Consider the following 72,089-nt stretch of genomic DNA (forward strand, 5'->3'; position numbering starts at 1 on the left):
TCATCTTCTATCCATTTTTCCTCACTATGGAACAATATTTAAAGATAGAAAGGGAATGTGCTGGTGTCATTTTTAAGGCTGATAAAAAAAATGTAAATGTTGGGCTGACAGTTGTAATTGTATTTATTGACATTATTTCAGACTAACATTGGACTTCTTTATTGAATTTCTTAAATCACTCTAATATTTCTAGGGTATTGCAAGAGACCATTTATGACACTGAACCTTGAGAAGAATCCCTAACCATGCTGTCACCTCAGCATAGCACAACAAGAAGAGACCCTAAGTCTCTATCTATTCATTAGCAAGAAATCATTTATTAACATTTCCTATGGCTAGCAATGTGCAAAATAATCTGGAGGACATTCAAGTTAATAAGATATTGTCACCACTCTAGTGGAATTTATTATTATACTTTCATCATTTTCTTAAGTCCAAAAAGCTGTAATCCTAAGTGAAGCAACATGGACTAAAAACTCCAGCTTATTAGTGAAGCTGTATCCCAGTCACCCAGGTGAAAGGGCTGATAAGAGAACCTTCCTTTCTTCCCTGGTTCACCCAAACTCCCTCCCCTAAATATAGATACATCTTGATATTTTTGCAAAGAATTTTTAGTCATTGATGAAAAAAATCACATCATAATCTCATAATGTTAATGATGAAAGATTCTGGGATACACCAAAAAGTGGAAATTCATAATTTTATATGATGAAAAAAATGTACACTTGTACTCCTAAAAATCTTGGTCAGTTTTAGCCAGTAACTCTCTTAGGAGACTTAGTAAAACCCATACCCTTTCAAAACCAGGCTATGTCCCCACCAAAAAGCTATGGGGTATATTTATTTGAAATAAAATTATAGAAAGTATCTAGACAGTTCATAATTGCTATGGAACATCCAAGAATCTGTGTACTCAGGATACTATGTGTATTCAATCTTGATATAAGAACAATAGGCAAAAAGAGATTTATTCCAATGTTTATGTTCTTTTGTGTTGCTATCAGAGTAAACTCTGTTCATGGGTGAGTATAAATAAACTAGACAGTGCAAATCTTGTTCCTCAGGAGCAGGCCCTTTGCATTGTAAAAGCAATGCTGCATGATTTGCACAAATCCTTGCATACCTACCTTTCCACAGCGTTGTATTATCATAACATGGCTTTGTAGGGATAAAATTCAGAAAGTTTTGATTATGCTTATGTATCTGCAACTTAATATTTTTTGTGAAAAGTAAACAAAGCAGGAATATGTACTTAATTTGGCAGCCTATTTCCTTCTTGTATGAATATGCAAAAACCCACCTGTTCAAACTTTGTACGTGATCCATAAGAAGAACAGCACTGACATGGTAATGGACTAACTATATTCTAGCATTTTCTGGTTGGGCACACTCACAAATCCCAAAATGTACATTGAATAATTTTCTGCCACAGGTAGCCATGTCTGTTTCTAAGGAAAATATTGATTCACTACCTAACAAGAACTTTATGCTTCAAATAAACAAAAAAATTATACAACATAATCTCTGTCCCCAACCTTGCAGATCTTCAAGAAGTACATGGTACCTATGATGGTAGTTGAAAGGCATGGAACATATTTAGATGTATTTACTCTTCTTATTTTTCAGGAGGAACCAAATTACCTACTGTTTCAAAGAACGTTGCTTTTTATTCCCTTGATACCAAATCAATAAAAGTCCTTCCAGAACAACAGCTGTTGCTTAATGGCCCCAAAGAGTCAATGCACTACCGAAATTGAACACAGTTCAGTGTCTACACCAAGTGGGTCCTCAATTAAAGTTGATGGATTGCCTTTCTCGTGAGCAGTAAAAGCTCAATTTATGGAGATGCATCCTGTGAGACTAAAATCAATAATTTAAGAGCACTGTGTGTTGAATTCTATGTGACAATACAATAATATGTATAACTATAAGAACTACATCTTTTCCATCTTTTAAAGTTGTTTTCTAGTTAATCGACTGATGCTGAGATTCTCAATAATGTTGTGTCATCATCTAATCACAATGAGACTATAAATTTGGATGAATGAATATAAATAATCTGATAGTAATATTAAATTATGAAGAATTTGGAGACTCAAATATCTGAAGATAAGATGCAAGCTTGTTGTTTAGTTATCAGAACTTAAAATCATAGTAGTAAAGATTGCCTATTAGGGTGAAACATTTTGTTTGAGATGCTCATTGCATATTATCTTTAGTATATAGATTTTGACAACTTTCTACATTATCATATGCCATTGTTTAAGGAAGATGAACTGATTTTTAAAGATGAACCAGAAATAGCCATTTAATTTGATCAGGTGACACCCTTAGATCAGGTGACAGCTCAGAAAGCATCTCTTTAGTCAAAGTAGAATCTTTGAGCATGAGAGAATGGTCTGTTGGGTACTTTAGCAGAGAACTGCTTTTGCATCCTACACTCAAACCAGAGCTGTGCTCTACATCTGGAAAAGTTTGAGCAAATAATCCGACGTGATGGGAAGCGGAATTAGTTCAGAGAGTAAGGAGTCAGCCAAAAGGTCAAAAGAACTGGAGAAAAAGCTTCAGGAAGATGCTGAGCGAGATGCAAGAACTGTAAAGTTGTTGTTATTAGGTAATATTTTACTTCCTTTTGCTTTCAGACCCCTGATGTTTTCTTCAATTGTGTTGTATTTACTTTCCTGAAGTTTAATTTTAAGTGTATTACCTTATGGGATATTTATTATGAAAATGTGGAAACAAATAGACTTTATGTGCACTTTGTATATATTTACTCATTTTTATTATTATTTTATTACATTTTTATTAAGTAGTGAGAAAATAGTAGATGACTCAATTTCTCTGTCAATAATATAATTTATTATAATTAAGAGAAAACTCATATACATTTATTATTTTATTGCTTCCCATCATAGCTCAATGTCTGCTTTTTAATACTGAAAACAATCCTTTAATTACAAGTTATGAAGGTTTATGTTATTTTGTTTGAACAGAAATACATTGTTTGATATTCAAGTTAATGTTATTTAATTACTTGTGCTGCTAAAACCAATTAGTCTGAAGTTATTTAAAGAGTAATAATAAGGTACTTAAAATTATATTAATAACATTATTCAGGCTTCTGAACACAAACTGTGATATTGTCTGAAATACACTCCATTTAAATCCTTTTAGGATACTTATATATTCATTCAGGTAAGGAATTAGGTCTCTTCTGTCTTTTCATTCCCCCAACACTCAGCACAATATTTTACCACAGCTATAAATTCAATAAATTTTTGATGAATTGAAAGATAGAAAATAACCTATATGCCACACATTTTTCTAAACATTAAAAGATTCACCTGGTCACTGGAAGAGAAATACGTTTTTGAAATAAAAATAAAGACCTATAAAAGGATACAAAACAAGAGCTTTAATTTAATCATAGTTGTATGTTCCTCCTGCTTCTAGTTATACACAAAAGGACTTCCTTTCAGAATTGTGAAATTCCACACCAAATGTCCTCATACTTTATTGAATTTATTGGAGTGACATTGGTTAATAGGTTTCAAGTATACATTTCGATGGTACTTGAATTGCATATTGCATTGTGTGCCCACCACCCAAAGTCAAATCAGCTGCCATCACCATATATGTGGCCACCTTTATCCTTTACTACCCTTCCAGGCCCTTCCCTCTGGTAACCACCACACCGTTGCCTGTCTGTGAGTTCCAGTCTTATATTCCACACATGAGTGAAATGACATAGTTTTTAGCTTTTACTGAATGATACACTTTGCTTAACATAATAGTCTCACTTTTTTAAAGTGACCTTTTGCTCCCAGTGGCAAGTGTCTCAGAAGCCAGCTGTGGGATTCCCAGCACTTGTTCCTCAAAGGAAAGGACATACTCTCTTCCTTCACGCACAGGTGCTGTGGCTGCACACTAGTCCACAGCATTGGCAAGTAACCACCTAGAGGTTGGTAACTTAAAGGCTGTTGGGGCCAGCTCTTATGAAACCAGCAAACATGCTTTCCCTAAAACTCCAAAGTATTCTTAGAGGCTTTGATCAAGAGTGAAAGTAATATGGACATAGAAAAAGCAAAGAAAAGGTGAGAGGGAAAGCCAAGCATTCCTACAAACATCTTTAGTGTGTTTTTTTTCCCTTCAGGTCTAAAACCTTTACTTCTTTATTTTTCTATGTGTTTATATTGTCAATACCATACTATATTTTTTCAATGCTGGCATCTGAGTTTTATTATCCTACCTAATAAAATGGTAATATGTAAATTACCATCACTCCACTACGCCCATGATTGGGCCAGCGGGAGGAGAAGGGGGCGGGACTCGGGGTGGCCGGAGCAGCCGATTGGGCCAGCAGGACGCTGAGCTCACGTCGCCAGCGGCAGCGCGAGCTCAGCGTCTGCGCCATGGCTGTGCTGCGGAGCAGAAGGGGCCTCTGGGGCAGCAAGCTCACGTCCCGCCGCGGACCATCAAAAGCGGGGGAGCTGGGTGCCTGTCCGCTCCGGCACCAGGCCTTTCGGAAGCCTCCACCGAGCCGGAGGCTTCTGAAAGGCCTGGTGCACCAGCGGACAGGCACCCAGCTCCCCTGCAATGGAAAGCGAAAGCGTGTAGGGGACCCTACAAGTGCATGATTCAGTCATGCACTGGGCCTCTAGTTTTAAAATATTATTCCAACTTTATGGCTCTTAGAAACATAAACCTATATGGAGTCTAAAGATTTTTAAGAATCTACTTTAAATGAGCTTACATTTGCTAAGTTAATCAATATTTTCAAAATTTCCAGAGGTTTGTACTTATTAAAAAATGTGTATTTTGGCCCAGTCAATGTGGCTCAGTGGTTCAGCATGGAACTATGAACCAGGAGATCACGGTTCGATTCCTGGTCAGGGCACATGCCCAGGTTGAGGACTCAATCCCCAGGGTGGGGGAGGTTGTATGGGAGGCAGCCAGTCAATGCTTCTCTCTCATCATTGATGTTTCTCCCCCTCTCCCTCCCTTCCTCTCTGAAATCAATAAAAATATTTTTTCAAAAAAAAAAAAAAAAAAGAATGGCAGATGGCAGCATCTAATAGCTTACTATAATGTCCCTTTTCCCCAACAGGCAAAAAGCACTTAGGCAAATGTTTTGCATATATTTGGTTGTTTGTTTTAGATTAATTTATCTCTAATAATCAGGACAGCTTAAACATTGACTCACATAAAAGATATAAACTATTTATTAAGGTATTCCATATTTTAGCCAAATGATGATATTTGCTAATGAGATTAAATATCCTGTCTCGATAGGAATGACTCTTGTTAACTATAATTTAATAGAACCTCTTTATATAGTAATGTCACAGAACATTTTAATATTTACTTTTTCATTCAAACCCTGAACTATTGATTGAAGAACAATATGTACCTTTTAAATCAATTAACAACATGAACAGTTAACAAAAAGTTTTATACCCCTCCAGACTGTTAGGAGGAAAGGAGGGCAGTGAAACCTTTACTTGTGTAGAGACCCCATGTTCTACATAAAATAAAATATGCTTCCATTTAAGATTTTAGACTTAAAATTAGAACCCATCTCCTATTTAAGCTTCCTCCAGATACTGACTCATAATTACATCAAATAGATTTTGAACCCAGAGAAATAGGATTCAAGATAAAACTGAGGGTGAGACTCATCAAAGTACAATGATATTCATTTTATTTATTAGATCCCAATGCTAACAAAGTAGAAGTCATGGGTTTAATTCCAGACTCAATGTTTTATATTCAAATAAAATAAATTTGCTATTTAGAATTGTTCCCCCTGTAATATATCTGGACATGTCACTCTCTGACCATTATTTTATATTCTACTAGAGGTCCGGTGCACAAATTCATGCACGGGTGGGGTCCAGCCAGCCTGCCCCGATGGGGCCGATCAGGTTGGGCCGGTTGGGGGAGGGGATGTGGGAGGTTGGCCAGCCCCGCCGCCAATAAGGGGGCTGATTGGGGATGGGGACAGCCAGGTGGTTGGCCAGCTGGCCCCCCTGATTGGGGGAGGGGGCCTGATTGGGGGCCGGGCCGGCCAGGGGTAGGGGCCACCACAGTGCTCGTAATAGCAACCGGTCATTCTGATCATTCCAGTTGGCTCATCATTCTGGTCACTTGGCTTTTATATATATAGATTCTCTCTCATACTTTTCCACAGCTTGTGAATTAGTTCTTTGATTTCATTATATTTCCCTACAATCAAAGTCACCTATATTAGCTATATTCCTCCTAAAATTCTGAAATACTCTGTCCCCTTAATCTTCTACCTTAATTGACATCATAACTTCAACCCTGCATGATCCCTCTAAGGCTCTCCATTTACCATTGTTCTGTGATACTATTTCCAATAACTTTCTCCACAGTGATGCTATTTAATAACTTTCCGACCCTTCCTGTTGATCTAACACCCCTCCCAGGTAAACTCCTAATTCCCTTCATTTCCAAGGGTTATAGAATAAAATGGTAGATCATTTTCAGTTTCCTGGTTGACAAGTTGCTGTTTTCAACTTTACCTGGGCCAATAATTATTTTACTTGTTCCTACTTTTCTACTAAAATACTCCATCAGGCAGCTGTGTCTGCATTCCCAGCTTCACTGTCATCCAGAACCTTCTCCCCTCCCACCTCAGCCTAGATGGTTACCCAGGTACAAGGTACTGATCCATCATCTACTCCCACCAGTTTTAAGAAAGTAGTAGTATTTAATTTTCATTTAAGGCCAAGGTTTGTCTTTGGACCTTAGTATTTTTCAGTTTGTACTCTTTCTTGGGGGCCTCATATTAGGGCTTAACTATCACTTCTTGAAGAATGACTCTACCATCCATTCTTTTGTCCAGTTTCTTGATCCATATTTGCAAACTTCTGTTATTTATCAATGACCTTATTGCACTTTTGGAGATCTCAAAAGAGTTCTCTAAGGTTATCTTGCTGCCCATTCATCCCCAAGATTTGTTTTTAAGAATTCCCCAATTATATTTTTCCATTATCTCAACTCAATATCTCAATCTTCTTTAGCTCCTTTTTTCTGACCCTTTGCCACAAAATTTAGTTTTAGCTCTATCTCTGATAAAATGGTTCTCATATTTCTCTGTTTTTCTCACTGCTTCTGTTATGGCTTTCAATATAAAAGAAAACCCTATGAAATAGATATTATTATTTTGATTATTTAGAAAAGAAGAAAATGAGAACCAGGAAGGTAATTTAGTTTCTGAGATCACAAATTAGTTAACAAGATAACAAAGCCTTTTATTTTTATCTGTGTCAGTTTTAAATTAGTACCTGAATTCTAAGTACTATGAAAACATAGAACATGTCTGCTTTTACTCTCGCCTGAATTCCTACTTAGCACAGCATGCTTAGCACAGGACAGCATGAATGCATGAAAGTATGCCAGAATCAGAGTGTAAAATATTTCTATAAGTTGTTCATAGTGATTCAAGCATATAATTGGTATCCATCTACCTATTATCTGTTTCTATCTAAAATGGGTCTGTGTGGGGGAAAAATCACATAATTCCATATTTCACTTTCTTCATTTTTTAGCCTAAAGGTTTATTAATAAGATAAGAAAGATGATATGTTTATTAAAAATGCTTCAAACTCCAAGAAGGCTCATGTTATATTTTGAAAACAGGGTGTGGCAACAGTAGGTTTACAATAGTGAGCATGCACAACTGTAAATCTACTTTTGACCACTCATGCATTATCAGCTATTTTTAAAACAGATATAAATTGGAAGCATTCAAATAAAACTTCATTTGAAAGTAAAGATAGTACAGATCCACAATATTCTGTATCACTAGTGAAACGTGCTTAGCTGGACTGATAAAGTATATACAGATATGATGCTCATTATTACCAGGTAAGATATCACAGAAATAGGTACTCAGTCATTCTAATCATCATAGAAATATATCTGACACCATAAGCTTACTGATGTGATTCACTGAAAAATGAAAAATAAAAAACACCCACGATATTACTTATTAAAATACATAAATTGATTTTAATCATCAGACAGTTATGGAATATTGGACACCATATTGAAGTTCATTTGAGCCAAAACTGATGAAAATTGCCAGGAAGCAAGATTTCAAATGCTAAAAAGAAAGCTTTAGCTGGTTTGGCTCAGTGGATAGAGCGTCAGCTCGCAAACTAAAGGATAATGGGTTCGATTCCTTTCGATTCCTGTCCAGGGCACATACCTTGGTTGCAGGTCTGAGGTGTGTGCAGGAGGCAACCAGTCAATGTGAGACATATCCATGTTTCTCTATCTCCCCTCCTCCCTTCCACTCTTTCTAAAAAAAATCGATGAAAAAATATCCTTGAGTGAGGATTAAAAAAAAAAAAAAGATTTCAAATGCTCCTGAGTATAAGTTTTGCAGTTTATTTTATGCATTTGAAATTAAAGAGGGAACTTAATGAATGTCACATGAAGGTGGGAGAAAGAAAGGTACTAGGGATTGGATTACAGGTTAGTTAATAAGATTATGTACTTTTAGAGGGTGGTTACTTATTTTAAAGGTGTATTAACATAAAATAATGTACAGAAACAATAGACAGGTCTTGCTTAAGGCAAAGATAAAACTTTTACTAGAGAAGTTATATGACTAGGGCATAACAGCCCACCATGACCTGCCCAGTTAGGAATTTATTATTAGACTAGAGGCCCGGTGCACGACATTTGTGCACTCGTGGGTGGGGAGGGTCCCCTCAGCCTGGCTTGCAACATCCTTAGCACTGCTGCCATGGCCACTGTGCTGGCCAGCTGTGAGCCCAGCTCAGGGCTTCTGGCTGAGCAGCACTCCCCCTGTGGGAGCGCACTTACCACCAGGGGGCAGCTCCTGCATTGAGCATCTGCCCCCGGTGGTCATAGCAACCAGTCGTTCTGCTGTTTGGTTGATTTGCATATTACCCTTTTATTATATAGATCATCACCCTGTGAGGTTACGTTGCACAGAACCCCCTTTTTCTCCATAATAAAATATTTTTAAAATAGCGATGGTGGGGGAAGTTATACCAAGAACGACTGGTTAAAATATTATTAGAATGTTCGTTAATATTACTTACCACATTAGTAAATTGAAGGAGAAAAATCAACATAACTATATCAGGAAATACACATGCACACATACATGTTCATGTGTGAGCACTCATACACACACAATAAACGTGTTTCATCCATTCTTTTTTCCCCCCTCTTTCTTTTCTTTATTGATTAAGGTATTACATATGTGTCCTTATCCTTCCCTTGCCCCCCCACCCCCGACCCCCGCTCATGCCCTCAACCCCCTGGTGTCTGTTTCCATTGGTTATGCTTATATGCATGCATACAAGTCCTTTGGTTGATCTCTCCCCCTTTCCCCCACCCTCCCCTACCTGCCCTCTAAGGTTTGATGGTCTAATCGATTCTTGATAGAAACTCTTATCAAAGTAGAAATACTAGTAGAAGGCAATTTCTTAACCAGATAAACAACATGTACAAAAACCTTCAGTAACTGTCATACTCAAGGGAAAACATTTAGCATTGTTGACTATAGACAGTGAGTGAACAAGGAGTTACGATGATTAATGGGAACTACATAGTTTCCTAACTTTGACTTTCTCCTCTTCAATGCTTTTTTCAGGGATTTGGGTGAAGGTGGGTAAGGCAGTATTTCACACTTGAGTAAGTGTTTGGAAGAACAGAGTGACATACAAAGTCAAAATTCCAGGTGACCTCAATCAGCAGAATATTTGACCCAAATGAGCAAAGTGGAATCTAAAAGATGTCTTTAATTTGGGTTCAAATTCAATGATATCATGTAGTATGTGGGAGAATTTGTTTGCTAAGAGATGATGTGAAAAAGAAATTAGAAAAAGTTAACTGCTGTAAACTCAATACAAGAGTTTGGTAAATAATGTGATAAAGCTACAAAGAAAAAATAAAGAAGACACTCTAATCATGGCCCTTATTCATAAAAGTGTTATATTTAAATACAGTATCAGGAGCAAGGCAAACCCAGGTTCTATCCCTATCCTACTACATCAGAGCATCGGTGCTGTTGACAAATCTCCTGATATCTACAGAAAAACTTCAGTACCAGTGTTTCAAAAAAACACTGGAGTGCATTTCAGAGGGTAAGGGGTATAAAAGTCATGTTGTACAAGTAAAAATTAAAGGAATAGAACATTTTATATTTGAAAATTTTCTTAGAAAATGGAGCTTGCTTCAAATATAAGGAAATGTTCAGAGCTCACTACATGTTAAAGTATGTTCTAGGTATTTTATGTCTCTAATTTAATCTTCCCAAAACCTAATAGGCAGATAGTAATCCAGTTTTATAAAAAGGATACTGAATCTCAGATTAAATATAATCAAGACACCCAGTCAATGTCAGAAATGAGTGTAAGCTCATATTTCTTTAATTCAAAAACATGAGTATTTTTCTATTCATTTTTCCACCCTCAATCTAGAATGGCTGAAAGGTTGTCATATGGCAGAGACAGATAATTTTGTCATTATTCCATGTGAAAGAGAAATAGTAAGTGGAAAAAAATTAAGTTGGCTCAAAAAAGACTACCTTAAGAATCTTAATTACCAACAGTCTTCAAACAGATGACAGTAGACATTGCATACCAATCCTATCTAATAAAAGAGTAACATGCAAATTAACTATACCTCCCCTAGACCTGCAAGCCACGCCCACCAGCCACACCCATCAGCTGATCAGGAGCAAGTATGCAAATTAACCCAACCAAGATGGCTGCAGCCATGGAGCGAGCAGGAGGCTTGGGTTTCCCTGGCAATGGAGGAAGCCAAGCTTTCCACACACCCTGGTGGGCCCAAACCTCCACTCAAGGCTACAAATTTTCAATTATAGAAGATAAATAAATCCCAACAAAAATGGCCACAGCCATGGAGCTGGAGAGAGCAGGAGGCTTGAGTTGCCTCTGGCGATGAAGGAAGCCAAGTTTCCACAGCCCTGGCTTGCCTTGGTCTCTGTTCAAGGCTACAAAGTTTCAATTATAGAAGATAAATAAATCCCAAATCCCAGGGCCTCCTCTTGGGTTGCTGGGGGGCGTGGCCGGCCTGCAAACCACCACAGTCCCCTCGCCCAGGCTGCCCCATGCCCGAAAAGAACCCCCACCCTGATCCAGGACACCCTTCAGGGCAAACCAGCTGGCCCCCACCCATGCACCAGGCCTCTATCCTATCTAATAAAAGAGTAATATGCAAATTGACCATCACCCCAACACACAAGATGGCTGCCCCCATGTGGACACAAGATGGCTGCCACAAGATGGCCAGCAGGGGAGGGCAGTTGGGAGGGACCAGGCCTGCAAGGGAGGGCAGTTGGGGGCGATCAAGCCTGAAGGAGAGGGCAATTAGAGGTGACCAGACTGGCAGAGGAGGGAAGTTGGGGGTGACCGGGCCTGCAGGGAAGGGCAGTTGTGGGGGAACCAGGCCTGCAAGGGAGGGCAGTTAAGGTTGATGAGGCCTACAGGGGAGAGCAGTTATGGGCAAATAGGCTCGCAGGGGAGCAGTTAGGCATGAATCAGGCTGGCAGGGGAGTGGTTAGGGGGTGATCAGGCTGGCAGGCAGAAGCGGATAGGGGCAATCAGCAAGGCAGGCAGGTGAGCAGTTGGGAGCCAGCAGTCCTGGATTGTGAGAGGGATGTCTGACTGCCTGTTTAGGCCCGATCTTACTGGGATTGGGCCTAAATGGGCAGTTGGACATCCCTCGAGGGGTCTGAGATTGGAGAGGATGCAGGCTGGGCTGAGGGACACCCCCACCCCATGCATGAATTTTGTGCACCGGGCCTCTAGTATGTCTCTAAAAGAACACTGCTTTCATATTGATTTAAAATAAGTAAATTTAAAATAATTTATGCATTTAAATAATTTTGATTTGACATTAGTAGTACATACTAAAAAGAAAGCAACATTATAGCAGTAATATGGGAGTCAGCTGACATACTTATTTGTCTTAAATAGATCTGGGATTTTGGATGAGTGTCATAATCTCTACAGGACTCCTTTTTCTCACATCAGAATGATGATGATCAGCATAGATGGCTGATTTTTAAGGATTCTTCCTACTGTACCATTATGGGATTTTAAAGACTACCTACAAAATATTTTATGCATGATAAGAAGTCACTATGTTTATTCTAATTTTTCCTGTTTTAACAAGTTGTATCAAATGAGCAATCAATCCTTGAATGTGTTCAGTGAAGTACAGTTGTGGGTATAGATATCATAAAGCTTTAAAATTGTTTTTGGTATTCACAAATAAAAAATGTGGAATAAAATTCCCAATTTATTCTTACTAGGAATAAAATAATTTATGCATATTAATGTATGCATTAAGTATAAACCTAGATATTTAATTAATTGGAACATTATCTACTTCAAAGAAATACATGTATATTTTGGTACGCCTTCACCCAGAAAATAAGTTTAGTAATGACTACAGTTTGGAAGGAAGAAATTATTTCAGGATGTCCTCAGCCTATGCAAATATACTCTTTATATGTATACTAGAGGCCTGGTGCACGAAATTCATGCACGTGGGGGGAGGGTGTCCCTCAGCCCAGCCTGCACCCTCTCCAACCTGGGACCCCTCGAGGGGTGTCTGACTGCCCGTTTAGGCCTGATCCCACCAGGATCGGGCCTAAACGGGCAGTCGGACATCCCTCTCACAATCCAGGACTGCTGGCTCCCAACTGCTCGCCTGCCTTCCTGATTGCCCCTAACCACTTCTGCCTGCCAGCTTGATTATCCCCTAACCACTCCCCTGCCAGCCTGATTGATGCCTAACTGCTCCCCTGCCAGCCTGATTGCCCTTAACTGCTGTCCCCTGCAGGCCTGGTCACCCCTAACTGCCCTTCCCTGCAGGCCCAGTCACCCCCAACTTCCCTCCTCTGCCGGCCTGGTGACACCTAACTGCCCTCCTCTGCAGGCCTGGTCCCCCCAACTGCTCTCCACTGCAGGCCTGGGTCCCCCCCAACTGCCCTTCCCTGCAGGCCCAGTCACCCCCAGCTTCCCTCCTCTGCCGGCCTGGTGACCCCTAACTGCCCTCCTCTGCAGGCCTGGTCCCCCCAACTGCTCTCCACTGTAGGCCTGGGTCCCCCCCACCTGCCCTTCCCTGCATGCCTGGTCACCCCCAACTTCCTTCCTCTGCTGGCCTGGTCCCTCCCAACTGTCCTCTCCTGCTGGCCATCTTGTGGTGGCCATCTTGTGTCCACATGGGGGCAGCTATCTTGTATGTGGGAGTGATGGTCAATCTGCATATTACTCTTTTATTAGATAGGATAGAGGCCTGGTGCATGGGTGGGGGCCAGCTGGTTTGCCCTGAAGGGTGTCCCAGATCAGGGTGGGGGTTCCCTTGGGGCTTGGGGTGGCCTGAGCGAGGGGCCTGTGGTGGTTTGCAGGCTGGCCACGCCCCCTGGTGACCCAAGCGGAGGCCCTGGTATCTGGGAATAATTTATCTTCTACAATTGAGACTTTGTAGCCTGGAGCAGAGCCAAGCCTTCTGCTTGCTCCATGGTGGCAGCCATTTCTCTTGGGACTTATGTATCTCCTATAATTGAAACTTTGTAGCCTTAAGCAGAGGCCTGGGCTGGCCAGGGTGTGCAGGAAGCTTGACTTCCTCCATTGCCGGGGGCAACCCTAGCCTCCTGCTCTTTCCAGTTCCGTGGCTGCCACCATTTCTGTTTGGATTTGTTTACCTTCTATAATTGAAACTTTGTAAACTTGAGTGGAGGCCTAGGCCAGCAAGGGCAGGCGGAAAGCTTGGCTTCCTCCATTGCCTGGGAAATCCAAGCCTTCCTCCTGCTCTCTGTGGCTGTAGCCATCTTGGTTAGGTTTATTTGCATATTTGCTCCTGATTGGCTTGTGGGTGTGGCTTGTAGGCGTGGCTTATGTGTGTAGATGAGTGATGGTTAATTTGCATATTACTCTTTTATTAGGTAGGGTTTGGCAGTGTAACATGATCTAATCTTTAAAAAAATGGAAAGTTATTGTGATCTAAGACCTAGAATCATTGTGAGAACAGAACTCAATAATTTATTTCTGAAATAGCTTTGCAATAGAGTTTTCAATAGTAAATGAGATTTTGGACAAATTGGATTTTCTTCAGGAACTTTATTCTGTTAGTGCGGTAGTTGACTATCCTGGACCTTCATATAGAAGACAGAAGTCACTTCAAAAAACAAGGAATAATTCAGAGACCTTTTGTAAGGTCTTCAAATGGTAATACTAATGTTTCATATATAGTTTCACACAGAAACTATAAGCTATTTTAAAAATGCTTATTTATTCGGCTTACCTAAATCACATCATGAATGACCAGCTAAATTATAAAGAATCCTTCTATGATAAAAACCACTTAGCCTCCGAAATACTTTTGAAAACTTGCCAGGTGTCATCAGTATGATTACCAATAAGCCATATTTATGAAGTATGAAAGACAAGTAAGAATGTACCTTAATTCTGACACAGTCAAAAAGTCACTTTTACCCCAAGTTATGATAAATTTTAGACCAGTCCATCATACAGAATGAATATAATAAAATTTGGTTGTGATTTAGAATTTTTTATGTGCGCAAAATGTTTCTTAATTGATAATGTATTAGTCTATGACACATATGCTAGTACAATTCTGGAAAATCATTTCACAAATGTTTTTTTCTTATTCTCAAGATAGATAATTTATTTAAATAAAAATGATCTAAATTACTTTTACTTCACTTAGAAATACTAGATATTATAGTATTACTTAAGAAAATGCATTTGATTGTCAGAAATTAGATATTCTTCCTCAGTCTCAGAGTTTCTTCAAAGTTGAAACATACAATTTCATTAACCAACTAGAGGCCCGGTGCACAAATTTGTGCATGGGTAGGGTTCCTTGGCCTGGCTGGCGATCGGGGCCAATCAGGGTTGTCTCACCCAGTCCCAATTGGGGCCCATTGGGGCCGGCTGGGGGTAGGGACCACAGGAGGTTGGCCAGCTGCAAGAGGTTGGCTGTGGGAGTGCACTGACTACCAGGGGAGCAGGCTTAAGCCATTAGTTATACATCGTTAGCTCTGTTGTGGAGGTGGGAGAGGCTCCCGCAACCACCGCTATGCTCGCCACCCATGAGCCAGCTTCTGGCTGAGCGATGCTCCCCCTGTGGAAGCTCACTGACCACTAGGGGGCAGCTACTGCATTGAGGATCTTCCCCCTGTGGTCAGTGCACGTCATAGCAATGGATCATTCTGGTTGATCTGCCATTAGGGTCAATTTGCATATTACCCTTTTATTATATAGGATAGATGTCACCCCAATGAATTTAATAAAAATTAAATTTAAATAGGGTAGTCAGGGTCCTCTGATTCAATACATATCTATATATATAAAAGCCAAGTGACCGGAATGATGGAAAGACAGAAAGACCAAAGGCTATGATGCACACTGCAATGGCCAACCAGCCCAATTGGGACCCTGATTGGCCCTTCCCAACCACCCACAGCCCCTCCGCCCAGCCAGCCCTGCTCCCGATTGGTATCCCCACCCAATTGGGGGTGGGGCTGGCTAGCTAACCTCCCGGGTCCCCTCCCCTTCACCAGCCCTATCCCAATAGGCCCCCATCAGGGCGGTCAGTTGGACCCCATCCATGAACAAATTCATGCACCAGGTCTCTAGTTTTGATATAATTTGAATAAAATTCTGAAATTCAGTGTTGCCACAATCATATTAGTTTTGCTTACATAAAATTGTACTTGACTTGCCATGGCTGGTGTGGCTCATTTGGTTGGGCATCATCCATGCACCAAAAGGTTGCTGGTTCAATTCCTGGTCAGGGACACATGCCTGGGTAGTGGGTTCCATCTCTGGTGGGGGACATGCAGGAGGCAGCCAATCTATGTCTAGCTCTCACACCAATGCTTCTCTCTCTCTCTCTCTCTTTTCCTTCCTTTCTCTCTAAAAATCAATCAAAAATCTTTTTTTAAAAAATCATAACAGACTTGGTAAAATAAGGCAGTTGACTGCCATGATGGCAAAAAATATTTCTATGCATATTAGTTTTTCTGATTTTTGGATTTTTCCTGAGATATTTTTAAATTGCCTTAGTTTGCTATTTTGAAATCTGTCCAAAATTAACAGGCAAACTGAGACTTTAAAAATACCATGGGACCCAATTTCTGGAACTGTCAGTAATATACCAAACTTTGATTCTCTAAATGATAGATAAAATAGTATGAGAAGACTGAAAATTTACTCATTGGCACTTTTTAGATCAGGCACTAGATCAATATATTTCAATATCATATTTTCATCGATAAATGTTAGTTGTAACCCAAGGGCACATTCTAAAATATATGATTTCATATCATTATAAAATACTGAGTATTCCTCAATATTTCAGAGATTTATTGGTGATTCTATCTAAAATTTTGTAAACAAATTTGTACTATCAGATTTTACCAGCTCTTGTTGACGCCCTGCTTTTCTCCTCTCTATAAAACCAGAACTTTCAAACTTCAAGAAGTTGCCTGAATTTGCTCCTCCCTACCCTATCCCTCACATGTTTAGGACTCATAGACAAGTAAAAACTAAAAAGTTTGGGTTATATTCTATTTATACCCCATATATTATAATAATTTTTATCAAATTCTCTTATCATTTTCACTCTCAAGTAATATTCAGTTTTGGCCTCTTTTCATGAGTCAGCCATCCTTATATTGTTAACTAGAGGCCCAGCACATGAAATCGCAGATGGGGTTCCTAGGCCTAGCCTGCAATCAGGGCCATCTTCCTCCTGCTTGCCAGTCCCCAGTCCTGCCCTGCCCCGCTGCCACCCACCCTGGTTCCCTGTGGTTCCCTGTTCGCCATCCAGTGATTGCAGCCTGTGGCCGGGGTTGGGGACCAAGAGGTCTGCCTTCTGCCTGCTTGCCAGTCTCCAGTCCCGCCCTGCTGCCACTCACCCCGGTTCCCCATGGTTCCCCGTTGGCCATCCAGCAATTGGAGCCTGGGGGCTGAGGGGAGGGACCTAGAGGTGGTCAATGCACCTCATAGTGACTGGTCGATCGGTCGTTCTGGTCGATATGCCATTATGGTCGCTGGACTGTTATTATATAGGATAATTTTAAACATCCTTATATGAATCCCCTTGAGTCCCCTTGCACTTATTCTACTGTTTAAAATACAACTTCTCTGTAGGCCGTTTAATTCGTTTACTATTTCTCTTCTGTTTCCTTTGTTTCAACAGAAGAAAAAGTGCTTGTGTAGCAACATAAATATGCTGATGAAGACAAGAGCCCCTTCTTCAATAACAATAGGCTTTGAATAATTCTGGAAATAAAAAGTTATTTCTTAGTTTTTTGTATATAGTTTTTGTTGTTATTATTCAATCCAATAGGATATATGCAGAGACATTCTGGGAGAATGAGAGTGATCTAGAAACTATAAAGTTTGGACCATTTCTTTAAGATACAAAGCCAAGAGATATAATCTTTCTAAAGAATGTTCAAATATAATAATGGGACTTTTTTCCTAATGACATGTAATTCTTGCTTTAGAATATACATTCCACCTTGAAACCAAACTATATCTGGATCTATCATCAATGTAAGTGGGTTTCATTTCCTTCTGCTATCCTGGAAAGTAGACACCTAATACCTTTCAAAACTTAAAAGAAAAATTATCCTGCTTCTTACATAGGAGAGCTGTTAAGGATTTACCCATAAGATAGTGATGTCGCAGGTTTTAATCTGTATATGAATTAGATGTACATATATCAGTTGATAACACTCCCATCTTTCTTTTCAGGAGCAGGAGAATCTGGGAAAAGTACTATTGTTAAACAAATGAAGTGAGTATATACTATTTTAAATGTTTACTATTTAATATCTATCCATCTATTTGACCATTTTAAAAATAAATACCTCTGGGAAATGTGATTGATAATCTAAATCTGCGATTTTCAACAGGTGTGCCATGGCACACTGGTGTGCCACAAGCATTTTTAAAACATGCAACACCTGACTATTTAGTCAGGGGCACTGACCTCTTTTCCCTTAGATTGTCAAATAAAAAAGAAAAATAACAACAGCCAACATAATAGTTATCCAGTGTGAATGCCCTGTATGAACCATTAATATAGAGTTGCATCATATTGGTTACATCACATAATAACATAGCGTCTGATTGGTTAATTCTTGGTACCAGAAATCCTTACATACAAGAATAGCCACCTGATTTTTTTATTTTATTTTATTTTTATTCTGGTTAATCCTCACCCAAGGATACTTAAACATCGATGTGAGAGAAACATCAATTGGTTGCCTCCCATAGGCGCTCCAAGGGGGAATGAACCTGCAACCCAGGTATGTGCCCTTGACCAGGAATCAAACCTTTAGCCCTTTGGTGTGCAGGCCGATGTTCTACCATGGAGCCACAGTGGCCAGGGCAGCACCTAATTTTTTAAAAAGTCACTTTGGAGCAAAAAGGGTAGGTAATTACTATTATTATTATTTCTTTGTAAATATATCAAAATTATATTTTTGTAAGGTTGGCAAAAAATATAAATATAACTTTTTTTGGTGCGCTGCAGAATTTTAGTAATTAGTTAACGTGAGCCATGAAATAAAACAGCCTGAAGATTGCTGATCCAAATCACCCATAGTAGCAGAGCCATCACAATTTCTGTGCAGATATTCCTCCTTCCTTTAGCAGAAAACATAAGCGATCAGTAATATTGTAATTTCCAATTTTTTAAAAAATTTTCCGCTGAAACCAGTTTGGCTCAGTGGATAGAGCCTCGGCCTGCGGACTCAAGGGTCCCAGGTTCGATTCCGGTCAAGGGCATGTACCTTGGTTTGCAGGCACATCCCCAGTAGGGGGTGTGCAAGAGGCAGCTGATCGATGTTTCTCTCTTATCGATGTTTCTAACTCTCTATCCCTCTCTCTTCCTCTCTGTAAAAAATCAATAAAATATATATTTTTAAAAATTTCCCTCTTCACAAGATGAATACCAAAAGAAGTTATACTATAAATATATTAATCCGAGTATAAATAGAACTTTAATATTGTGCTCATAAGCCAGAAAGATTTTGAAATATGTCAGTCAATGATCCATTTGAATTTAGGAGAAAACTATTTTTAGCCTAATTAGTATTTTGCCTACCTGAGAATAAAATGGATATTTAAAGTTATGACTACCATGGGCTTAAATTTATTTTCTTTACTTTTTTCTCTATAATGAAATAAGTACACCTGCATTTCTTAATAGTGAGATGATGAATACAAAAACTCTATGATTGCAGAATGCGATGCCTAAATAAATAAAATGGCAATTGATAAGTGGAGATAAATATGTGGAATTTCATGGCTCTGTCACTGCTGGAGAACTTTGAAGGACAATTGCTGCTATAGGAGAAGATGATAATCATTTTTAGCATATTTCTGATGAAATGTTCAAGGATTTTGTTCTTCAGCACATATCATGAGGAAATGACTCCAGTTAATGATGAAATTGTCTATAATCTAAACCAATGTTTTTTTTTTTCTTATTTCTAAGTAATGTGATGTGAGTTCCATATCAACCAATATTTAAATCCCACTTTTGAATGCTGTCACCTATATCTGTAACTACATTTTTGACCTTTTCTCCTGTCTTTGAAGTTCAGAGCTCCTTTATCCAGATCACTGCTCATATTGCTTTCAGGTTCTCAGATCCATCCCTGCACCCAAGTCATCTTGTATTTCTTTATAGTATTACCACTATGTTCACCTATTTTTTTTCTTGCAGGTTATAATCATGCTTGAATCCCTCTCATCCTTCTTACTTTTGCATTCTCTATAAAGTTAAATGTAGTAAGAAAAGATATGACCATTGGGCTATATAAAAAACTAAAACATTTAAATATATTTAACTATAAATAAAATTAAACATAAAATAGAAAATTTGAAAAAAATTATAATAAATAATTGAATACCATAATATGTAAAGAGCTATTGATGGTTTAGAAAAACAATTAACTACCCAATATATATAAACTAGTAGCCCTGCGCACGAATCCGTGCACCAGTAGCTTGCCAGTAGCTCGCTGCTGCTCTCCAGTAGCTCTCCGCCTGCTGTCCCACCCTCCTGTAGCTCCCCCCATCCCCTCCCTTGCAAGTGTCCCCCCACGTCCTGCGTGGTTCAGGGTTCAGGTTTAGGGTTCGGGCTCTGGAAGAGGCCATACGCAAATGAAAGAGACTAGAACATATTAATTTGGAAATGTTGGGGGCCAGGCAGGAGCCCAGCTCAAGAGGAAGGACTCCACCCCGCTCTGGCCTTGCTATCCCTTTTATTCAGATTGTGAGATATACCCATAGCCCTTAGGCAGGCAATTCCAATAATAGCCAATCAGCAAGGATTTACATAAAACTAAAAGGTGGAAGTTGCTTTAGCTACCATTGTCTCAACTAGACAGTGGGTGCTTGGGCTCTGACCTTTCAGAGCTTCAAGGTTGACCAGCCTTCCGGGTTCCTTGTCCACACCTCTCTGCTAGTGAAGACAATGGTCGGCTTCCAACACTCCCTCATAGCTTGCTGCCCTGACCCCTCCTGTAGCTCTGTGATGCCCCCTTGTAGCTTGCTGCCCCACCCTCCTGCTGATCCATGATCCGGTCATTACACGGTCGGTCATTATGCTTCCTGGCGTAATGACCATTTGCATATTACATCTTTATTATATAGGATGTGAAGAGACTACGAACAGTTTATAAAAGACAAAATTTGAATATCTATTAAATATATATATATTTAGTTTAACCTCACTAATATAAAAAATTAAATAATAATAATCTGTTTCTCACTTAGTAAATTAGCAAACAATAATTTCAAAGTAATATTACCTAATAAGAGTGATGTTTTGAGAAATATTTCTTATTACTACTTGTAAACTTGTTATGGCAAATTTATAGAAATAATTTTGGCAATTATGCACAGTAAGTTGATAAAATAATTATTAACCTTTTAAACATATTTTGAGAATTTTTAATAATACAATAAATTAAATATAAAAATAAAATAATATAAATATTAAAATGTATGCACAAAGAGACATATCCATCTTATTTCAAATATTGAAATATAAGATAGGATAAAATACCTTAAATTAAAATTAAACTTAATCAAATAGTTTGTGACATCATGGGATTATTCACCTTTAAGATTTTGTGTCTATTACAAGTTATATGTATATGAAAAAAGTTTTAATAAAAGAAAATACTGCCAAAACCGGTTTGGCTCAGTGGATAGAGCGTTGGCCTGCAGACTGAAGGGTCCCAGGTTCAATTCCGGTCAAGGGCATGTACATTGGTTGTGGGCGCATCCCCAGTAGGGGGTGTGCAGGAGGCAGATGGTCGATGTTTCTCTCTCATCGGTGTTTCTAGCTCTCTATCCCTCTTCCTTCCTCTCTGTGAAAAAATCAACAAAATATATTTAGAAAAAAAAAGAAAATACGAATGTTAACTGAAAAATCAAGATACAAAATTGTATAAACAGCTGTAGTTCAACAATGACAAAATAGATACTGTTTCTCCTGGTTCTGCCCCATCTCTCCCTCCTCTTCTCAGAGTCTTTTAGGAATAGTCAACATGTTCACTGGCTAAGATCAAAGGCTCTAAGCTCAGATTGCATTTGCTGCCCAGTTGTACCATAAACGAAACTAAGGCTAGTTAGTCAATGTATCTGACTTCTTTTCTTACCTGCAAAATTTAGATAATAATTTTACCTACTTTAAAGAGCTTATTGCAAAAAATAAGAAGAGAAGGCAAATAGAGTACTTAAAACTATTGGCACATATTGAAAGCTTGATGACTGTGAGCATTGTATCTGGTCATACTGATTTTTCTGCCCAGGTTGTTCTCTTCCTCTTGATGATCTGGAAATAACTGTTTATTCTAGAAAATTCAACTGTTTATCACTGCTCCTAGGCAGTCTACCCTGATCCCTTACTCCCAACAAAATGTATCACTTTTTCTTTTCTAGTTCACTGTACCATGCAGAGGTTGTTGCTATACATTACCACACTGTACAAAAATAAGATATGCTCTCCTTCCTATAACCCAGTGGTCTCTAATAGAACATTCCAGGGTGATAGAGAGGTTATATAGCTGTACTTTTCACCACGGTAGCTCCTAGCCACATGGAGGTATTATTCATTGGAGCTGGTGTGATTGAGGAATTAATTTTTAATATCTTTTAATTTGAATTAATGTGTCTAGTCACTAGTCTATTTTTTGGGGGGTGGGGAAGAAGAGGGACTTGTTTAATTTATGCATTTTCTTCAGTGCATAATGTGATATGTTACAGAACATGCCCAGCAAAAGCTTATTACATTGAACAGAGCTGGGAATTAACTTGCAGGTAGAGAGCTCTACTTCACAGAAATACATTTGTGCAGCTCCTAAAGTTACCTTCTTCAAGTCCCACTGCAGCTGGGTTTTTTAAAGTCTGTTTTTGTCATTTGCTTTGTGAGAGATGTTTCCTTTTTCAATGGTGAAAGGAAAGGGATCAGTACTTGTGCCAGGAAGAAAATCTAAATGACCCCTATTTGTAATTGGCATTCTGATTTAATAAGTAAAATAATTTTTCCAGTTTTAAGTTTTGACTAAGAACTGGAATTTCTTTAATAAACTTATTCCTAATATATCCATAAAAATATTTTACTGCATTTTCTATAGCCTTTGACTACTTAATTTGCTTTAATTGTTTAATATGTCAAGATAAACACGGCCATATTTACATTACAAATACAGCAATTATTGGCAATAAGATATTAAAAGTAGAATAGATGTAGGTACTATCTCTATTTCTTTTACTGCAGAATCCATTTGAAGATTTTAATATCTTGGGAGATATTGTGTTCTTTTCCCCCCTATGCTAAAATCTCTAGATAAATGGATACAACACAAATCTTTAATAACATGACATCCAAAATAATGCCTAATGAGCACAAAGCATTTCCAAAACAATAAGAAAAGAAAAAAACAGCTAAAAGAAACAAGAACACATTATGTAATAAAGATGCAATAAAGTAATTAGCATATGCAAAGATGTTAGCTTTTAATAGGTAAATCTATTTTAATCTATTTCTAAAACTATTATAATATTTTTGAGTTCTGATTGAATGAGTGGAAGGAAAAGAAGAGTTCAGCCAAATTAAATGTCTGGGCATTTCAGCTTTGAGTACTCGGTGGCACGCATGCACATGTGATTACCTACATTAAAAAAAGATGGCTTTGTTACCGCTATAAATAGAAAGTACACACTCCTATTTTTTAGAGTGTCTTAAGTGAGAGGAATTTCATACTAAATTACTTCTTTTCCTCTTGACATAAGTAAACACTACTTAGGCAACTTTGTTCTGGGGATCTGGGAGTTTTTTCTCTTGAAAAGAAATAAGCTTTCTAAATAAAATGTTCATGATTTTCCCATTTTTAATAGCACTTTATCAGAGCAAATCCTAAGTTGTCTTTATGTTTAGCATTAGCAATTCAGAAAGAAAATATTGTATTAAACCCAAATTATAATAAAAATCCAAAAAAACAAAAAAAAATTGTTCAGATTTAGCATATATGTATGGACAAAATTCTTCCTTTTCCAACAAATATATACTTTAATTTTATTCAAGCAAATTATTATTGTGTTTTAGTATTTAAAGAAATCAATTGTTTGACTCACAAAAGCTTTTCATGTTTAAATTATAGGATCATCCATAAGAACGGTTACAGTGAGCAAGAATGCATGGAGTTCAAAGCAGTAATTTACAGTAACACATTGCAATCTATCCTAGCTATTGTGAAAGCCATGACCACTCTTGGGATTGATTATGAAAATGCCAGAAGTGCAGTAAGTATGCTAATAATCACAGTTTTATGTCCTACAATGGAGCATGAGCGATAAAACAGTAGGACTTAATAAACTTATAGTACTAATTATGCCAAAATTTTAAGGATATGAAATGTGAATTTTGGAAACATTAATTCGGTTTAGTGTAAGATTTCCTATTTCCCTTTAAATGAAATTTTTCTTTTATAATCTTATTCAACATTAGCTCTTCCTAGAAGTAAAACCTAATACCCAATAATATACTATATTAGAGAAAAATACTGTTTATATTTGTTAAATACAAAAGAGTTTATTCCATAAAATCAAACTGCCAGATATTTGTATTTATTTTCTTAGTTTCATTGAGAGTCATTTCATTGAGACTTTATGTGTAATAAAAACACTGCAATTATTATTGTTCAGTGATCATTAAAAGACTCAGTGGCATGGAACTGATTATTTAATAATGTTATTTTTAAAAAGAATTAAAAATTATGTGATTAAAATGTTTCTATAATAAATATACTCAAGTAGTCAGTTTTGTTATTAAGATAGCAACTGAGTAGTTGCATTATTCTAGTTTCTATTTTGTAATGTAATTATTTTATGTTAAAATACATTTAAAATCAACTTGTTTTAAAACAGTTTATTTGTAAGCATATTTTAGTTGATAAACTAAGCATGTAGTATTATTTAAAGAACAATAGTTAGCCACACCCAAAAAAGGGAGTAACTGTGTACAATTCTTAGGAAGAACTCACCCATTTCCCTATCCCCTCCGGGAGCAGCTGGTTGCATCCGATGTCAATTGAATTGTTCCCAAAGTAATTCTTAGATACCTTGATATGTGAAAATAAAAACAGAGAAGAACAGTATAATAAGTACAAAGGAAAAAAGTAACATGTATACTTTTCTCTTCCCCATTTTACCAGTAGTTTCGACCATATAAATGACCATTGGAAGCCATTAGGATGAAAAGAAAAAATATCTCATGCTATTATTTTTTTTTCTATTTTTCTTAAAGCATAGTTGACATACAATATTACATGGGTTTCAGGTGTACAGCATAATTATTCAATGTTTATGTATCTTATGAAGTGATCACCGCAATTTATCTAGTAACTATATGTCACTGCACAAAGTTAATTTGATACTATAGATGATATCCCCTATGCTGTACATTACATCCCGGTGATTATAACTAGAAGTTTGTACCTCTTATTCCCCTTCACCTTAGTACTCCTCCCCACATATAGTGAAATCATAACCAATTTGTCTTTCTTTGACTTATTTTACTCTAAGTCCATCCATATTGTTGTAAATGGTAAGGTTTCATTTTTTATGACTGAGTAATATTCCATTGTACATATGTGTGTAGATGTATATGTTTTTATATATGTGTGTGTGCATAAAAAAACAACTGTTTTATTCATTTTTCTATTTCTGGACACTCATATTGCTTCCATATCTTGGCTATTGTGAATAATGCTGCAATGAACATAAGGATGCATATATCTTTCCAAATTAGAGTTTTTGTTTTCTTCTTGATAGCTACCCAGTAGTGAACTTGCTGAATCACATAGTAGTTCTATTTTTTGGTTTTCTGAGGAACCTCATGCTACTAATTTTAAAGAATATAGTAAATTCCACTTAGCTCTTTCTCTTCCTGACAACGAGCATGGAAATGTCCTTGGGGCAAACACTTTGTAAAGCAGAGTCAGGAGTTCTGCGAGGCGTTCCTTCATTTTCAGCTTACCCCACAACTTGGCTCCAGTAAGACACCTACTTCTCTAGGTTACAGTTTTCCTCCTTCATGTAAAAGGGAAACTTGCAAGAACTGAACTCCAAATATCCTTCCTCTTTTTAACATCCTGGGATGTAGTGACCACGATGTTATTCAAGGGTAGTCTAGTTTTACTCTGACTGTCTTTTCCTACCAACCTAGGATGTTGAACTGGCCCTTAAAAGACAACCTGAACCAACCCTTTTACTTAACGATGTAAAAAAGTAAGTGTCACAAAGGGTTGGCCTCCCTTCAATTGCTGGAGCTTAGAGCAAAACCCACTTCTCCTGGCTTCTATTAGGGTATTTCTTCCTATGCAAGGCATTTTGTAAAATTACTTGTAATGATTACTTTCTTTCTTCTAGGTGGTAATAATTCCTGAAATAGGTGTTCTTTCTGCAGTCATTTGAGAATAATTTACTGTTTTAATTTGCATGTGTAATATTCCATATGTTAGCATCACTGAAGTTGGAAATCACAACCTTGCCTATTGCTACTTATTTAAATACTAGGGGCCCAGTGCATGAATTCGTGCACCTTGAAAGGAACTGTGGGCCGTGAGGCTGTGGTGGGCACAGGGGTGGGTCTTGGCCCATCCTCCGCACCCCCGCCCAGCCCCTCCTGCCACGGCCCCCAGTCCCCTGTCTTCCGGCATCCCCGTTCTCACTGCCACTGCTCCCACATGCTGACGGCAGTGCCGGCACCGCTCGCATCCGCTGACTGAGTGAAGTGAATGGGTCTGGCACCAGCAGCAGGTGCAAGCAGGGCCGGCGTCAACAGCGGGTACAAGCAGCAGCTGCAGCCCCGATCACCCTTCAGGAGCAGGAGGAGGTGGAGCCCTCAAGGACAATCGGGGCCGGCAGCTGCCACTTGCACCTGCTGACAGCGCTGAGCTATTGGGGCCAGCACCCGGTGCTGGCAGCAGGTGCGAGTGCTGGGAGGGACCACAGCATGCAGGAACAAAGAATTTTCAGTAACCACCAGAGGCTTGCCCCGATGACAGCGACCGTCGCTCCACCTTGGTCTGGTACCCCCATTCACCTGCTCCACCATCCTGCTGCGGCCGACACCCGACATATTCCGTGCACATCCCCTGGTGGTCAGCGCACGACATAGCGACCAGTGGTTCAGTTGTTCCACCATTCGGTCTATCTGCATATTAGGGTTTTATATAGAGCAGTGATGGTGAACCTATGACACGCGTGTCAGCACTGACACATGTAGCCATTTCTGATGACACACGGCTGCTGAGGCGGCCGCATGCCAAGGATGAAACATTTGTTGCTCCTGAGGATGAAACATTTGCAAAATAATGTTTTTTTCCTCAAAGTGACACACTACCCGAGTTATGCTCCGTTTTTTGGCGAAGTTTGACACACCAAGCTCAAAAGGTTGCCCATCACTGATATAGAGAGATATAGCCCAGTGTTTGCAAACAGGTGCTTCATATAGCCCAGTGTTTGCAAACAGGTGATGCCAGCAATCACTAAAGACCTAAATCTGTTGGTTAAAAGTCTTAATGATCTGATATTCAAGTGGAATGAAGATAATAGATTCTGTACATTGATGCCATTATGCTTACTAAAAATTAAAAGAAATGTAATTTATTCAAAATGTGCATTGAATGGGAAAAAAACAACAGATTAATTTAAGCAGCACTAAGCAACTGTCACAACTTCTCAGGAGTACCTATGTTCTCAAGTATCAAACATCACCATTGTCAGGCACTACACAGCTCATATTTTTATTTAAAATAACATAAATGATAGCCTTTTCAATCACAATCTTTAGTATTTGATTTTAGGATTAATGCATTTTCTGCATCTGATTTAAACTATGTATTCAACAGATTAATTGCTAAGCACTTTACCTATGTATACAATTCAGAGTTCTGATTTCCTACAGCTTTATCTTTTGTTTGTTTATTTATGCCAGGTTATATATTCTTACATAGCCATTGTACATTATCACACAGATTGCCATTCAAAGAGGGAAAGAGTCTTAACCCTTTGCACTCACTTGGGTTCCTTTATTCTAATGCTAACCGTGTTGAGTCACACTCGACATCCGAGTGCAAAAGGTTAACCAAAAATTTACATGAGTTTTTTGGTTACTGGTTTCTTGAGTTTAGAACAGTTACGTAATGTCTCTAATTTCAGGTCCCTTACCCACAAAACATTAGTGCTTTCCTTACTGAATTATAATGACTATTATAGAATGAAGCAGAAACATAAGATATCCATTTCAACACCAAGTATTGCAGAATGTAAGCTCCCAGTAAATATTAGATATAATTATTTTTCAGTAATCACTTTGAATATAGGCAAATTAAAATGTATTATTTTAGTCTGCACATCTAACATGTACCTGGGTTGCAGGCCCCAATGCATGTGGGAACCAACCAGTCAATGTGTCTCTCACATTGATGTGTCTCTCCCTCTCCCTTCCACTCTAAAAATCAATGGAAAAAATATCCTCGGGTGAGGATTAACAAAAAAAAAAAGAAAAAGAAAAGAAAAGAAAAGAAAGGGGGTTTGTTCTTACTTGTTTTGGTTTAATATCTAATAGACTGATTTCAGGAATATAGTGCTTGTAAAGAGAATAAAGTTGAAGAAACAAGACAGGGTAGAATAAAGGCATTTAGTAAATTTCCATTTATCCTTTATGAATATTATCTTACCTAATAAAAGAGTAATATGCAAATTGACCCCAACTCCGCTACATCCACAAGCCACACCCACCAGCCAATCAGGAGAAGATATTCAAATAAACCCAACCAAGATGGCTACAGCCACAGAGAGCAAGGTTTCCCAGGCAACGGAGAAAGCCAAGCTTTCTGCCTGCCCTTGCAGGCCTAAGCCTCTACTCAAGCTACAAAGTTTCAATTATAGAAGGTAAACAAATCCAAACAGAAATGGCGGCAGCCATGGAGCTGGAGAGAACAGGCCAGGGTTGCCCCCGGCAACGGAGGAAGCCAAGCTTTCCACCTACCCTAGCTGGCCTAGGCCTCCACTCCAGTTTCAATTATAGAAGGTGAATTAACCCCAACAGAAATGGCTGCTGGTCACGGAGCGAGCAGGAAGCTTGGCTCCGCTCCAGGATACAAAGTTTCAATTGTAGAAGGTAAATAAATTCCAGATACCAGGGCCTCCGCTTGGGTTGCCAGGGGGTGTGACTGGCCTGCAAACCACCACAGGCCCCTTGCTCAGGCTGCCCCACACCTCAAGTGAACCCCCATCCTGATCCGGGACACCCTTCAGGGCAAACCAGCTGGCCCCCACCCCTGCACCAGGCCTCTATCCTATCTAATAAAAGAGTAATATGCAGATTGACCATCACACCAACACACAATATGGCTGCCCCCATGTGGTCAAAGATCCTGCCCCTATGTGGACACAAGATGGCCACCACAAGATGGCCAGCCGGGGAGGGCAGTTGGGAGGCACCAGGCCTGCAAGGGAGGGCAGTTGGAGGCGATCAGCCCTGCAGGGGAGAGCAGTTAGGGGTGACCAGGCCGGCAGAGGAGGGAAGTTGGGGGGCAAACAGGCTGGCAGGGGAGCAGTTAGGCATCAATCAGGCTGGCAGTGGAGTGGTTAGGGGGTGATCAGGCTGGCAGGCAGAAGCGGTTAGGGGCAATCAGGAAGGCAGGCAGGCGAGCAGTTGGGAGCCAGCAGTCCTGGATTGTGAGAGGGATGTCCGACTACCCTCAAGGGGTCCCAGATTGGAGAGGGTGCAGGCTGGGCTGAGGGACACCCCCCCTCCTTGCACGAATTTCGTGCTCCAGGCCTCTAGATATATTCTACTTTAGAACTTCTTAAACATCCACTAAACCAGCATAAAAGAATGTTAAAAGTTATAACACTTTTATCACATAATCTGGGTGTTTTTGTAACTGTCTTTGACATAGCACCCTACAAAGTGAACCCTACAATCTGAACCAAAGAATATTGATTCCTGAAGATGGTGTATGATACAAGTTCTGTGATCAAATAAATCTGGGATACTTACATACTATTACAACTTCTTGGAAATTTGCAAACAATATTAGTTATCAAAGGCTATAAATATCTGAAGCAACAAGTTTGGCATTTTAAAACTGGTATTTTCCCAAATAACTAAATTATGATATATTTTCCTTCATTTGATAGATTGTTGTTTTGTTTTGTTTTTTGAAATCTTTGGAAATATGAGTCTAGGGTTCAGAACGCATATTCATGAGGATCTAGGACCATCTCAAGTCCCTAATATTGATGAGGAAGTTCTAAGAAACAATCCCAGAACTATGCAACCTTGAATTGGCCATTCTAGAGCCACTGTAATTTCCATGCCTTTCCAAATAAATTATAAGGAAATAAAATTTCTTCAGGATGCCATTCATCCCCACTAGGGGCTATAGAAAAAAAATGTGGGAAATTATTGGAGATTCCCTTAAAGTTTCCCTACAAGTGTGGTCTGAGATAATTAATACATTTATTTTATTAATTCATTCATTCAACAATACTTCAGAGACATGAACTATGTATTAGATTATCTTTCCAGTCTTAAGGATGTAGAAGTGAACAAAATAATGAAATCTCTGTCTTCAAGTGTTAAAGTGTAATATAAAAGATACAAAATAAAGATGTGTACTACATAAGTACTAATAAGTATTATGAAAAAAATCAAGGAGGGTAAGGGGCTAGAGAGTAATGGAAAAAGGATGGCTATGAATGGCATCCATGAGGGGATGGTATTTGGGAAGAGACCGAATGAAGCAGGAAGTGAGCAACAAGGAACGCACGAAATGGGGGCTTGCTGAGTTCAAGAAAGAGGAAGGAGTCCTGTAGTTCTTGAGGAAATGGGGAAAGGGAGAGGGGGTGAGAGGAGGAAAGAGAAAAATAAGGGTAAAAAGAAAGGCATGAGTAAACAATGTAGAATCGTGTGAGCAGTAATAAGAGATTTGAAAGTACTGGAGTTTTGAAAATATGGGAGTAAGATAAGCAGTAGGAGTTCAGTTTTCAATCAATTTGGATATTAGGTAGAAGACAAGTTCTTATTAATACCTGTATTATATATTTTAAAAATTCAAATTTGTTTGATGGACCCAAGCCCTTAAACACATGAATTTTGATTCTTTAAATTGCCATGTTAGCTGTAGTATGTCCAATAAGACATTACTTATGTGATTTAAACACACCAAAAAAAAAAAAAAATCCTGTATATTGATTCTTAACTCAGCCCTCACATTTGAGTCACTGGAGAAATTCTTTAAAATGCCTTTGCAAAAATTGACTTCAGAGATTCTGGATCATTTTTTTTTGTGTTGAGGTCCTGGTATCAATATTTTTAAGAAGTGCTCCATGGGCTTATAATGTACAGCCCTGTTTGAAAATCACCTCCATCAACTTCGGTTATGAATGCAATAAAATAAAAAACTAAATATCTCAAAATACAAAAGCCAAACTGATAGGCTTGCTTGGGGGAGGTAGTAGGATTGATGTAGTGGTCAAAGAGGACTTTGACACATTTAAATGCTCAAAGTGAGACTATGTTCATGATATCTATACAAACAAAGCATATTTAAATTAAAATGGAAAATTTCAAAGAGAAACAAAAAAGTTTATTAGCTTGGTTTATAAAGGTACCAGAGGCCTGGTGCACAAATTTGTGCACCAGTGGGGTCCTTCGGCCGAAACTGACTCTCTGATATCCTCTGAGGGGTCCTGGATTGAGAGAGGGTGCAGGCCAGGCCAAGGACCCCATGGGTGCACACTGGGGCTGAGGACACGGGAGGATGGACAGCCAGGGTGGGGCCGTGGGAGGGCTCCAGAGTATGGCTGGCCCATCGCGCTCAGTCCTGATTGGCCAGACCCCAGCAGCAAGCTGACCTACCAGTCAGCGCGTCTGCCCCCTGGTGGTCAGTGCACATCATAGTGAGCGGTGGAGCGGCCTTACCATATCATTAGCATATTATGCTTTGATTGGTTGACTGGACAACCGGACACTTAGCATATTAGGCTTTTATTGTATAGGATGCTAACAAGGCATGTAATTTTTCCCCTGTAGGGACAAAACTGTTTGAGCAACGGTCTCATTGCATCATTTCTTCTAAATGGCATTTTAATAGTGGAAAGGGGCAAATGAGATGATGCCAGCAAAAGTGGCTGGATCATATTTCATTGGCTTTGCATTTCTCTCTCATAGCCAACAAATCAGGAAGAAGTATTTAAAACTTACCCTGTGCTGATGCAAGAATATGAGGTTTAAGCCTCTGATTTAGGCCATTTAAAAATGTTGGCCTAATGGTCATTTGATCAGTTTGGTTTGGCAAAAAAATCTCAATGTGAAGAAAGTAAAAAATAAGGTTTTTAATCTTAAGAGATCCTCTCTCTAACATTGAGAAACATACCTTTATGTTTCTCAGCAGATTTTTAATAAAACAGTGAAATAAATGTGGCATCAATTTACAATAAGAATAGTAAATTGTATCAGAAAACCAGCAAGTTCTTACTGGATATACTCCTAACATTTCACAAAATATATTTGGGTTTGACTCTTATTCTGATGCTTATTTTTCTTTATTGGTTCATCAAATTAAGCACTGACTCTTAGATTTCTCATTTGTAAAATGGGAAAAAATATAGTGTCTATGCGACTGTTCTGAGGATTGTGTGAGATATTACATGTGCTGTCTTAGAAGTATAAGAATATGTACAGGAAAGACTATGAGCTTTGGAATCAGACCAGGAGAATGTGAGCCCAGACTTCATTTGCCTGGACTACATTGGTCAACAATTATTCTGAAAATCAAATTCTTATTCTGAAAATATTTTTGTCACAAAACAGATTTGATAAATAGTTTAGGTAAACTGTGGACTATATTATTTACTCAGTGTACTTTTATATCTGCTCTTGTCACCTCCAAATATTTTATCAGGACTAACACCATTTTTGCTTTCTTCTTTATTTTCCTTTCTCTTTTCCTCTTTTTTTTTCATTGTCTTAACATTGCCCTATTAATTTGTTCCCAAAGGCATGCAATTAACAACACTACATTGGATGCTCAAAATTTTGAGTATATTAATATGTTTATCATTAGTAATATGATTACAAAGAGGTACATGGTGGCAAATAATATTGTATATCAATTTTTAAGTATGATTTTAGAATACTGAGTTTTATTTTCTATTTCTCTAATTCTTATTTGATATTTTTATTTCCTAGAAAAGAAAATGTGGCCATTATCAAATGAACACTATGTGCCAATTTAGATCAGATCCATTACCCTTTTATGAGCATTTGACCATCTGAGAGCTCAATGGACTTATACCAAGCAATCGTTAGCCCTTTTTACATCATAATCAAAACAATGATTTATAGCAAAATATATATCAAAATATCCTATCTTTTTTATTATAATATTTAAATCTATTAATTTTTGCAATAGAGAACTCTTTTGGGTATTATCCAGTGATCATAAGGTACTTTAGATATATTGTTTTCATGTTCAATGGAATTATTACCTAAAGAAATCATATAAAATCATCCAGTTTAAATGTTCTATTTAAAAAAAATGTGATTTCAAATAATGACACATTTTTATTCTTTTCATAAAAACATTGCCATAGGAAGACCAAAGACAACTTTATGTGATGGCAAATACCCTAGAAGATGGGGGAATGACGCAGGACCTGGCGGAGGTAATAAAACGGCTGTGGAGAGATCCGGGGATTCAGGCCTGCTTTGAAAGGTCAGCTGAGTATCAGCTCAACGATTCAGCAGCTTAGTAAGTGAATACAGTTCGACAGGAATTGTAGTGCAAATATTTACAATTAAGAATTATAACTGTATACTCTGCACTCATGCTCACAAATAAGAAAAATAAATGGCTTTTCATTTTATTATACCAAAATAAAAAGTAATTCAAGAGAAATAAAAAAGATCAATATAATATAAATGAGATGTAAAAAATATAACCAGGGGAGCATCCTATATAATAAAACCCTAATATGCAAATCAACCGAACAGCAGAATGACGGGTCGCTATGATGCGCACTGACCACCAGGGGGCAGATGCTCAATGCAGGAGCTGCCCCCTGGTGGTCAGTGCATTCCCACAGGGGATCACCGCTCAGCCAGAAGCTGGGCTCACAGCTGATGAGCGCAGAGCTAAGGAGCAGCAAGCCGAGCAGTAAGGAACAGTGAGCAGGTGGGCAGTTAGGAGTGAGGGGTCCTGGACTGCAAGAGGGATCCCGTACTGCGAGAGGGATGTCCGACTGCGGGCTTAGGCCTGGCCCTGGGCTTAGGCCTGGCCCTGGGGGGAATCAGGCCTAAGCCAGCAATGGGACATCTCCTGAGGGGTCCCGGACTGTGAGAGGGTGCAAGCCAGGCTGAGGGCCCCCCCCGCACCCCCCCCGCACCCCCCCCTCCAGTGCACAAATGTCGTGAACCAGGCCTCTAATTTTAAATAACTAATTTTGAAATTATTTTCCTGAGAAGATCTATATGTTTTAAATATGTTCTCCAGACCAGCCGGTGTTGCTCAGTGGTTGAGTGTCAACCTATGAACCAGGAGATCACTGTTGGATTCCAGGTCAAGGCACATGCCTTATTATACTTGTAGCAGTTGCAGCTACCAAGATTATTAGCTGATAATGGCAAGCAGAAATTTAGGGGAAAAAAGCTCAATTCCTTAAGAAAGCATTTAATCTCTGACCTACCCTAGAACTACTCTATAATTGGACTACTGCTATTATGTAAGACTAAAAATAAAAATAAAATCCTTGTGCCCTAGCTGGTTTTGCTTAGTGGATAGAGCATTGACCTGTGGACTGAAAAGTCCCGGGTTCAATTCCGGTAAGGGACACATGCCCAGTGGGGGTGTGCAGGAGGCAGCCCATCAATGGTTCTCTCTAACCATTTATGTTTCTATCTTTCTATCCTTCTCCTTTTCTCTCTAAAATCAATAAATATATAAATATATATATATATATATATATATATATATTTTTTTTTTAAAAAAGACAAGTGGCAACTAATTCATTAATAAATAAATAAATAAATAAATAAATAAATAAACAGGTAAATAGATAGATAGATAAACATGTTTTCTCCAAACTAAAAAGAATTGATCATTTTGCATCATATTCAACATAAACACAGCATGGTGACATGCACACTAAGGTTGGGCTATTCATTTTGTCTCTATTCATGTTATTGAAGTCATGGTCTGCGATAATCTGATTAATGACATGCTTTGATTCAAAGAGTTCTAGAAAAAGCAGTGTATTGATATTCACAACACTTGTACATTGTGGAATTCTATTTTGAGTCTCAAGGAAGACTATATAATTTTCACAGCTATCATCCAGTTTGCAGTTATCAGCTACAGGGAAGTTAGGAAGTTGTGACACTATAATTTCACTAGAGGCCCAGTGCACGAATTCGTGCACCAGTGGGGTCCCTTGGTCTGGCCTGCGTGATTGGACTGAAACCAGCTCTTTGACATTCACCAAGGGGCCACGGATTGCAAGAGGGTGCAGGCTAGGCTGACGGACCCCACCAGTGCACAATCAGGGCCAGGGAGGGACCCAGGAGGATGGCCAATGGGGAGGGACCGTAGGAGGGCTCCAGGGCATGTCCGGCCCATCTCGCTCAGTCCTAATCAGCCGGACCCCAGCAACAAGCTAACCTACCTGTGAGAGCATCTGTCCCCTGGTGGTCAGTGCACATCATAACAAGAGGTTGAGAGGTCTTAGCATATCATTAGCATATTATGCTTTGATTGGTTGAACAGCCAACTGGTTAACCGGACACTTAGCATATTAGGCTTTTATTATATAGGATTATCAAAATGACTTTAGGTTTCTATTTTAGTAACTGGTTCTTATCTTATCCCAAGGTCACATGCCTACAAGTACGTGTGTGCATGTATGTAAATATAGTTTCATTACATATTCTATATTTCAGTCCATGCATATTAATGTGTAAAAGATATAAATAGAATCCTTTTGATGACCCCCCAAACACAACATGCCAAGAGTAAGGAAAAAAACAACAGTAATGTGAAAGTGAAACAAATGAAAGATTAGTTGAGGACAGAACAATAAAACTTGCATGATCTTCAGATTTTTAATTATGATGGGCAGAAGGATTATGGAGAGAGAAAGAAACATAAATTCTAGGAAAAGATAACAGTCTTCTGTGATTATTCATTTATATTCATTTTAAATCCCAAACCCAATGGATACATTGTCCTTTACCAACTCTTGTCTCACTGATGAAGTAGAGAATGAACATCATCCTATGATTATATAAGCTTAAATAACTGTTTTTATAAGTGTCCCAGTACATAGTCACATTTTAATACTAAGAGGGTTGTCAGTAGTATAGAAAAATATTTGGCTTTTCTATATGAATCATTAATAAAAAGCAGTCAAAATTAATAAGAAACTTATATATGGAATATTTTCATTAAAAATTGGTTAGCAAAGTTCAAAAAAGGGAGGAAGAAAAAGTTAGTTAGATGAATAAATGATAGAAATCTGTTATTAGTTTTAGATACAGATTATTGTTTAATATACTTTCCCTTAAAATGTATTTACAATTATATTATCATATGTTTATCAAGTTCTTTGCTCTTGAATAGCAAAAAGTATGTACATATTGTAGACAAAATGGGCAGACAAAATGACATTTTATTGTATTTTCTAGTTGTTTTCTTTATTTTGACACATAAAATGTGGTTTATACTGGGACTATCACAATATGGATTCATATTAAGAGCAATGTATCTGTTCTTCAAGTTAAACACGTGTACACAATATCTACTTGCAGTAGAATAACAACAGGAAAGTTGATTCCACCTACATAATATACCCCATGTCTAAAAATAATTTCAGATAAAATCAAGACAAATTAAATATTAACATTTTTCTTCTTAGGGATCCTTTAAAGAATGATTAAGTAAAAATTTGCTAAGAAAAATAGCTGAATGGCTATTATTTTCTGCCAAAAATTAACATTTTTCTAAAATACTGAATGACATTCAATTTTTAAAACTTGTTAATATAATATCAAATCAGGACCATATTTATGTCTACTTCAGATGCATTATATAAAGCAATGGTCTCTTTCTCTTCTTCTCTCTCCCTCCTCTTTCTTCTCTTTTATTTCCTTTCCTCCTCTCTTTTCTTCCTCCCTCCCTCCCCCTCTCTCTCCCCCTCTCTCCCTCTCTTCTTTCCTTCCTTCCTTTCTCTGTCTTTTTGTGTGTGTGTGAAAGAGACATATTTGTTATCCTCTCAAACATAGACACCCTTCAAGATGAAGCTAACAGAGATGAGTCCTAGCAATGTAAGGAAAAAGAATACTGTTTGTTGGCAACATAGCACCTCCCCCACTGTCACTACCAGCACACTGAAGGAAAAGCTTCACGACAATGGCAAACAAGGGAAATATTTTAATTAATATTTGATTATTTACTCACTCGGACTGTCTATTGTGCTATTGAAATTGCATGTTTTAAGATTTAACATAGACTTGACAGAAAACAATGGTATTTTTACATGATAAAAAACATTAGGAATTTTTAAGTGATTTGTGTTATATATATTTAGGGCCTGTGGTTTGGTTTAAGTTTTAGTCTACAGGCTTGAGCACACAAATCCTATATTTGTTTATAAAAACAAACATTTAAAATGCAAATCTGCCACCCTGCTAATGCTTCTGTTTTGCTTGAAATGATTTATATATACAAATAGAAGTACATTAAAATGTGACTTTACCAAAACATTCATTTGCCTATTATTAAAATAAATTAAATATCTATCATGGCAGGTATGTTTCCGTTTTGTTTCATTTTGTTTTTGCTTCTGCATGAACCAATTGACCAATAATATACCTACCACCAATGCAGACTTTGTCCATAAAAAATGCACAAAGAAACTTGATTCACAAAATAAAAAAGTAGGTAAGCTAGGAAAATATTCCAATACTTTCTTCTGACATATTTATATCTTTATTTTTTCTCATTTTTTAAAGATAAGTTAAACTCTGTTAGAATAAAACGGAGTGATATATTTTCACATTATTACATATATGTGTTTCTGGATTGTGATTGTCTATTTGTCCTTGGCCAAAATTTTTGCCTATTCTAAGTTTATTTCAGCTTAAAAGGAGAAAGACCCTTCAAGAATATATGATCTATATTGCTGTTGGATTTTTTTTTAATAATTACTCTTTTATTGTTTAAAGTATTCCACATAGTAGTATATATATCTCCTTTTTTTTCCCCATTGACCTTCCCCCAGCCTCCCCTACCCGCTGGCACATGCCCTCATCCCACCCCCCCACTGTCTTGTGTCCATTGGCTGTGCTTATATGCATGCATACAAGTCCTTCAGTTGATTTCTTTCTCCCCCTCCCCAATACTCCCCAGCCTTCCCGCTGTAATTTGGCAGTCTGTTCAGTGCTTTACTGCCTCTGTATCTATCTTTTTGTTCATCAGGTTATAATGTTCTTTATTTTCCATAAATGAGTGAGATCATGTGGTATTTTTCTTTCATTGCCTGGCTTATTTCACTTAACATAATGCTCTCCAGGTCCATCCATGCTGCTGCAAATGGTACTACGCTGCTATAAAAAAGAAGGAATTCTTACCATTTGGATTTATTTTTTTAACCAATGACAAATAATTTGCTTTTTTAAGGCATTGTGCTAGGTGCTAAGACATAAACAGTTCTTCAACTTTTAAATGACTAATATTCAAGTGCATCCTACCTCTCAAATTTTATCTGAATGAATGAAAACCCATCATGATCTTTCTATTTAAGCTATACGTATATACTTGGTTCATTATACTGAACAATTTTGTCATAAAAACCTTACTGGTCTATTGCTACCTCTAACATTTTTCCAGAAATAGCCATATTGCTAAGCTACTAAAACCTTTGTATCAAAAATCTAGAACAGTGATTTTTCAACTGTTTTTAAAGCAATAAAACACTTTGTTTTAGGATCTGGTTTCAAGGATGAAGGTAGGAGTAGTTTCTTTCCTCTAATCCAACAGACTCATCTTATAGAGCACTGAGCTTAATCAGACTTCTTGCCTTTCATCACTCCTAGACACTGTGAGCAGAAAGAGAACAGAATCACCCTGGCAATAGTAGGGTTTTTAAATGTGGCCTCCGGAGAGGGTGACACACTGATGCCGTGATGGAAGAGTAGAGGAAGTGGAAGTGGGTACAGTGTGTAAGTTCAGCTTCCTGTCCCCAGGAGTGCTACTGGCTCAGGGGTGGGTCGGCAATTTTGTGAATTAGTTCCACTGTGAATAAGCAAGAAAGTCAAACATTTCTTCTGTCATTGGACTAAGTGGATATAGTCATGGAACTTGATGAAATTTGTTTAGAATCCTAAGCTAGAAAAATCCATGGAAAACAACACAATAACTTTCAAATCATGATATTAAAACCAATCACTCTTAAAATTCAGTGCCTAAATACAAACTACAACATTTTGAGACTAGTCCAGTGATCATAATTACAAGGTAACATTTTTGGAGGATGTAAGTCTAATAAAGAGAACTTTTCTCTTAAATGTCTATCTACACACCAGCAAGCATATCACATACCTTATAAAATACAAGCAAAGGCAACATTTATCTATCTGCTTTTAAAAGTGTCCCTACCCCCACAGGTCAGCTGTATACCACACTCAGTGTAATGCAACATCCCTGCCACCAAGTTCTTATAATTCTGATGAGCAGAGTTTGAAAATCACCAATCTGGATTTTTATAATTTTAATGGACTCTAAACAACAACAACAAAAATCATTTACAAAATTAAAGACATATATGCTATTTTGTTTTGTTTGTTTGTTTTTATTAGCTACCTTAATGATTTGGACAGAATAACAGCTCCTGGATACGTTCCAAATGAGCAAGATGTTCTACATTCTCGAGTGAAAACAACGGGAATCATTGAAACTCAATTCTCCTTTAAAGACCTGCATTTCAGGTATAAGCAAATATATATTTTAACTATTAATAAAAAATATGTCATGCTCAATATTTCTGCGCAGAGAAAAGCTCTAGTTCATGTTTAAGTGCGGTGACTCCTTGGGAATGCTCACTAGGCCTCTTTACCGCTGTCCTTGCCTGCCTGCCTATAGCCTCACACGTGGACCCTCATCCTGAGCTCCATCCTCTCTTCCAAGAACAGGTGGGAGCTAGACTTTATTTTCCTCATCCTTGAAACTGATATCCCACTTAAAAAAGAAAATATATTTAAATAACATTTAAGCAACAGGTGCTAGAGGTCCTATTTCCTTTGCCTTCCAAGCCTCCCATTTGCTTGAAATACTCTTATGAATTTACTTCCTTAATTTAAAAATGCAAATAATTGAGAAGAGAATTATTTGAATATGATGCTGTTTACTGGAATAGCAAGGCCTACTTTATAAGTACGGTTTGGTTATAAAATGATCCCATTAGTTTCATTGCCATTCCATTATCAAGACCATCTTAGAAATTCTTTTGCCGTTGGACTTGAGCTCCCAAAGGAAAACCCTTCTATTATAGAAAGAAATAAAAATCCATATTGTAGCGGTAGAAAGTGTCCCTTGACACTTAAGCACCTCTCCCTACCAATTGTGGATAAGGTGGAATATTAAACATTAAAACCAGGTTCCATATGTATCCTTTAGTAATGAAAAAAGCCAGTAAAGTATAATTAATAAAGTCATTCATGCATGCAGTAATGAAAATATTTTTGAAAAGTAGAAAGAAAAAAGGTGCCATTAATTATTTGTATCAATTTGTGGGGGGAAATCCATTTTAGTGGGGAAATGTTTTAAGGCATTTTAAGTATTAAAATTGGTAATACACAATAGCTAATTACAATAGTTATTACAGGATAATTTACAAGTCAGTGTGGAAGAAAGCTCTTTAAAATGTATCCCTAAATCTCAGGCCCACAAATAGTTAATTTTCGGAAAGGTGAGTGACAGAGCAAACCAGGGTAAAAGGACTGCAAAGACTGGGACACATCCCCCGTTGGTTAGGTGGTAAGCAAAGCTTATCTGCAGTCCTGTCATCACTGCGGAGCATTTCCTCTTTGGCCACTACTTTCTCCAGGCTCCTGATCTTTGGTCTAGTTTCTGGGGTTTTCCTTTGGGAGCTCAAGTCCAATTGCTCTGTCCTCTGCCTGCCCTAAGTCTCTCAAAGCATTTCTGGCACACTTGCCTTTTCTTTCTTACTCTCCTTCCTCCTCTCCAAATTTCTCACTGAAACACAGAGGGAGGTATAAGCCTTGGGTCTAGTCCTTCCAAGTTTTCATCCCCAGGTTCTCCATTAAAGAACAGCAGTTGTTGAGGAACAAAGGAACCTTTTCTTTACTTGTCTAATGAATTTACTGTAAAGTCCCAGCAGAAAGTTATCACTTGATGTTAGCATGTCTTACACAAGCTAATAGCCTTTCCCAGATCCTGGATTGTCTGGTTCATTAGGTTAGTTTTGAAAATTAATGTCACATATCAAACACCTAGAAGTTCACAATCCTGGTCATTCTCAGAAACCCTGGTCTGTTAGTATCTTCTCAGAAATAGGTAGGCATCATCATAAATTATCTTTTTTTATAAGTAGCTGTTCCTCAAACATTTAAGGCACAGAGCCTCCGTCCTTGCTGTTCTCTTCGCCTAAAATGTTCTGGCCTTGGATGTCTGCAAGGACTGGCTCCTTCTTAAGTCCTCAAATCAAATGCTATCTCCTCAGGGGGCCTTGACCATCCTATTAATCATCCTTGCATATCCCTGTCACTACTACACTCAGCAGTGTGCTGGTAAACATATAAGAACAAGCTCTCGGGGGCAGGGAGAGAGAGAAGGCTTATCTGTGGCCCTTGATTATTTCCTTGGTTTAAATAACTTGACAATGTCCAGTTTCAACTGACCAACATGTTGTCACTCAGGTAGAGTTGGGAAGAACTGCAAAGAAACAGCACTTACTAGTTACACCAATGTGAGCCGGTGTCATATCATTGATATATTAAACTACATTTTTCTCTTTTGAAAAACCAATATATGAAATTGTTTCTTTATCAATTTGCTCTTTTTGTTTCTGTTTCTGCCTCATACGCTCTGAGCTCTAGGAGGCCAAGGGCCGTGTCTGTTTACAGCTCTATCTTCTGTGATTATCAGCATGACCAGCACAGAGTGGGCACACAGTCAATTCCTGCTAGATGAATACATGTACTAGTTCAAACATTCTATGTACATTATCTTTACACCCTCACTGTCATATAACCAGCTGGGCATTGCAATCCTTATGTAGAATCAAGAACCAAGGAATGGAAGCTAAGCCCAGCCAGCGTGGCTCAGGGGTTGAGCGTCGACCTATGAACCAGGAGGTCACAGTTTGATTCCTGGTTGCAGGCTTGATACCCCAGTAAGGGGCAAGCAGGGGACAAGCAGGAGGCAGCTGATCAATGATTCTCTCTCATCATTGATGTTTATAGATCTCTTTCTCCCTCTCCCATCCTCTCTGAAATATATATATATATATAAAATTGAAGCTAGAAGTAGGTGAAACATTTCCCCAGAATCATATATAGAAGTACTAGAAATGTGATTAGCATGCACACATTTCTAATTTCAAAGACTGCACTTTTTTACACTGCATATCACTGATGGGCTATGGATAACTTGGTATGAAAACTATTCTTTTTCTATAATGTATGTGCTTCTTCTAGTATTGGTCATTCATGAGTCCCCTCAGAGAGAAGAGGGAAAGGGGAATAAAATCAGATGACAGCCTGTTGGGGAGATATCTTTGAGCTGGCAGGCCCCTATGGGACTTCACAAGCCTGTGCTTCTAAAACCGGGGCACATGATGATTGCCAATGAACTCACTAAACCTCAGAAGTCATGTTCATTTCCTGGAACATCTATTTCACTCAGAACTAAATATAAATATTCACAAATGTGTAAAGCAAATATTCTGAGTAGAATACATTTGCAATTTTAAAATAACAGTGTTTTAAATATATTTTTTCTCACAATAGGCCTCTTCATTAATACATGATTGTTTTTTTGCCCTTTTGTAGTTCAGTAGTTAATTTTGTACACATCATATTAACTCCTATAGGTATGGGTTCTCCTATTCTACTTTCATACACTGCTGGCCCTTGTGGAGGAATGAGAAACGTTTTGCTAATTCTTTATTACAATATCAATGCCAAAATGTAAGCTGTTGTGAAATGAATTATGAAGCCCTGTTAGCACTTACTTTGACACTAGAGGCTGGGTGCATGAATTTGTGCACGGGTAGGGTCCCTCAGGGTGGCCTGCAGAGATCGGGCCCCAGCTCGTGCCCCCAGCCTTGCAGCCTTGCAGCCCTGCCTGGCACCCTGTGTTGGCCTGGCACCGCCCCCTCACCTGCTTACCACCCCATTGTAGTCCTTCTCTCGTCGGGGCCCATCAGGGCTGGCAGTGCCTCCACTGCCACCTGCTGCCAGCACCATGTTGCCAACACCCACCATGTTCCGTGCCACCCCCTGGTGGTCAGTGCACGTCATAGTGAGCAGTCGAACTCCCGGTCGAACTCCTAATAATTGAACGACCGCCCGAGGGGAAAATTTGAGTATTAGGCTTTTATTATATAGGATAGCAATTCCTACATTATCCAACTACTACCTCTTTGCCATCCACTAAAACCACCTTTCAGCTCTTTTCTTTTCTTAATAGGTTTTTCTTTCTCATTGACTTAAGAAGGTAAGTTATTAAAGGCATCTTCTATGAGGAAGAAAATGCAGAAAATTTCTCTACAAAATATTTTTTAAATATTTAAATTTTACTATAAAAATATTAAAGAACAGAGTTATGCCTTTTATAGAACTTTTTAAAAATATATATTTTTATTGATTTCAATGAGGAAGGGAGAGGGAGAGAAAGGTAGAAACATCAATAATGAGAGAGAATTGGCTGTCTCCTGCACAACCCCCACTGGGGATCAAGCCCGCAACCTGGGCATGTGTCTTGACCAGGAATCAAACTGTGACTTCCTGGTTCTTAGGTCGATGCTCAACCACTGAGCCACACCAGCTGGAATTTAGGGAATTCTTTAAAATCAATTAAATATGTTTTTAAGTTGAGTCACAGCAATATTAATCCCTTAATAAATTCTCACAATTAAGTCATCTTTTTTTCTTTTTCTGTAGTGCTGAATAAAATTATCTAAAAGCACACAGGCATGTAGTGTGAAATTTTGTAGTATTTCAAAATAGAAAATATAAAAACAATGTACATTCCAATTTATTTCAGAAAGCACCCAGGTATTAAAATATAGTGCATTAGCATTGATTTGTATTCACATAGCATAAATCATCATATTACTATTTAAAAACTAAATACTTAATTTACATGTTGAATTATTCAGGAGTTTTAAACAGGAACTTCAAAATGAAAAATTATCTCTGCCAATGTACTGTATCATTTTCATGTATTACATAATTCAGTGGAAATTACCTAGAGTTCTTATCAAATCAGAATGCCAACTGTCAACCAGATAAAATTAATTACCTATACAGATGTTAAAGTACTACGTAAATGAAAAATGCAATGCAAATGCAAGATCTTTTATTTTTTTTAAATAATTCCTCAGGACAAAGAATTTACAGATTTATCAGAATTTATTAACAATTATAGAGAAGTCACTTTTCATGATTAAAAAACAATTGAAAGACCATAAAACTATGCAGAAGTCAATGAAAAGAGCTCAGAAAATATTACAACATAAAGCTTGAGATATTTTAAATTCAATATAATTATTTTCAATGTTCGAATGTATCTCATATAAAATAAATTATAGTTTTCCTGAATTTGGAGTCATGCGCACTGTGTTAATTTCTGGGAGGTAGACTCATCTCAGGAGTGAGTCTGGTGTTTACCTAGCAACTTAGCTTTGTTATTCTCTACTATGTCTCATAGAGCAATAACTCATGTATACTATCTATTTGATTAAGTTATGTTTATGGTTAATATTACCAAAATAGTAAGTTATAGAACATAATGTGTGATTTATTCTAGTGATAGAATTTATTTTAATGAATTTATAAATTATATCATTCAATAATTAGAGAATTATATAGTGGGCATTTTAAGTTCCAAACATGCACATAGACTTAGCAAAAAGTACGTATATAATTGTCCTAACAATTATGGGAGTTTAGAGACCCTGGCTCCCTCATGGTTGTACGTCCTTTGGATTCTGTTTTTTTAACCCCAAACAATTAAGGATTTTAGAATGACCTCTCTGTGCATATACTTTATGTCTGCAAGTATCTACCCTGATTTTTAGAACAGGGCACAAGACAAAGACTGGATTAGGCCATTTTGCTATGGCTCTGTAGTTATGACACAGATCCACCTGTTAACCCTGTCATGTAGCCATCTTAAGAGGTTGTGTAAATTGTGTTAAAACCAAGTATCTTGAATAAATCTCATAATTTAATAATTTAAAATAATAATTTAAGTATATAATTTAAATAAAGTCCTACTCAGATTAGATCTTATTTTTCTGAGGTCAAATATGTATATGTCAATAATTATAATTTTTCTAAGAGAATCACATGCTTATAGGATGAGCAAAAACATTTAACAAATAAATTAGCTGCAGTAGCATTATTTATTTTTAGCTATCCTATGTTGTATAATGGTTTTGCAAGCACTGTAAAGGGCAGATTAATAATAATCTATTCTGATATGAAGTATGAATAATCTTGTGTAGTAAATATTTAGCCAATTGTTTACCATAAACCCATAAAACTAAAAAATTTATAATAGACTATAATCTCAACAGTTTAGTCAACTGCTTAATGTTAAGCTATAAAACTCTGATGACTTGGCCTATATTAATGCTATGGGCAATTTAACAAATTATTGATATTCAGCTATGAGTTAAAAGCCTGACCAGTCAATTTACATACATTTCAGGCATTTAAAAAGTTTAAAAAAAAGAATTCTAACTTAAGTACCTTACTTAATAAGAAAATATGTATTACCAAAAATAAGAGCAAAATCTTTTACCCAAAATGAGAACTGCAAGTTCCAATCACTATTATTATGGCACTCTGGTTACCTTAACTGTTTAGGAAATTGAGGGTATTCAAGCTGTATCACATGTCCATTTATCAGATTAATTGCCCATATAGATTAGCACAAAACAAATGTTCATCAGCAAGTATATGTGTTCTTTGTGTTTATTTTTGTTTTTCACAGCATGGTCATGATGGAATATAAACACACACACATGTATAAAATCACTTCCTCAGTGAAATGTATAATAAATAAATGCTCTACTTTGGGAATCTCCAAATTGTATCAATAGGATGTTATGCTTTATAGCTCTAAAATAAGCCTCAAATTAAAATTTAGAGAAACCCCTAAAGTGAAAAGTGATGTATGAAAAATAAATTATGACAATAGCAGAAAAGCATAATGTAAGTTTTCTTAGAGCTAACATTATATCCTGAAGAATCTATATAAAAGCAAAATTCCAGCTATTGATCTGATTTTCTAATGAACATTTTAGTTCTATAATGTTTTCATTACTAAGGACTCTCTGTAAATTATTTTTAAGTTAAAAATCTATCAACATGAGAGAAACAAGATTATCCTCTCAGAGATAAAATATTTGTTACCATGCAAAGAATCTGAGCAGTTATCTAAAGTCACATTAAGAATATTCTCAGATTTGCAAAATTTGAATATATCTGATCAAAAGTATAAATGTGATTAAATAAAGAAAGTACCAATCAAAATAGATGGAGATAGGTTCATTGTCCATAAAAGAAGATAAAAGAGACCCAAAACAAATGCTATTAGGTCTAACCCAAGCCCTGTTTAATAGGGAAAACTTAATCAATATATCTTGGAAATTGGCTCTTATGGCACCATCATTCTTACTGTGAAATTTGAATATTTGGCACTCAGTACAAATATCCCATTCATCCAGTGACTTTTGTCCTGGCTCTGTGATTAGTTAGTTCTCCTTTATAGGATACCCACCATGGAAGCAAACCCTGAAGAGAGGATTAGAGCAAAAAAAGAAACAAGAATTATGGAGGTTCTTACATGTTAAAATTGAGGGGTGAGAATACAAGGGGTGGTTTTGGTTTGACAAAGCCCACCATAAGTTTAAACCTAGTGATGTACACTCCATCCTCAACTCCCCAAGTTAATCCACAAGTTAATGCATTTTTGTCCAATGACAGTATCACATTTCTTTGCCAACAAATGATCCACCATATATTTATATATGGTTAAATGGAGAATATGTGAAACACCTAGAATCCAGACTATCTACAGTATCTCCATTAGTAAAATGAAACAAAACACCTGAAAGGTGGAGAATATGCCCAGTGAACTGTTTGGCATCACATAGAACCGTCTGACCAGAGGAGGAAGGACAGACTCCACAGCAAAGGTAATTGCAATTCACTTGATGAGGGTTTGAGACTTAACCAGATAATATGTCCTACTTGGGGACCTCTGGTCAAAGAAAGTAGATCTAAAGTTAATGATATTCACAACACACCATGTTCTCTCATTCCTTACACATGCACTTTACATTAAAATAACCCCTCCATGCCAGTAACATGGAATATACTCATTTACTTAGCAAATTTTTATTGCATGTCTATTGCATATCAGGGATAGTGCCTGGCACTGGGGATATAGCCATCACTACTATAGATAAGGTCCCTGCCCTCATGAGGCCACTATTCTATTAGGGAGATAACAGATACTAAATATGTAAAACACATAAATAACCAAACCAGTTAACGACTGATTGTGACAATTACTATAAAGGAAATTAAGAGAGTGGTGTGATAGAAAGTGAGGGATGGAGAGAGCCTTCTTGTGGAGGAGACAATAACACTGAGACCTGTTGAGAAAGAAGGGCTACATAAGGAAAAGGGGAATCATGTCACATGGAAAGGAGAGAGACAACAAAAGTCCTGAAATAGCAAAATTTAGGTTTATATTAAAGGAACTAAAAGAATAACCTTGTGATTGGGCTGCATTAAAAAGAGGAACATGGAATGAACTAAGCTTGGATAGGTAAGCAAGAACCAAATTAGCGGTGGCCTTAGTGCTCATTAAGCCAGTTTGTGTTTGATTCTAAGGGGGAAAAGACGCCACTGAAAAGTAGACCTCTGGCAATGGCCCTGGTCTGAAATGTTGGTGGTTTATCCAAGAGGAAAAGAGTTGGAAAAAAGTGGTTGAATTAGAAACTGCATTTTTTTATGTGTCCTAAATGGATGGTAAGGGGATGTAGGGCATTAAAATTTTAGTTTCTGTATTGAATTGCCATGTCCACATTGGTGCCTCGTACCAAAATACAAAAACAGAAGGAGAACCAAATATTCAAATATACCTCCTCTGAGTGAGTTTCATGATCCCTCAGGCTGAAACAAATCTCCCTCTAGGCTCACACTCTACCTTGTAGATTAGAATTTTGTTAAATAACATTATAATAATGTATTTGTTTTTCTATCACACAGAGAGCGCTTTGAAGATAGTGAGGATATTTTTTCATCTTTGCGGCAGTAGGTCTTAGCACAATGTCTAGGGCATGGATTTATTTCTGGGCTCTCTATTCTGTTTCATTGTGTCTATGTGCCTTTCTATGCCAATATCACACTGTTTTAATTAATATAGCTTTGCGATATAGTTTGAAATCAAGGAGTTTGATGCCTCCAGCTTTGTTCTTCTTCCTCTAGATTGCTTTGGCTATTCGGGTCTTTTGTGGTTATATACAGATTTTAGGATTGTTTGTTCTATTTCTTTGAAAAATACCATTGGGATTTTAATATGGATGGCATTGAATCTGTAGCATGGGCATTTTAACAATATTAATTCTTCCAGTCATGATCAAGTTCAATAATCATTTGAATGAATGAATGTAGGAAGAGCTAAGAAAACAGTCCAGGAATTATATTGTCAGAACTATGTTAGTTTCCAATCTTCTTGTGGATTATATTAATTTAAGAGTATATATAAATTTTGATCAAAATCTCCTAAGGCTAATCACTTTCTTACTAAAACTCTAAGCTACCTTAAATTTCCCACATGCTCAAAGTCAGTGTGTGATTTATTTTACTATAGTTTGCCTGAAGTAAAAAAAAGAAAATGATGAAATTTCTTCTTTGGTCCTTGAGCTGAAAATTGGCCAAATAAAACATATTTTATAATGAATAAAAACCAAAAGACTACCTTCTAGAGATATGCAAGTGTCCATTTAAAATTATAAAAGATAATGAGAATTTTGGAGGCTATTTGCAAGTTTTGTTATTCTATTATTATTTTTTTTAAGAATGTTCGATGTTGGTGGACAGAGATCTGAGAGAAAGAAGTGGATTCACTGCTTCGAAGGAGTTACATGCATTATATTTTGTGCAGCACTCAGTGCCTATGACATGGTCCTAGTGGAAGATGAAGAAGTGGTAAGTCTAAAAGGAATATAAGGCCAGGGTGAAAAACAAGCATTTTCAGTTTGCAATATTCCTACCACATTTTCCAACGCAATTAAGGCCTTCCAAAGGTGTTATTCCTAGATCCTTGTTTATCATGTCCAAGATTAACATTTTGCAAATAATAATTCTACGCATTTTCATCTTTTAAACCAAACAGAACAGAATGCATGAAAGCCTTCACCTGTTCAACAGCATCTGTAATCACAAGTACTTTGCCACCACCTCCATTGTCCTGTTTCTCAATAAAAAAGATCTCTTTCAAGAAAAAGTCACCAAAGTGCATCTTAGTATCTGCTTTCCAGAGTACACTGGTAAGATAATTTTCATATAATTACAGAGTAGTAAAAATTTATATAGATACATATTTCCTTATCTGGACCTTGACATGCAATATTTATGAGGTTGAGGCTTGTAGTACATTTGAGTCATGTGTGTGATCCAAACAGGAAAGAATTTTATAAGAGAAAACGTCCCTACTTTGCATTAAAGCAAAGCTCTAATGAATAAATAGGAGATGGTTCAATAGACTGGTGTTGGTACTCCATAATAATGTATCAAATGATGTTGCAAACATTAAACATTATAATAGGAATGCAAATTCTATAATATTTCAAATTGGAGTTTTTCATATATTTCCTAATGAAGCCTTGGGATGCTGTATTAGATCTCAGTACCTCCTCAAAGTCTGAATTAAATTTCCTGGAAGATAGCGTGAATGAATTTGAGAATAGTGGCACCCTTTCTTTTTCTAATTGTCCTAGATCCTAGAGTTTTAGTGTTGGTCCTATTAATCAGTAATTATAAATGTCAGGTTCTCTAGAAGGGTTATTTTCCCTTTGGAAATGTGTGTTTTTTTTTCCAGTTATATGTTCTGTTGTCAGTGAAATTGGGTCAAATGGAAATATTTATGATTTATACACAAATACAAGCAATTTCACCACTTGATTCATGAGTAACCCAAATGTTATTAGGACTATGGCATTCTGTCAAAATAACTATATGTGCTTGTCTATAATTAGTGCTTGTATCTTTCTTCTGTATTTATAAATATTAATTATATGTTCACACATTTATCAGATGATTAAATATCATGATTCTAAATTTTTATTTTATTTTAATTGATTTCAGAGAGGAAAGGAAAGGGAGAGAGAGCTAGAAACATCAATGATGAGAGAGAAACATTGATTGGCTGCCTTCTGCATGCCCCACACTGGGGATCAAGCTCACAACCCAGGCATGTGCCCTTGACCAGAATCTAATCCGGGACCCTTCAGTCTGCAGGTCGACGCTCTATCCACTGAGCAAAACCGGCTAGGGCTTAAATATTACAAATTAAATATATACTTACAATAATGCTTTCTTTTAACTACTAGAGTGTACTTCTTAGAGCAGTTTTTAGTTTAGAAGAGAAAATACAGAGTTCCCATATACTCCTCTCTGGTTAGCTCCCACAGTTTCCCCTATTATTAACATCTTGCATTGCTGCAATCTTGTTACAGTTGATGAACAGATATTGGTACATTATTAACTAAAATCAGCAGTTTCGGTCTAACTGGCTTGGCTCAGTGGATAGAGGGTCAGCCTGTGGACTGAAGGATCTTATGTTCGATTCCGATCAAGGGCATGTACCTTGGTTGCGGGCACATCCCCAGAAGCGGGTGTGCAGGAGGCAGCTGATTGATGTTTCTCTCTCATTGATGTTTCTAACTCTCTATCCCTCTCCTTTCCTCTCTGTAAAAAATCAATAAAATATATAAATAAACAAACAAACAAACAAACAAATAAAGCCAGCAGTTTGCATTAGTGTTAAGTCTTTGTGTTGTACAGGTCTATGGGTTTTACCAAATGCCTGTCATGTGTCCACAATTACTGTGTTTTTACAGAGTACTTTCACTGCCTTACAAATCCCTGTGCTCCACATTCATATTTCTCCCCACCCTCCAACCCTGGAAACCACTGCTATTTTCGCTGTTTCTATAGTTTTGCCCTTTCCAGTATGCCATATAGCTGGAATTATACAGTATGTGGCATTTTCTAAGGCCTTTCGCTTTTCAATATTAAATGCAATATGCACTTAAATGTCCTCCATACCTTTTCATGGATTGATAACCCATTTGCTTTTATTGTGGAATAATATTTCATTCTGTAAACAAACCACTCTCTGTATCCTTTCACCTATGGAAGGATATCTTGGTTGCTTCCAGTTTGGGGCAATTATGGATAAAGCTGCTATAAACACCCATGTGCAGGTTTTTGTGTGTACCTAAGTTATTGTGTAAGTGCCTAGGAGTACAATTTCTGGACTGTATGCTGAGACTACCTTTAGCTTCGTAAGAAACTGACAAATTGCCTTCACAAGTGGCTGTATCATTTTTGCATCCCCATCAGCAATAAATAAGAGCTCCTGTGGCTCCACATTGCCAGCATGTGGTGTTGTCAGTGTTTTGGAATCTTAGCTGTTACGTTGTTTTGAAGATCGTCCCTTGTGGAATTTTTCTCCCGGTAATAATAAACAAAGTCTTACCTTCTTGGGGAATCTTTATGCTACCATTCTATCCCCACTCAGCACATTCCGCTAAAGCCACCAGTGGGTCACTTTTAGGTGTCCTGTATTTGTTAGCCTTCTTATTTTATTTCCGCCTTTCCCAATTGATCTATTGTGTGTCCTGCTACTAGTCTAACTTCCTTAAGCACAGCCTTCATTGGCTCTTTATTTAACTTTACTAAAACATTAGTCAAGAATAATTCTCTATCTTACATTTCTCTCTTTAGCTACTTTGTTTAGTTAGCAACATAGTTCATAATCTGGCCCATACCACCTACTCTACTTGACCTCCTACAATCCCTCTACAAATATCTTTCATTTTTATCAAACCAGATTCTCCAAAGTGCACATTTAACTTCTCAACCCGACCCTGAAGTCTAGTGGTACAGGCCATTCTCACTCTCACTTTTGGTTTTTGCTCATATAATTTTTCTGTTCTCTTCTAGCTATTCCCTAAGGTCCAGACCAAATACCACCTCACTCTGCAGGTTACTTTATAACTTTTATTCTTTTCTTCATTTTGTTCATATGAAACCAAATGCACATATACACACACAGACTTTGGTATATATATAGGCTTCATTACTCACTTACTTGGTTGTGTAAATATATTCGTATTTCTCTTCTATTGAGGTAGAGGTTAAATATTAGCCACTTGAAGCCCTCAGTGGTTAAGTATAGTTCCCAGCACAAAGTAGGCATTACATAAATCCCGGATAACATAATCCCATTGCCAATATTGACTTTTTAGTACAGATTACATCAAATAGAAGCACACAAAGTAAAATCTTAAAACTTACTGATATTATTTATAATTTTATTCCTTATGCAATTAATGTTTAATTTCTTTTTTAACAAGGGCCAAATACATTTGAAGATGCAGGGAACTACATCAAGAACCAGTTTCTAGACCTGAATTTAAGAAAAGAAGATAAGGAAATTTATTCCCACATGACCTGTGCTACAGATACCCAAAATGTCAAGTTCGTGTTCGATGCAGTTACAGATATAATAATCAAAGAGAATCTGAAAGATTGTGGACTTTTCTAATCAACCGTTTTTTTCCATTCCATTCTTGCTTGTGTATGTTTTTCAAGATATAAAAGGAAAGGCGCTGTGTGATGTGTTGTTTTAATAGGTATTAACGTATCTAGAAATATAAGTAGCATTATAAAGCAAAAAGTTTTCATGCAAAGTTTGAATTTGTTGTCACCTGTATCTGGATCAGTTTTTATTTCTGTGGGACATTGAGGATGAGGCGTCTTTGATGTCCTCAGGTCTGAAAACTGGTACATAACGGAAATTCTATATCAGTACAAATCATTGACATTGAATTTGCTTCGAAATTAAGTAGCTTATTTTTGACTATAGAACAAATAAATAAAAATGCAAGATAATCCATATCATTTCCATTGGCCAGATTTTGAGAGGCATTCATTTTGGTTGATAATGTAACTGTGCCTGTACTTAGAGACTATTCAAAGGTGACACATGTGGTGTTTTACTGGGCCATTATTCCTATTCAGCCAGCTGCAAATGAAATGTTCACTTGTTGATGCAAAATTATATATGCAAAAAAGTGCATGCAATTTTATCTGTTTCCTTTTTTCCTTAGAAAATAGTATTAATGCTAAATTTACCTGTAGAATTGAAGATTTCAATAATCTATCTCTGCTGGTTGAAAACAGGGGACAATGTATGGTCAAGTACCAGTGTAAGGCTGTTAACAAGACTTCTCAATGGAACACTCATTTCCCCCATTTTATTCTAGAACAGTAAGGGACATTATTACAATTTATGGTTTGGGGTCAATTCTTAGACTGCAAGAGAGAAAACTAATTCAGTGTCTTATAATTACTATATTTTATTTTTTAAATAAGAAGTAGAAAGAAAGAGCGAGTAATTAGAAGATTTTTTTTTTAGAAGAGAAACACTGAGCTTCTCTCCTAGTACCATTTGATTCATGCTAAATGTCACATGGTATGCTAATGGTCAAAGCCTCCTTTTTAAAAGTTAATTTGATGCCCTGTAATCTAAATCATATTATTTATGAAGAAAAAAATGCCTTTTCTTTTTTAATGTGTGTACCATTTAAAACATACTAGTATACTTTTCCAAGCATATCTCAATATTGTTTACTCCCAACACTTGTAGAAGAAGCTGATATAGATCAGAATAGTAGATCAATGCATGAGATTTAGTACTCTGAAAAAATAGCTAAGTAGGTGTTTACAATGTAGATGAGATGAAGAAAACATAAATCAAGCAATATTCCAATCTGTAGCTCCATTTGCTGTAGCTGATACTTCATTGTTCTGTAACGTATTTTCTTTCCAAAAACGTAAGGATGATCACTATTCAGTAAGTAACCTTTACTAAAGTGTCCCTGGGTTTATCTTCAAAACCACAAAAGCAGGTATAAATAAATTTGTTTAAGAAAAACTATTTTTAAATTTCTTTGCTGAATATACATTTTTAAGGAGCCTAAGATACTAAGAACAACAACAGCAACAACAACAAAAGCATGAAAATATATTTAGTTCAGGCACTCAATAAAATTTTCTGGCTAAAAAACAACATCTATATGACAACAGCTCAACACTTTGCTAGGAGATATTCAATGCTATGAGATTATAAATTAAGATTACAAATGCTATCATTTCTTCCATGGTGCTTTGTCTTTTTTCCTTCTACTCTACTTTAAACTATTTGTTTCCCTCAGGGTAAGAAGAATTTTCCAGAAAAGATTAAGATACTTTTTGAAATGTTACTATTATTGTTATTTAGATTTTGACTCTGGCTTACCATTAGGATTCCTCTGTTAGGTAACACAGGTAGGAAGGGTTTGGTTCAATTTGTCTTCTAAAAATGCAAAACTAATTTCAATCTGTGCAAAAAACTGGCAGGCATAAATATTTACTTATAAAATATTATAATCTGAGAACTTTAAAAAATATGCTAAATGGATTATTAAAACAAATAAAAACAACTTAAATTTATTCCAATCCTGATTGAAATAAGAAAATTCTTCCAAATCAAAAACATTTACTATGCTAAGAAATAATTTTAATTAAACAGAGAAATATTTAATAGAGAAAGTATAAAATAGATGTTTGCATTATTTCTTTAATGATTGAAACCTTAAATTTGAGTCTATTTTTTATTTTACATTAATATTTTAATTAAAAATGGTTGGTGTAGATGCACAGCATTTGGGGCCAAATTTTAAAAAATAACAAAATGGAAAATATAGGAAGCTATGCTTTAGTTGGAAGTAACGCATATTGAGACCAGAAATGTTCAAGTTGCTTAGAACTGAAACACCTATTTCAATAGAAAAATTCAATGTTTAACTGTACAGTTAGGTGTGTGGTTGTGTTTTTTTTTGTGTTTGTGTTTTTTTTTTTGCATTTATAGTGTCTCAAAGAAGCAGTCTTAGTTGTTTTCATTTAAACTTCAAACTGATTATACTGACATTTTCCTTTTGTGTTATTTGAGGTTTCTCTTCTGACTCAGACTGTTCCTAAATCTTGCTTACCTTAGATTTCTAACACTCCCAGCTCATGCATGTCTAAGATTTGTCCAGTTGTAGTCACATGCACTACCTCAGGGATCTGGTGCAGGCCTGTATCTAACAGGGTCATTCACAACTAGCCCTTGAAGAGGCTTTCCAGCTGCATGAACAGGTCAATAGACAAGTCTTTGCATCATGGGACTAATGACTAGAGAGAGACATGAAAAAAAAGAGTATTAACTAGGTAATATTTTGGTGTCAAAATAAAATTATTGGCAACTCTATAGTATGCTTTATGGAAAAGGGCTTTAAAAATCTATGGAATCTATAATATACATTATAGATATGCAATATTTTGTTGATTGACAAAACTTATGAAATATACCAATTTTTACATACATGACACAAATGGGTAAACTACTTTTTCAGGTCATGGACATACCTACTACAATTATTTTACTTGACCCATTATCCTATTTAATAACAAAAGGTACTCTCAGAGAATCACTCAGGCTTGACTTCTGATCTAACAATATGTATAGGAGGAAAAGTGTTTTGTGTTGATTTGTGTGTTTTTACTGTTACACCACCTCAGGACCAGAGCTGGATATGTTCATTAACATATATGGCTACTAAAAATAAAATATTGGTAAGAACTATAAGAGAAATTATGAATCTTCTACCTTTGATTAACTTTAAAAATAGGAGAGTCAGCCCTCTGCCTGGGATGGAGTAAGTGCTCACTAGAGAAAAGACCCAGTTAAGGCTCTCTTTCCATCCATGCAGGTCTTTTCTGACAGTCTTACAACCTAGTCTGTAGCCACCGGGGGGCACACTTACATCATGTGTTTTTCTACTCAAATATTGCAACCGTAATAAACTTGGATTACCAATAACTTTAATGAAACTTATAATTAAAATCCTATTAAGAACCACAGTTTATGTTGTGCTTCTAGTTCAGTAGTAAATGATAATCTCCTGATAATCATAATATGCACTATTTTAGTCAAATTTGTGAATAACAAAGCTATTGAAACATCTTCAAGTTTGTTTCATGTTATGACGATATCTAGTCTCTTCTCAAACTCTTTTTTTTGACATTTTCAAACTGTTGCTTAAATCTAATTTACCATTAATTTTGTAAAATGTGGGTGTGTTTTCCCCCAGTAACCTGTATTGTGCCTGAAATCTTGATTAGCTTCCAAAGGTAGAAGAAAAATTATTTGATGCCTAACTGCTATGTTTTGTGAAGAGTAATGAATTGGCTGCTTATTGTTGTGTACCTTTTCAGTAAATCAAAGTAAAATTTTACTCTGCTGTCCCATTATTTTCTTTATTAAAACTTTTTCACAATCATCAAATCAAGAGGAAAATGAGTGCTCTGTGACATTTGACTATTACCAGCACATAGCTGCCAACACACTTTTCATTAGTAATAGCATGATTTTTATTTTAAATCACATTGGTCACACTAGTTAAGAAATAGAGTCACATGACCGAAAAAGGAAATTAAAAAATCTCAATTTACTTCACAGGGACAGTGATGGCCCTCTTATTACTACACCTTTCAGATAAAAACTAATATATGAGACACAAGCAAAACAAAGAGACTATTTTATTTAAAAGACATTCATATTTTCTAAATTGGTCAGATTGAAACGAAACTTAGCACATTCTGAATGTGATTGAAAATTGTTTTTTCAAAGTACATTGCTGTGAGTCTTCTTTTCTGAAAATCAAAAATGGTCAAATATTAAATGCCATTATAATATTGAAATCAGTGGAGATTGTTTCCATTTTAACATAGTAAAAGCCTTACACTGGAGAAAATGACTGTACTTAAAGTTAGCATAAGGAAGTTTAGAATAAAAAGGACCCCATGCAAAATGCCAAAGCAAAAACTGATATATGCTGCAATTATCCAATGATAATTTGACTATTTTAGCACACAAAATATTGATATACAAGTGTACACTTATAATAGCACAGTTATATAATTTATCAGCAAAAGAAGCATTTTTATTTCCCTTGGAGTTAGATTATTCATTATAGTGAGTCCACAAATGTTTAATCGGTTTCTACTACATTCAAGAAACAATCACTTCACATTTTTATTCACATATACAGTGTGCTCCCCAACAATACCCATAGCAGGGCAGCATAATCATCTCTGGTTTTTGAAAAAAGAGTAGAGAATTTTATTATAAAAACATATAAACCACAAAGACATGCTTATTCCTTTCTTTTAATTCTGTTCTTTTTGTAAATATCAAAAGTATTGCTAAGCAATAGCCACACTGTTTTGCTATAAGACATTAGTGTAAGTATCTGGACACTTGTATTTCAACCCACCATGCTGAGAACACTTCATTAAACTCACAGATTCCAATAGCATATTACTCATCAGGTAATTCATTGTGAATCTATGGCAAAATGTTTTTCTGAACTACGTTCCCAGAACAGGTGACCTGGTCACTGTAGAGAATCTGGGGCTGTGCCTGTGAACTTAGGTTTGTCTCATCAGCAGGTCCACTGTGGGACACTGAACAATTCATTTTTCCCCCCAGTGACTATTTTTCTTACACGTGGATTAAACAATCACCACAGACCCAGACCCATACAGACTGAGCTTCTGAGTGAGCAGTTTCTTTTGAAAACTGATACCAGAGTAAGTGTGCCCTAATGGAGTTACTAAAAGAAAAACAACACAGGAAGAGAAATTACATGGAAATGATTTTTCATTAATATGTGACTTGTTTAAAAATTGTGATTTCCTTTTCTTTTCAGTTTCAGATTGAGGGTTACCAAGTGTAATTTGTTCCTAAGAAGAAGCATCTAGAATCTAACACTGCCCCTCCTACAGGCTTTGCAAGGACAACAATTCATTGTTCACCCTGGAGCATAGATCATCCCTTGCCATCCATGGGAGGGATAATTCATTGGTTAATGTATAAAAATTTTATCAAAGAATAATAAAATTGGTGACAACTTGGTAAACTTACCAAACACTTAATTATATATTTAAAATAAGTGAACGTATAAATTACCTTTCATATCATCATTATAATAATGCTAAAGATAATTTTTAAAAGAATAATTTGGCACTCATTCTCCCTTGTATCTCACATATGTAAAAGAATTAATAAATATTTAATAAATTAATAAACAATGCATAGTCCTCATAATTATTATCAGCCTAAAACAAATGTTCCAGATTCAAATACCCCCCTCTCTCTCTAGGACCATCATCTCTGCACGGTTGGTAGCTTAAATTTAATTATTTAGTTTTACTTTAGTTTTACTTTTTAAAAAACTTCTGGAAGCTGAGATCATTCTCCTGCTAAAATAAAGTTTTAGGATAATTCCTAGTGCTCAGGGCACGTGGCCCAGTCCCTCAGATAGCAGGTCCTTAGTGGTGGTGTTTCATTGCCAGAACTGCCCTCTGCAACGCATGCCTTAAGAGTTCCTTATTCTTCAAACCTTAAGTCTGAGTCACCTCTTGAGACAGAGGTTCCAGAATTCACAGAAGTTCACCTGCTTCCTACTGTTATAGCTCATTATAACAATTCTATTCTTTCCAACTTAAAATTTACAATAAAATATTTATGCATTATTGTTTGATTTATTTTTTTCACTTTACTGTAAGCTCCCTTAGTGCAGAGTTCATATGTGGGCTTTCCACAGTTGCGCTTAAATGCCAAGTAGGAAATTAATGAACATTTGTGAATTAATGAACAAATGAACCAATGATTGTTTACCGATTCCTTCTAGAAAGTTTCTTTTCTCTTGGCTTCCATAATGCCATATTTCCCTGATTTTTCTTCTTTCTCTTTGGCTCCTTCTCACCAAATTCCTCTGATCATTTCGTAAATATCAGTTTTACTAAAAATACTCCTATAGATCATCTTCTCTTATTACTCTACCTATTCTCTATCAGAAATCTTAAGCATTTTCATGGTTTCCTCTTTTTCCTAGGCAAGATCATTCTTCTAATGTCTAATTATATATATAATCTTAACTGCCTCTTGAAACATAGACAAATAAACTCAATATTTTCAAAAATAAACTCACGATTTAATGAGTTTAATTAAAATTAAACACACCACATCTATGCCATCTCCATAATTTCTCTCAGTTGTTCAATCCAGACCGTAGGTTTTACTGTTCTTTTGTTATGTTGCCCATCTCAAATTGCTCAACAAGTTCTAGTGATTCTACATGCTAAGTTTTGTCTTCTTGCTATAAAGCATAGAGTCAAGGTGCTAAATACAATCTTCTACACCATCTTATGCTTCAGGAAGACCTAAAACACCTTTGCTAAATGTAGTTTAAAAAGTGCTTCATAAACTAATGAAAGCTTCCAGTTACTTAGCCTTTCTTGAACTCACAAATTTAAGCCCAATCATTTGAGAGTTGTAAATAATTTTTATATAATTCATGGGACCTCGTCCATAAAAAGTTGAATAAAAACTTTTAAGAAAGATTCAATAAATTTCTACTGTTTGTGTGCTATCTCTCAGTGTGTTTGTTTCAATTCTAAAAATATAACTAGCATCAGTTTCAATTTTTAAAGAGATTTCAAGAGACAAATTTTTCCTCACGAATAATAATGACTAGACCAAATTACAACCAGTTTGCAATCTATTGAACTCACACTGTGAAAGGTGAATGTGCACAATTTGACTGTCTGATGATCATATAACAGTCTACAAAATCTGTTGTGATATTTACCTGCTGGTAAAAATATTTTCAATTAGAAATTCTATTACCATTTTTAATCTAAATGAAGTCTTACTCGATGAAAAGCCAATTTCCAAACCTCATCCCAGCAGAGGCCTCGCAGATGTCTGTTATGTTATCTTTAGGAGCTATGACAACAAAAAGCCATGTGAGCCCGTAGCAATTTACAAGTGCTCCAAACCCAGGAGGCTGGCATATCAAACACCCACACACTAATTTTGACATTAATCTCCAACCATCAGCTGACTAAGGATGCTAGAGCTGTATTGGAAACACGTTGCAGTTTTAAATCACTTCATCAAGTAACTCATGTTAGTGCTATGTTTTATTACTATTCCAACAGGAGTGGCAAGAAGCATCAATGATATATATATATAGCTTATACCTAAGTTATATAAGCTGAATATAATAAAACTGTCATCCAGAATTCAAAGGGCATTAGTTATTTTTTATTGTCTACCTATATGGGGGATTTTTTATTAAATAGGGTGTTTTCAAGATAGTAGAGGATTTGCTCCTTTTAAACCCTGGTATCTTAAACCATAAAGAATATTTCAACTGTATTATAGATGGTCCTATCTATCAGAGCTAGGATATAGTCAACATATGTTATCCTTTCCTTGATGTCCCATAATCATTATGATGAACAATACTTATTCTATTGTAATGCAATGATAACCTGGGCTTTAATTTAGGAGTGTGGGTCTTATTTTACTCATTGCCATAGAGACTCACATGTGTGAGGAGCTAATATAAGTTATCGGGAGAAAAAGCTCTTGCCTTTCAGAAAAACAAGCAAGGTAAACCTCTCTAGTGTGGAAAAAATATAGGAAGGAGAGAACAGTGTCAAGTAAGGATTGTTCAATTGGACATCTGAGCTTTCTCAGCTCTCGTGGATTAGCTGCCTAGCATTGAGCAAGGTCCTTAACTCAGTTTCCACATACATAAAACGAGGACAATAATACCAGCTACAGGTCAGAGCCGAGGGATAAATTAGATAATATGTATGGAGTGCTTAGAAGCGTGCCTGATACATATTAGAGATTATTGTTTATTAATGGAGGGGGCAGAAAATTAATTAATTTGCAATTGTAATGTTGTATATAGAAATACAAAAAAAAGGGTTCATATTATAACAGAAGACATGACTGGGTAGGAGAAGGGATTTAAGAAAGGTGCAGGTAAAAAAGGAAGAGATTTAAAAGACGTGTCTTCTAAAAGGTAAATACATGGATTAAAAAAGGTGATTTTAGAGGATTATGTATATTGGTAGTATTTGACTTTAGCAACCCTTATTTCACCTTTGCTATACATATGCTTAATAATTATATTCATTGTGTGAGGGCTAAGGATCATTTTTATTCATTTATTTGTTAATCCTTTCATCTACCTATTTATCCAGCCACTAACCCATTCATTTATTCACTCAATTGTTCAACAAAGATCTAGTACTAGAAATAGGCACTTTGAAAGTTACTGTGGAATCATTAAAATTTAATATGAGGGCTCTGTCACCAAGATACTTTCAGATTAATAGAACAATTTCCCACCTTAGACTAATTGAGCAAAAATAAGAATTAAGAGACTAGTTTTGTTAAATTTTTTTACATAGAAGGTTATATAAAGCTAAATGTTTCTTTAATGCTATATATCTTGAGAAGGTGAGACTGTATACAAATTTCTTTTTGAAACCCTTATTTTTGCAGCTAGTGATTTGGGAAATATGGCTTTGTAGATCTTAGATAATAAGTTAACAACAATATCATTATTGCATGGACTTTGTGATTTTTTTGGGGGGGGGCGTGCAAATGCCTTTTCTACTTACTTCCTGGCTTTCAGTTCAGTATTAGCCAAAAACAAAGTTCAATGAAATAGGGACTATTTGTCCTTTAGACCATACACATGGGTTACACACTTTAGCACAATAAAGGACTGCTTTGGTGATTGACAGAGTCCAGGTCTCTGGAGAGGAAGCAATGTCCTGGGCCTGAGGAGGCTATCTTGTGGCTAATGATTTTGTGCCAGGAGTTAGTACTGCTTTTTTTTTTTTTTTTTAAATGGAATTTAGATACTGATTTGTGCAGCAATTTTCTTTAATAATTTTTTTTTTTAAATCCCTGGATAAGGAGGGGCCCTGGAGTTCTCCAGGGACTTGACTTTTATCCTGACTCTCTGAAGTGAATTGAACAGCTGTGTTTAAGTTATTAAATTATAATACTTAAACCCAAATTCTACTCTAGCAGAAATCTTAATTGTTCCAAAATAGGAACCATTAGAATGTCACTAATCTGATTTATTATCACTTTAAAATGCTGAACCAAAGACAAGATCCTCTCTCTCTTTCCCTATAAACCACTTGCTCCTTTGTATAAAATCCTTCAGAGGTCATTCACCTGAGTACAACTCTTCCTTGACACTCTAATTTTTCACTAAAGTACTGTTGTAATAATCTCAACAGGCTTTCTCAGCCTAGCTATTCTCCAGGCAATTGAACCTAGAAAAATGTTAGCATTTAGGTTGAGATTTCCCAAAAGAGTACTCAGTTAAATGTATGAGACATAATTGCACCATTGTGGATTATGATGCCAACACATTACTAGGTGCAACCACACTATCAGCATACAATCTTTAAACAGTGTACTTCTGACTTTGAGACATAAACAACAATTTCTGTGTTTATTAAGTTTTTATTTATTGATTTTAGATAGAGAAAGGGAGAGAGGGAGAGAGGGAGAGAGAGAGAGAGAGAGAGAGAGAGACTTTGTTGTTCCACCTATCCATGCACTCATTGGTTGATTCTTGTTTGTGCCAAGACCAGGGAGCCAACCCACAACCCTGGTGCATCAGGACTATGCTCCAGCCATGGTGATCAGGGTCAGTAACAATTTCTTTATCACTTAGGAAGACAAACATATTTCTACCCTTAGCAAAAAATTAGTTAGATAAAATTCAAAGCCTATTTCGTAAAAAGAAGGCAAGATTTGTAAGTCTATTGAAAATAAACTTGATTTTTATTTTGAACTAGATCAATATAAACATACTAGAGGCCCTGTGCATGGATTCATGCACCAGAGGGGTCCTTCGGCCTGGCCTGCACCCTCTTGCAATCCAGGACCAGATGGGGGATGTCAGGTAGCCAGTTTCAGCCCGATTCCCACAGGCCCAATCCAGACAGGAAGGAGCTTGATCCTGTGTGTTGAGCATCTGTCCCCTGGTGGTCAGTGCATGTCATAGTGACCTGTCTTTTGGTTGCTTAGACTTTTATATATAGAGATAGATGGAAGAAAGGAAGGTAGGAAGAGTAGAAAGATGAGTATATTTTTTAAGACATGTGTGGATTATGTCATTAGTTTTTCCTTATCACCATGTCTATTATAAATATAAATATATGAATTATATTACATTGATGTTTCTCAAACTTGCCTTGCTAACACCAAGGGTGATTATTTAAACATGTAAATTAATAGGTTCCTTTTCTGATTCTATTGCTTCAAAGATCACCCAAGAATTTGCTATTCTTATGATAGGCAGTAGGGGAAACATTTCTTAAGCCATCAAAAACAAAACACAGATTTAAATTGCTTAATTTTCACATATTTTTTTCAGTTTAAATGTTAACAAAGGACTTACTGTATGCCAACTTACACATTTGAGGGAAATGTGAATTTATAAGTCAGTACCTACTTCCCAAATAGACTATTTTAGTTAAGGAGATAAGCTAAGTATCTCAAGAATAATTATATAAGAAAGATAATATTTTCAATCTTGCATTTATTAAATCATTCACTTAGTGAATATACTAGAGGCCCAGTGCATGATTGAATCATGCACATGTAGGGTCCCCTACACGCTTTCGCTTTCGATCGCAGTGGAGCTGGGTGCCTGTCCACTGGTGCACCAGGCCTTTCGGAAGCCTCCGGTGCAGTGGAGGCTTCCGAAAGGCCTGGTGCCGGAGCGGACAGGCACCCAGCTCCCACGGTTTCGCTTTTGATCGCGGGGGAGCTGGGTGCCTGTCCGCTGGTGCACCAGGCCTTTCAGAAGCCTCCGGCTCGGTGGAGGCTTCTGAAAGGCCTGGTGCTGGAGCAGACAGGCACCCAGCTCCCCCGCTTTTGATGGTCTGTGGCAGGACGTGAGCTCGCTGCCCCAGAGGCCCCTCCTGTTCCGCAGCACAGCCATGGCAAGCTCAGCGTCCCACCGGCCCAATCGGCCACCCCGGCCACCCCGAGTCCCACCCCCTGCGCCTCCCGCTGGCCCAATTGTGGGCGTAGTGGAGTGATGGTAATTTACATATTACCCTTTTATTAGGTAGGATATTCACCGATTACAGAATAGGCATTGTGTCAAATTAGGGGGCTACAATGGTGAGCAAAAATAAGCACAAATTCTACCTTTTTGGAACGTCTAGTCTAGAAAGGGGGAAGCCATTACACAAATTTATAACATAATATGTGGTACACGTTATGAAAGCAATGAATGATTCCATTAGTATGTACCACACAAACAGTGATTTAGTCAAAGGTGCTGAGAAATTTTTTCTGAGTAAATAAACTTGAGCTGAGGATAAGGAAACAGTAATAATATGAAGGAAGGAAGGGAACTATTCCAGGTCACAGGAAGTGAATGTGCAAAGTTCCTAGGAAATCATGGTGCACGTTAAAGACTATGGTGCTTCAAGAGGAAGGAGACGAATAGAGTGAGGTGAGGTTGAAAAGATCAGATTACTCTCTTAAGGTACATCAGAACCTCTTGGAAGGGTCTCTTAAGATACGTCATTCATTTTTATCTTTATTTTTTTAAAGTGTTCAGAAATGGGATGGCTTGTTAAGATTTGCATTTTGAAAAGATTATGTTGGCTATGGTGTGGAAAAATGACTAAAGCAAGGAAGTCTAGATTTGTACAGATGAGTGGGAAGCTTCAAGATGTTCCAAAAGGAGAGCAAAATAACCTGAACTAGGACAATCGAGATGGAGAATAAAACAGACAGACAATGTGTTCGGAAGCCAAAGCAACACACCTGGATGATTAATTAGTCACCATCAGCTGTGGTAGGGGTTAGTGGGTAGGAGGAGGACATTTCAGGGATGGTGGTGACTGACTGAGATAGGGAGTGGTAGCAGAGAACCAGGTTTGAAAAATAAAGAGGAAGTACAGGAGAACAGTTTTGAACATGATAAATTTGAGGTGCCTTGGAGATATCCCAGTAGAGCTGAGTAGGTGAGTAGAAATTCTGATCCAGAGGTCAGAGAAACCTGGAATGGAAATAGATAATTGTGAATCATCAAGAAATAGATAGTAATAGAAACTCTGGTGCAAATGATTGTCTTCTAAGGATATAAAGAAGTTAAAAAAAGACCTTGTGATACAGTTGGTAAAGGGGAGATTGCAGAGACTGAAAAAGGAAAGAGAAGTGTGATTCAGAGCAGCAGGTATACAGGACAATACAACATGGAAGAATTATTAAGAACTGGAAAAGAGCTATCAATAGTTTTACATAAGAAAAAGGTCAATGAAGATGAGATCTGAAAAATATCCATTGGATTTAGAGACAGTGATGTCACTGATGACATTTTGTCAAAGTGATATGGCTGGAAGTCAGTTAGTCATGGATTAAGGGATGAGAGGTTAATGGTGACAGATTTCTAAAGATAATAAAAAAAACATTTTTTCTTTTAGAAGGCTGATTATAAAGATGAGAGATCAGGCATAGCAGTGCTGATTTCAAATGCAAATCAACATCTCAAATAAAAGATTTCCCAATAAAAAACCTGATCTTTACTTTGTTACTCATCCTTCCAACTTCCTTTCACATATTTTCCCTATTAAATACACCATGTGCCTCTCTTATTACTGAAGCTAGTAATCTTGCTCTAACATAATCCCTCTACCAAGCTTTCAGTGGTCCCATCCCTCCTTGCAACAGGTTGAATGGTCTCTAATACTCTGAACTCACCTTCCCCTCTCCCCAAATGAACACATTCTCCAGAAGATCCACCATAGTTCTACCATTTAGTTAACAACTTCAGTAAATAATTGTTTCTTAAACATAGTTTGCTCATCTGAAAGGAGTTATGAATTTCCATGAAAGTTAAAAGAAATAGTGAATATGAAGTGATCATCACATTTCCTGATCACTATAGATGTCAATAACTATCAGTTAAATTTATGCATGATGTCTTTTATGACATATTAACAAGACAAGCACTGGCCAGGTGACTCAGTTTACATTCCCGGGCAGAGAGCATACCTAGGTTGCATGTTTGATCCTGTCGGGTCGGGGCACGTACAGGAGGCAACCGATTGGTGTTTCTATGTTTCTCTCTCACATCAATGTCTCTCTCTCTCTCTCTCTCTCTCTGTCTCTCTCTCTCTCTCTCTCAAATTAACAAAAGCATATCCTCGGGTGAGGATTATAAATAAATAAGTAATAGGCTCCAAATAGAGTGACTTATGTTAAGCCCTATGTTATTAAACTGAGACAATCAAGGCTTCAGCTTCTTAAACTAGTCCATCCGGAGTCTCCTGAAAGCCTCCACCATCCCCTAAAAGAAAGTAACCTTGCAATAACCAACCTGCTTTTTTGCTTAGTATAATTTCCATGTTTCTGCTCCCATCTACCTATAAAAGTCTTTCATTTTGTATCACTCCTTGGAGGTACATTCTGTCTGCTAGGTTGGATGCTGCTAAACTCATGAATCAGGGAATAAACCCAATAATATCTTTAAAATTTACTTAGTTGATTTTTTAAACACAGTACTATGTGTAAAAATGAGTAAGAATGATAGAAGATTCTGGTGAGAAAATTAACATATAAATAGAAATTCAGATTAGCTTGAATCAGTAAGATATATTCCTCTAAACTTTAGAATCATTGTTTCATCATCACATTGCACTAAAATAGATACATAGTATGTTATTTCTTTAAAAAAAAAATAAAAAAAAACCTTTATTCCTTTCCAAATAAATCACCTATAAGGAATCCTTTCTCTAAGAGTCTGCTCTCTGGAAAACTCGGGTAGAGATAAAATGTACGTGAAACATTTAAATTCCTTAATTTTCAGTACACTTAATTTGATTGTAGATATTTAAAAACTTAAAAATTATATTTTTGAACAGTAAATTACAATCTGTGATAGTGAGTTTGAGCAGAAGTAAATAGCCTAAAGCAGATTGAAATGTTTACCATATTGAAAAGAAAGCAAAATGTAATTCTCTTCCCACTAGTTGTAAAGGGCTTGGAGCTGTCTGTTTATTTTCTCTCTACTCTTAGTAAAATGTTCACAATTACTAACATGCTTTTTCATTTGTAACAAATGCATTCTGATTGAGCCTTTCAAAATCATCTGCCTTCTCTAAGTTTGGATGAAGGTTCTGATCCTATGATTTGTCTAGGAGGCTTTGCCTATTATAAGCTGGTCTAGCTGATCCAAGTAGAAGATTGCTTTTAATTAATAGTAGTGGCCTGGTGCACAAAATTTGTGCACATTAAAAGGGAATTAATTAGAGGAAATATTTTAATATTGTTATTTGCCCTTTCTCTAAAATAGAAGTGTCAGAGATGAAAGAAAATTAGTAAAATGTATATGAAAATCTCCCTCCTGTCAGAGTCTGGGGCGCACTGTGGGACCTAGAGTCAAGGCCCTGCCCACCACCCGTATGCACTTCAAAAACGCAGGAGACCCAGACCTGGCTGGCCCCACCCCCGTCAAGCCCCTCTGGGTGGAGGGGCACAGCCTCAGATCCCCCAGCCTGGCACCGGGAAGGGGGCGCAGCCTCAGGTCCCCCAGCCAGGCACTAGGTGAAGGGTGCACTCTCAGGTCCCCTGTCAAAACCCTCCAGGGGGGGGGGAGGGGGAGGGCATGGCCTGAGGTCTCCCAGCCCAGTGCTGGGGCGGAGGGCATGGCCTGAGGTCCCTGTCAAGCCCCACCAGGCGGAGGGTTTGGCCTGAGGTTCCATGGCCTGGGGCTGGGGCGAGGGGCACAGCATGAGGTCCCTTGCCCCAGCCAGGTGCCATGTAGCCTCAGGTCCCAGCTGTTCGGTTGTGATGTTACAGTGTCCCAGCTAATTTGCATATTCCTCTATTATATAGATAGATTATGGGATCTTCTTTTGTAAGTGAGAGAATGCGAGCAATTATAAAACATCTGGAGAAAACAAGTGTAAAAACTGAACATGCAGAATGCATGCAAATGGGGTACGTGATCATGGCCTGGGTCATGTATAGAGATGTGGGGTTCACTGAATATGTACCATACTATCAGCAAGAGAAATAAGCATACAATTTGTTTATTGGAACAAAGCAAGGTACATTATACAGGGAAAAGTGAGAGGGTAAAGAGAAGCTTAAGTTCATTTTTTATGGCTCTGATTGACAAGAGAGGAGTGGGGGATTGCTCTTAAGGAGAACAAATAAAAGTCATAGTACTCATGAGCCAATCGTAAGCGTCTGGGCAAACAGACCATACCAAAATCCATAACCATGAATTGTTCATAATAACAGGAAGAGCAATCATTTGATTTAGTATGAATAATACAAAGAGAGCTTATGGCTGAATATAGAGTAAAAAGTTATCAAATTAAAAGAGCTTTATGAAAGGCTGACAAATTATGAAAGGCTATAAGAAAGCAAAGGTATTAAAAGGAATAGAGTGATTTTTGTTTATCCCTTAAATAGATCATATTTTGCTTTATTATATTGTGATGTACTTCTTCAAAGTGGAAGTAATTTTACCCAAATAAAATTGACCCTGGCTCTATCCACTGAGCCAAACCAGCTAGGGCCAATCTTTTTAATTTTAGCCAATCAAATAAGAATGTATCAATATTTCATTATAGTTTTTATTTCTCTAATGACTACAAATGTTGACCATCTTTCCATGTGTTTATTGACCATTCATATAGTATCTACATATTACATAATTTTATTGATATGAATTCAAGATTTTATTAACAAATCTATAATTACCAAAAACATATCAGGTCGAGAGCCTGCCTGAGAACAGGAATGGAATAACCAATGGATTGCAAGAGCATAGAGAAAAACTCCTCTGTTTTCTCTCTTCTCACTATTCTATCACTATTCTCAGTATTTTACTTCAGACACGAGATGTGTCGAGTATTTGTTTGTTGGTTTGTTTGTTTGCCAAACAAAGCAATTATCTGATTCTGTGATCACCACAGAGTGTCCTATCATTTAACTCAATTCTGAGTATATCTATTTGAAGATAGCATGGGATTCCATATTTTAAAAGCTCAGTCCCACAAGACTCCCCCTACTTTAAAGGCCAATCAAAAGTCCAGCTTGTCTCCTGTGCTTCTGACCAGCCTTCTATAAATCAGAAGTTCCTAATACCCTCTCCTCCATATCTATCATTTGCTAGAATAGCTGACAGAACTCAGTGAAACAGTTTGCTCAGTAATTACCAGCTTACTTTAAAAGAATACTAATCAGCAACAGCAATATGGAAGAGAAGCATAGGGCAAGGTATGTGGGGAAGGGGTACAGAGTTCATGCTCCCCTCTCCAAGTATGTCACTCTTCCAGCGCTTCACATGTGCACCATCCTTTGGGATCTCAGGCATTCATTACATAGGCATGATTGATTAAATTATTGACTGTTGGTGATTAATTCAACCTCCAGTTCCTCTGGAAGGTCAGGGATAGAGCTGAAAATTTCACCCCTCTAATTCCATTTTAGTTCCCTTGGTAATCAAACCTCAAACTGTGGTTTTCTAGGGGCTTTACAAAAGTCACCTCATTGACATAAACTCGAGTGGTTGAAAGAACTAAAGACACCTCTATTGCTCTTCTATTTGAGGAAATTCCAAGGGTTTCAGGAGCTTTGTGTCAGAAATAAGGACAAAGATCAAATGTATATTTCTTATAATAAATCACAATATCACAAAGGGGCAAAAGGAAACTTTTTTTTTTTTGATTCGGGAAGTATTTGTTATCTGCATTAGCATAATGGTGTTGCAGGTATATACAAATGCCAAAACTAACCAAGTTGCATACTTTAAATATGTGAAGTTGATTGCATTTCAACTATTCTCTCTAAGGTCACTGATGTCTGATCTCTTTTTGCTGTATTTAGTACCCATGTCTCTATTACTGCTCTTCGTGAACTATTTGTAGCAGAGACACAGTTTTCCTCTTTAGTTTCAGAACACAGCTCTGTCTCCTTTCCTTCTTTAATTTCACCTTCCCATCAAATGATTAAATTTGGACATACCTTTGAATCAGCATTTTGCCTCTTTCCTATTTTCTCTGTACTGCTAATGATCTTATCTTTATTTTCATATCATCTTATCACTCACCATCCTTCTGTGAATAAGTCTCAGAGTCACCAGTTCCAGCAATAGTTCATCACACAGACTATATAGCATAGCGATTCCACTATTTATATATATCCAAGATAGGAGAATACACACATCCACACAAAACTGGGACATAAATATTTGTAGTAGTATTACTAATGGTAGTTAAAAAGTGGAATCAACCCTAATGCCCATCAACTGAGGAATGTATAAATAAAATGTGGTATACCCATACCATGAAATCCTATTTCATTAAAAAAGAAATGAAGTACTGATATATGCAACAAATTAGATAAACCTTAAAAACATTATGATAATTAAAAGAAGCCAATCAAAATTGGCTACATGTTATATTATTCCTTACATATGAGATATTTAGACTAGGCAAATATATAGAGATAGAATGTTTGATTAAGAGTTGACCAGAGTTGGATAGTGGGAGAGGTGCAAATGCTTATTGACTGCTAATAAGCACATAGTTTCTTTTAAGAGAGGGAAATATGTCCTAGCCAGTTTGGCTCAGTGGATAGAGTGTCAGCTTGAAGACCAAAGAGTCCTGGGTTTTGGTCAAAGTTTGATTCCGGTCAAGGGCACGTGCAGGAGGCAACCAATTCTCACATCGATGTTTCTCTCTCCCTTTCCCTCTCTCTCTCTCTTTAATCTTTTTAAATTTTATTTTATTTTTTATTTTTTATTGTTTAAAGTATTACAAATAGTAGTACATACGTCTCCTTTTTTAAAAAAAGATCAATGGAAAAATATCTCTGGGTGAGGATTAACAAAAAGAGAGAGAGAGAGAGAGAGAGAGAGAGAGAGAGAGAGAGAGAGAGAAATGTGCTCAAATTAGATTGTGGTAATGGTTGCACAATCATGTGAGTACACTAAAAATATGGAATTGTACACTTCATTTATTTAGTTTTTTAATTTAAAAAAATATTTTAAGAAAAGGTCCTTAGAGCTTGGGAGTAAGGAAGCTAATGGAGAGCATAACTTATACTCCATCCTTCCAAGACATTTGAATTGACTTCATTTGTATTTTGTGGCTTTATAGCACTGAAATGATTAAGTGAAATATAGCTGCATATGGACATCTTCCTCTTGTTTGTTTTTTAATATATTTTTTTATTGATTTCAGAGAGGAAGGGAGAGGAAGAGAGAGATAGAAACATGAATGATGAGAGAGAATCATTGATCAGCTGTCTTCTGCACGCCTCCAACTGAGGATCAAGCAACCCAGACATGTGCCCTGTATTTTATATAATTATATATTTCTTAGCTAGTTAATCAGGCAGTCTTTGGACCTGGAAAACTTAGAGAATTCTACCCTAATTTACTTTTTTCTAAAAAAAGCACAGACTAAAGAAACTAACAGAATACCAGATTTTTTTAATACTTAATGTGAAAACAGTACATACATCTTTTTAAAATCTGCAGTGACAATCAAAGCCTATAACCTAGAGTTTTCTTATCTACAAGTTTTCCATTTTGGATGACTGTGGCTATGTGCATATAACAGAGTGTTCATACATCTTCTAACAAGGTTATGTATCTATTCGTTTAAGAAAAGATGATACCAAGGACAGACTTATTTTTAGCTGTTGATGTCAGTTATTCCATAGGAAACTTGTCCTCAAAGGAAGCAATGTCAGTTCTATTTTTTATTTTTTTACTAATGCCACATATGACCTTTGTTTCACCAGCTTTTTACTCCTACAATAAATGACAGGAAACTGAAACTATTTTTCAGAGTGTGTGATCTGTTGAATACACAGTGAAGCTGCTCATTAATTGAATGGCTATATAGGA

General features: G+C 37.0%; 1 protein-coding gene across 1 annotated transcript; it reads left to right on the forward strand.

Moving 5' to 3' along the window:
• Positions 1-2,496: 2,496 nt before the first annotated feature.
• GNAT3 (G protein subunit alpha transducin 3) lies at positions 2,497-52,765 on the forward strand. The gene is made up of 8 exons (XM_008149604.2): positions 2,497-2,614; positions 17,829-17,871; positions 23,759-23,900; positions 33,270-33,427; positions 39,526-39,654; positions 49,011-49,140; positions 49,328-49,481; positions 52,575-52,765. Exons 1-8 carry the CDS (start codon positions 2,497-2,499, stop codon positions 52,763-52,765), a joined length of 1,065 nt encoding a protein of 354 aa, XP_008147826.1.
• The last annotated feature ends 19,324 nt before the right edge of the window (positions 52,766-72,089 follow it).

This window comes from Eptesicus fuscus, chromosome 14 (genome assembly GCF_027574615.1).
Source record: "Eptesicus fuscus isolate TK198812 chromosome 14, DD_ASM_mEF_20220401, whole genome shotgun sequence".
NCBI lineage: Eukaryota > Metazoa > Chordata > Mammalia > Chiroptera > Vespertilionidae > Eptesicus > Eptesicus fuscus.

What these genes read in the sequence shown, in the direction of transcription:
- GNAT3 (XM_008149604.2), top strand. Translation starts at nt 2,497, where the DNA reads ATGGGAAGCGGAATTAGTTCAGAGAGTAAGGAGTCAGCCAAAAGGTCA. An exon ending in CTCAACGATTCAGCAGCTTA is followed by an intron (nt 33,428 to 39,525) that starts GTAAGTGAATAC and finishes TGTTTTTATTAG; the next exon opens with CTACCTTAATGATTTGGACA. An exon ending in TTTAAAGACCTGCATTTCAG is followed by an intron (nt 39,655 to 49,010) that starts GTATAAGCAAAT and finishes ATTTTTTTTAAG; the next exon opens with AATGTTCGATGTTGGTGGAC.